Raw genomic sequence first — 72089 nt, 5'->3', positions numbered from 1 at the left:
AATTCCCGGGTCAGATCTGGGATTTTGGTGTAAAAGGGGTACTAGAGACAAGGGGAGGGCGCAGAGTGAGAGGGGCATGCTGAAGTTGAGGTGGAATGCTGAGGGAGAAGAGGGTTACTCTGAGGAAGAGGGGTTAAGCTGAGAGAGAAGGGGCTTGTGCTGAAGGAGAAGGGTGTTATGCTGAGGGAAAAGTGTTATGCTGAGGGAGAAGAGGGGAGTGCATATAAAGAATGGGAAGCACAGATGGAAAAGGGAAGGAGCACTGGGGAAGAAGGGAGAAAGCTGAGTTAAAAGTAGGTCAGAATGCTGATGCATGTAGTAGGGTGGGCAGAATCTGGGACGTACCAGCACAAAGAGGATCTGTCTGTGTGGGTCTGAGGCCTGGAGCTTCCCACACTGCTGAGGTGCTAAAACACAGTACTTGGATGCTGAAGGTGTGGGGTGGGCACTGATGAAGACAGATGGGGCACTGAAGGAGAGGGGAGCAACTGAACAGGGATGCTGAAGGAGAAGGGGGGCTGAGTAGCAGAAGGGCAGACTCCAAAAGAGAGGAGGGAGCTGAGAAGACAGGTCTGTGTTGAAGGAGATGGGGGCTACTGAAACACAGGGAAAGGAGGGTGCAACAAAAAAAGAGAAGGGTGACTAATAGAGATGGAGGAATTCTGAAGTTGAGGGGGGAACGCTGTTGGAGTAGTAGGGGCGCTGAAGGAGAAGGGGAGCACTGAGGGAGAGGTGTTGTTGCTAAAGATGGGTCCTATGCTGAAGGAGATGGGGGTCGCTGAAGGAGGGGGGGGGGTTGATGGAGAGGAGGGAGAAAGGAATACTGAAGTTTATTGGGGAACACTGATGGAGAGGGGGGCGCTGAGGGAGAGGGAAGTTACTGAATCCTGAGGCGGTTAGGAGGGTAAGCAGAATGTGGGATGTACCAGCTGAAATGGGATCTGTGAGGTAAGATGCTACTGGGATTTGCTTCCTGGAGTACTGAGCTACTTGACATGTACAACATTATGAACAGCACTATCTTTAACATGTAGCATAATTAACCAAATTTTTTTTAAAAACTCTCAAAAGATTTCTCAACATCCTCAAAAACCTTAACCCTGAAAGGCCCTGAACTGAAACAAGAACTGTCTAACAAAATTAACCCCTTGCCTTAAATTGTCCATTATGCTGAGTTTTGCCTTCCCAAAAATACCTCAAAAACTGTCACTTTTGTCAAACAGAAAGCACAACTGGGCCATTTTACACTTTAGATTATTATAAATTTCTCTCTTTTTTTTTTACCTGAAATTTGGCATGCAGCAGAGTGATGTTCTATGTAAACATGCCAAATTTGAGTACGTTCAATAAGTTTTCATGTGTAGCCCCTCAAACACCATGCATTCCATTTCACAAGATTGTTATAGCGGAATGCTGTTTGTTCGATTCAGCCTAAATCTAAGAGCACATCTGTGCCCTTATACGTAATATACAGTACTTATGTGTAGCATAATCTATAGATCGCACTTCAGGTTACCTGAAAGATGCAAAAATATAGACTTTTCTAAACTGACTTCTAGAATAAGCATGAGATTCTTAGTGCACATTTTGATCAAATGTAAATGTCCATCTACCATGGCAAGGTGACCTCTTTTTTACATGGGAACCTACACTAACACTTTATCATTTTAATGTGGGATTTGCCATACATTGTACCTATTAAATGCAAGCCATATTAGTTGGTTTGATTAAAAACAGCAGGATCAATCAGTAGCTGAAATCATAACTACAGTCAAAAAAAGTGGTCTGGAGGTATTCATTAATATGGCTACTGGCACCTTGCTGCTATTGGGTGATCCTGCACAGGAACAATTCTAACATATAGAGAACCAACTTCTGTTTATATAGCAAACATGTCCGTTATCTATCACATACTTTGGCAGTGCACCAGGAGTAAATACTCAAAGCAGAAAGACTTTCAATAAAAGCTGAAACAAAAGTAAATTCCTTTTTTGTTGGTGCACTCCTTTTTATCAAACATATGAGACTAATTATGTAACGTGTACAGTATGAAATTTTTTAAAATATACCTTTTATTTATATCCAAATTAGAAAATTGGGGTATTCTGACTCTTGAAGATTTTTGAGTCACATCCTAAATACACTCATCAAGTCACAAATGTGTCTGCCAACAGTGGGCAATTATGGGAGGTTCCAAAGAGTTTACAAATTCAGTAGGGTAGTGCATAGCTTCTTCAACAACGGTATCTATTGATTTGTACAATACGGCTTCTCCAGGCAACTCTTCTTGAATCTTCAAGTTGATGTTGTTTACACTATAATTTTTTTGTGCGACAATTGCATGTTTACAAAGCCACTTATGGTCTGTAAAGTGTTGTCGATTATTTGGAAATACCTTCGCCTTGAGTTCTTCAACAGACACAACTGTCTTACAAAATGTTTCTCCGAGTTTGAAAAGACCAGTTACTGGATGAAGCGGTATTAAACCATTGCCAATATTTAACAAATAGTTAGCAAATTGAATGTCCATTGTGTTGCCATGCAGACGAACTCTCATATTTGTAGTTAGTCGCAAAGTGTGAACATGCCTCCAAAGATTTGATGATTTAAGGCATGCGTTAATTTCATCCACCATTGTTCCTTTTGGAAAGACCGGCAATGTCTGTCGGAAATCTCCAGCCAATACAGTGACTCCATCCATTAGTAAATCATTGCCTCTTAAAAATGTATGTGTTTGATTGAGGGCCTGTAAAGCATTCTTGTGTGACATTGTGCATTCATCCCATATAATAACCTGACATTCCTGCAGAATCTGAGCTTTTCTCTTCGTTTAGTGATATTGCACACGGGAGTTTCACTTCTGGCCAGATTAAGCGGTAACCTGAAAGCTGAATGTGCTGTTCTTCCACCAGGGAGCAAAGTTGCACCAATTCAGAAGAGGCCACAGCAATAGCTATCTTTGAATATTCTAGAATTTTAGGAAGAAACAACTTGATGAGAAACATCTTACCTGTTCCTCCCGGTAGCATCCAGAAAAAAATCTTTCCCCTTTTTTTTGGTACTTCTTCCAAGATGGTAGTGTAAGCAGATCTTTGATCATCCGTCAGAACCAGTTCATTCTGCTATATGTAACTTCTCAATTCTTCAATGCTGTATGATGTCTCTCTAATCATCTCTGTAGTGATTGTATTAAAATTTTTGTCGGGAGTAGGAAGGGGTAGATTCAACATTGGCACCAGAATTCATCATTTGAGCTTGCAGACGTATATCTTTAGAAAGACTCTCTTTGTGTGTATTCTATAGTTTCATGGGATCTGCAACTCCACAATTAACGATGATGATTCCAAATAACATCCTCAGGTTTTTTGGCGATTTTAGTCTCAGCAGCCTCCAACATAGTTGCATCCCAATGTGCATCATCCTCCAACAAACCTCTCCTTAGGCAGGTCTCACGAAAAGTGTGACAAACTTCCCCATCAACACTCTTAAGGTCTTCAAAAGAAGTAGGACCTGTAACGGTGTAAAGCAAACTTTGGAGATAGAAGCATTCAAAATTTGTTGGATGTATAGTGTAAACACGGCCAATAGCTTCTGTTACTCTGATACCAGGATGACCATATACAGCGACTCCCTATTTTCTGCACATAGAAACATTTTGAGAAGCATTCCATGTGTAACATTTTGGCAGCTCACAGTACAGCAGGGTCCTTGCAAAGTCATAATTTTGACACAGTTCAAAGAAAGAAGTCAATGTTGTTTTTGTTGGATGCATAATCCTCTGTTTCTTCAGTGAAATAAAAACGCTGGGCATTTTCTAGGTGTACACTGAGGTGAAGAACTGAAGGCAACCTATCATGAATTGGGAAACTAAAAATTCTCTAAACTGCTTCATTGCTACTAATGTACAGTACCTGCCCATTTGGTAGTTTTGAATCTCATTGATAACAGATCCGTCTTGCTGAAAAGAAAAAACTGCTTGATTGCTACCCCTATTGACATATTTGCAGATGTATTTGATGGACTTGACGGAGCTGCAGTATTCAACATTAAAGTGCGCCTGAAATAACCCTGACAGTAAAGGACAGTAAGGAACAACCCACTTGTTGTCAATTTCAAACTCTCTGTAGGAATTTCCAACTTTTACCTTGATGTTCGTAACTCTTCCACCGTCTTCAGGACTTCGCCTTCTGTATAGGTAATAGCCATCCATTCCAGTCTGAGTTTCCTTAATTACATTCCTTGGGTAATTCTTTGTACACTTGCCTTCTTTCATGCATGGAGAAGTAGGAGTAATAGTTCTGCAAGGTCCATGAATCATGTTTTTGACGATGACTTTAGGATCTTCTTGAGGATCAGGAATTTCAGCTGATATAATCTTATTAACGTCACTCGATACGATGTTGTTTTTGAGCCACACCAAAACATGTGCATAAGGCAAACCTCTCTTCTGACACTCAATAGTGTACATCCAACATCGGACTTATGGATTTCTACCTATCTATACACTCTGAAATTGTCGCTGTTTAGCATTATGAGTCGCACAAGAAATAATTGCTTTCAGACTTTGATTGTGGTTCCAAAGCACAAAAAGTTATTATTCACCATAAAAACAGATAGCTACACGCTGTGATCTAAATACAATTAGCGCAAACAAATTATACAGACACAAGGTACAGGCGTTACATACGCACGCACTCTGGGTCCAGATCCTGGCATCAAAGATGAAACCTTTGTCAACAGCAAAGCAAGAAGACTAGCATCTAGTTTAAGAGAGCCTGCATATATACTCTTTACAGAGATAGGCAATACAATAGAACAGTTTGGCATGATTCCATTGGTTCTTCTGTTACAGTACAGTTCATAGGTCAATTCGTAAGGTCACATTCCAGCCTCCAACAACTGTTTGTGTCCATTTTCCCGCTGCATAACAAATTAGACTGACTGAATTACAGGATTCATTTCAATGCCTAACTCTTTATGATCCATAACTTGCAGAAACATGTTGCGATTTCTTCCCCAATGGAACCGAAAATATGCAAAGACACAGTGGTTTAGAATGACACCAAACACGGTCTGCTTTATCATGCACTAAACCTTAGATATCAAATAACATGTATTTCACAACATTACTGATAATGAATAAAACCTTAAATATTAACCTTAATGCTAGGGAACCTTTTCATGTAAGTGTGCAGAGTGTAAGTATTGAGAAAAGGCGCTAGTTAGCATTGTGCGACTACGTGTTTTGTGGAGTACACCGTGATACGTGTTTTGCAGGGTTGATCATATTATGTTTTAGTAACTGTATTTATATAATGAGGCCTTTTATCATCTTTCTATTGTGTGGGAATCGCACGACGCTACATAATAGCATCGCCGTATGTACTTATAATGTGTGAGATTCGCTAAAATGGCGTCTTGTGGCCAGTCACAAAATAGTGTCTTGTTGCCGTTCACAAAATGGCGTCGCGCAGATTTAATTTGATAGCAAATATGCTATCACACTCTGATTTTAAAATTAATTTAGGCTTATCCTATGACATATTATTTAATGTTATATTATGGGATGGCAAAACTACCCTTATACGCACACCGTGGATCTTTGGAGATCATGGAAAAGATGTGGGATGCACCAATCCTATAAAGGAAGTCTTGAAGGGGACTAGGGACTTACATTATTTAAGATGTTTTAAAATAACATTTTAATACATTTTATGCATATCTAAATTTATACATCATCTGATGGTACCTTCTAGTTCAGGGTTGTAATGCAGTCCTACATTTACCTCAGTATTCACATTGCTACTTCTAACCACCATCAAAATGTCATTCTTTCGGCTTACCTTATCTTTACATTTTCCATATTTCAACACAGTAGGAACACACCTGACACATAAGCCAATTACTATGATGACCACCAATATGAGGATCAGGAGTTTACCTATACTAACAACCATTTCCTGGACCCACTCTCCTAGACCGGAGAACCATTTCACTGGGTTCAACCATGAAACCCATTCCTCTAACTTCTCCTCTACTTCAGCCATTGAAGCATTATGGTTCTTCCGGAATTCCCATTTCAGCTGCAGAATTTCATCCATCTTCCGGTCTATCACCTCCTTGGGGTCACTAGTGTTATTTGTAATATATGTGCAACACTTTACACCAAATTGGGTGGCCAAAGTTACGCAATACCCTCCAGTGACAGCTGTTAAATAATTTAACACTCGTCTATGTTGCATGAGTTCTTTCTTGTAAACTTACAACTCCCTACCTGTATATCTAAATGTGTCATCATACATCTCAGTGATATTATCTATTAATTTAGCAAGATCTTGGATATATCTAAAATTTAGCGTACCCCGAGCGATCCTGGTGGGGTCCAATGCTACCAAAACTTGAAAGCCAGTTGTCTCACTAATTAACTGTGTAGCTTTATGTACGTCACCAGGTATCGTATTTCTTTTCTCTGTGTTCATACTGTGAAGATATGGTGATGGTGTGTTTTTATGAATACCAAGCATTTCATCATGTGTAAGGGTCATAACCTCTGGGACTACTCTTCCCAGGTAATAACACAAACCTTCAGAACTCAGAGAGAGCCACTTATACGCTTTTCTTCCACATATAAAATATGCATCATCGGGGAGAACATAAGGAATAGTAAACATCAGTAACCCACACATTTCCCTAGCAAGTGATCCTACTTCAGGTTCTACCATTTAACTCTTACAAGTTTCCTGTTGTAATATCTTGGCACAATACCCTTCTGGTACCCTACCAATCATTTCTTTGGTGTTACTTAGTGTATATTTATACCGGAAGTGTCTTCCACCTGACCTAATTGTGCGTAACAGTTCATAACTCATAGGCTCATGATCAGCTCTTAGTGAAAAGGTTATCGTCGGGTTATTCCCCGTCACCTCCCAACTTCCTGGGTCATTGGAGTTGGTGATGTTCAAACATAAAAGTGATTTATCTACTTGGTACTGATGGAGTTTGAAATGAGGTGGTTTGGATTTAAGAAATTTGCCATCCATTGCATACCCTCTTTGCGATTCAAAAATTTCAGAGACATTCAATGGGAATGGCACTAACCCTACATTATGCTGTCCTTGAGGCACATGGGAGCACACCCAACAGTCTGTTTGGTTTAAAACTTTGCCCACCATGGTATGATAATCCTCTAAAGGATACCCACCCCAGTACTGGTTATACTTAGGTTGGCACTGCTGGATGCAATTCTCATCAACTGAGGACCCACAAAACTCACACATAGAATAATCTTCAGACGATAGACCTTCACACTGTCTCCGAGTTTCTATGATAGCAGATCTCTTAACAATTACTGTACTGAGTTTGATCAGATACTCCCCCGGTTGGTTTAGCACTCCTTCTCCCAACTCCACTCCATTGATATCACCATCAGCTCCCCTCTCCGTGTTCTGTCCTCCGTCACAGAAACCAGAGATCCTGAAACACCCCAAGATAATGAGAACTCTGGGAGAAAACACAAAGATAACCACAGCAGACCAATTCATTGCTGAAAACAAGGATCTACAAATTTCTTTAGCTCAGGTATCTCACTGCAACCTTTAACTCTCCCGGAACAGGCTTGCAATTGACAGGTCTACATTATCTGCCTCGATTCCGCCTTGTCTCTCCACCAGTTGATTGACCTTCTCACAGTGAGTGGAATGGACCCAGGTATCTCCGCCACCTTCAATGAAGTTGTACTCATCAGCAACACCTGATATGGACCTTCCAACTGATCTGTCAAACAACCTGAATGGAAGAAATTTCTGATCATAACAAATTCTCTAGGTTCAACATCATGACAGTTTGTTTCAGGCATAACATGTGACAACAATTTCAGTTTCTGCTGTTGCTGTTTTAACTGTTTATTCATTGTTATAAGATACTTTACAGTTACCTCGTTGTTTTCAAATCTTCCTGCGGACTTATAATCAAATGAGGTTGTCTACCAAACAGTATTTCAAAGGGGGACAGATTGAGAGGGGGTCTAGGAGTTGTCCTGATACTATGAAGGACAAGCGGTAGTGCTTCTGGCCAACCCAGTCCAGTTTCCGCCATGATTTTACTTAATTTATTTTTAACAGTACCGTTCTGGCTTGCAGCCGGTACGGGGCGTGAAGTCTACTATTAATACCCATCAAATTACACATGTTTTGGAAGACATCACCTGTGAAATGAGAACCCCTATCACTTTCAATAATTCTAGGGATACCGTATCTGCATAAAAACTCCTGAACAATTTTTTTTAGCAGTAAACGCAGCAGTATTAGTGGCAGCTGGGTATGCCTCAACTCAATTGGAAAACACATCAGTGCACACTAATACTTGAGATTCCTGCAGGGTGGTAATTGGATTAAGTCAATTTGTATTACCTGAAAAGGTCCATCGGTCGGAGGAATGTGGGATGGTTCGGTAGGGATCATTTTCCTAATGTTTTTCCTCAAGCATGTCAGACAGGACATTGCTCTCTTTTCCGCTTGAGAAGAAAAACCCGGTGCACACCAGTATGCTCTCACCAATTTGCACATACCTTGCTTTCCCAAGTGAGTCAGACTGTGCGCTGCCTCAGCCAGGCTTGGGTAGTACGCCTTGGGAGCCAGTGGCTTACCTTGTCCATCTCTCCAGAGTCCAGAGGACTCTTTCCCACATCCCTTGGACCTCCAGACTGCCTTTTCCTGGATGGAACACAAATTTTGCATCTCAATTTCAGCATGTCAATCGTTTGAAACATCATTTGGTTAATTGGCACATTTACTTTTAACCCTGCCGCCCATTTTGCAGCTTTGTCTGCCCTGTTGCTGCCCAGTGACACTGGGTCATCCTCACATGTTTGGGCTTTACACTTAATTACCTCCACTGTCTTAGGCAATTGGGGTCCACTGTCTGGAATGTGCGATTGGTGTGCCTGCTGCTGTCATAAAATTTCTCAGACGCCATAGAGCACCGCAATCATGTACCACCCTGAAGGCTTACCTAGAGTCAGTGTAGATATTAGCAGATTTACCTTCTGCTAACTGTCACGCTCTCCTCAATGCTACCAGCTCTGCTACTTGGGCCGAATGACGTGGACCTAAAGGCTCGGCCTCTATGATATATTCGTCATTTACCATAGCATAACCTGTACATAACTCTCCAGTATCAGTTTGTCTATGACAACTCCCATCCGTGTAAAATGTCACATTGACATTTTCTAAAGGTGTATCCCGCATGTCAGGTCTTGCAATAAAGGTCTGATTCAGATATTCCATACAATCATGTGCATCAATATACCTGCAGAACTCACCTTTCGCCAGCGACTCACCTCTCTCCACCCTTTGTGCATCATGTTGCACATATGGTAAATACGTTGCTGGATTTAACGTACTGCACCTTTTGATCGTGATGTTTGCAGGTGCTATTAGGGCTAGCTTCCAGTTTGTGAATCTAGCTGAGGAGACATTTCTGGTTTGGGCAGAGTTTAGCAAAGCAGATACAGCATGGGGAGTATAAACAATCATATCTTGGCCTAATACCACATCCTCACTCTTACTGACCAATACAGCAGTTGCTGTTACACCTCTTAAACATGTTGGGAGTGATCTTGCCACAGTGTCCAATTGTGCACTGTAGTATGCTACGGGACTACTGGCATCACCATGTTTTTGTGTGAGGACACCTGCTGCACAACCATTAGCTTCCGTACAATACAAATCAAAAGGTTTTTCGTAATCAGGTATTCCCAATGCAGGTGCTCTTGTCAGACTATCCTTACGGTTAAGGAAAGCCTGCTCTGTTTCCTCTGTGTGTATGACACGATCGGGCTTTGAGGAAGAGACTAAGGGTCTCATTCAGACCTGGTCGCAAGCGCCGATGCGCTCGCAACCAGGTCAATGGTCCCCACAGAGCGTGCACACGATGGAGCTGGCTACGTCGTGCGCATGCGCGAGACCAGGCTAGCAACAGGCACTCCGTTGCTAGGGGTCTCGTAGCAGACAGGGTGAGCTGTCGATGTTGAGTGACAGCTCGCCCCGTTTGCTGGGCGGGCCGGGGCCGTGCCTGGCCAAACGGAGGCATTCCAGCCGGAACGCTTCCCATTTGGGGGCGGCCCCACTGACATCATCGATGTCAGTGGGGAACAGCAGGAAGTTCCCTGGGGCTTACGAGAGCCCTGACCCAACCTTAGGGTCTGGACGTAGGCCTCGATGGTTGCGATGGTGATGACCATCGCGACCATCACCGTGGTCGGTCGCTAGAGCTGTGGGTGGTAACCCACCACCTAGCTGTCAACCAGAAGGCGGCACTTAAAAAGTAAGTGGCCACCCTCATTCAGAGCGATCACTTGCAGCAAGCGATTGACTCTGAATGAGGTCCCAAGTCCTGTAATGGCAAGGCCAAAATAGAAAAACCTGGGCTCCACATTCTGCAGTATCCACACATTCCCAAGAAGGTACAGATTTGCTGTTGGTTCTGCGGCAGTGTCATGGTCTGTATGGCTTGGATTCTGTCATTTGTCAGATGTCATAACCCCTGAGTTAGGCAATGTCCCAAGTATTTAACCCTGGACTGGCATGGCTATAGTTTGTCCTTAGCAACCTTGTGTCCTATTTGCGAGAGATGAAGCAACACAAGTTTAGTATCTTTTAAACATGACAAATAAATCAGAACATAACAATAAATCGTCCACATATTGTATTAGAACAGATCCATTGGCAGGTTGAAAAGATTGTAAACAGTCGTGTAAGTCCTGGGAGAAGAGACAGCCCCAGTATATGAAGCCCTGGGGCAATCGTGTCCATGTGTATTGTACACCCCTGTATGTAAAAGCGAATAGGTACTGACAGTCAGAATGAAGAGGGACAGAGAAGAAAGCAGAACAGAGGTCAATGACAGTGAAATGGGTTGCATTTGGTGGGATCTGCATAAGAATGACAGCTGGATTCGGCACTATGGGAAATTAGCTCTCTACGACCTTATTAACCCCTCTAAGGTCTTGTATCAGTCTGTAACCCCTCCCACCACTTTTCACAGGGAAGATGGGACTGTTAGCTACACTTGCTGTATGGACTAAAATTCCCTGCTGTAATAACAGCTCAATTATGGGATAAACCCCTATCTCTACCTCCTGTTTTAATGGGTACTGGTGATTTTTGGAGCTTGCCTACCGCTTTTTAGATTTACCATTACGGGAGCTACATTTGCCATTAATCCAGTGTCCTATCCATCCTTGGTCCAAAGTGAATCTGGTATTTGGGATAACATTTGATCTACCTGAGATGGATTTTTACCTGAACCGGTAGAGTGATACATCCTTTGGGGAGTGTCCAACATATCCCTCACCTCATGCGCAACTCTCTCTGCGATATCTAGAAATATTCCATCAGGGGTACATCCCATCTTACATAACAAATCCCTTCCCAGTAGGTTAGTAGGAGCTGCTGCTGCCAGCAGAAATTAATGTCTGGTATGCAATGGCCTGATAGTAACCTCTGTGGATTTGGTTAAAGGATACTGTTGCACTTTACCCGTTACACCCATTGCTGGTACTGTCTCGCTGGTCACCTGTAAATTAGCTGGAGATTTTATCACTGATCTGGTCGCCCCTGTGTCTACAAGAAAAGGATGTTTAGTACCAGCTACATCAACCATCACCACTGGTTCTTCCCTAGTACTTCCCGTTAACCTGACTATCTGTAGACTACAGGTATGACCTGGCCCCTAGCGTTGACTCTCACTCTCCAATACAGCATTTAAGGCCACAATTGGAGCTGGTGACTGTGGGAAATTTCTAGCACTCTGTGTATATCTCTTATGTGGATATCCAGATACTCCCTGGTTAGGGGGTCCTACCTTCTTCACCTTACAGTTCCTACTTACATGTCCCACTTGGTTGCAGTTAAAGCACCTTCGTGAGTGGGGTGGGTGAAAAGGTTGCTGTGGGGTTGAGCGGTAGAGAAAGATTGTGGGTGTGGATAAGGATTTTGAGGGTAATATGGTGGCTGTGGATAGTATGGGTTTTGTGGCTGTCTGTGATAAGTGGGGTAGGGCTGTGTTTGTAGTGGAGCAGGATTGGTGAGGGCGTGTAGCTGTGCAGGTGCATGTGTGTCTGGTGGCTGTGATGTTACATTCATTCCTTCTAGAGCTTGAATACTAACAGCCATTAGCTTCTCGCTCTGGGTCTCTCTCTTCTTGAGGATGTTTTTATCGTGCTCAATAGCGGACTCCCTAAGTGTGTCTACAGTAACTCCTCTCCAGCCAGGTAGAGAGGTCTGGGCTCGGGTTTTTAGATTGTCTTTAAGACTATCCATAAGCACCGTGATGACCATTTCCCTATGGTGAGTGCTATCTTTAAAGACTTCTATCCCAGTGTACTGGGTGATGGCCTGCAGAGCTCGGGTACAGTAATCCTCTGCAGATTCACTCTCCTTTTGTTTTATGGTGAAAATTTTACTCCAGTTAACTACTACTGGAAAATATACACCCAATTGATTTATTATGCGGGTAATGTTACCTTGGTTACCCTCGTCTGTTAAGGGACCACCTCCATTCAATACACAATCCGTGATAAACTTTTTCATGTCGGTATTGTGTGGAAGACAAGCCCTTAACACCACTCGCCAATCTTTATTGGTTGGCTCGTGAGCATTACCCAAATTTTTCAAAATTCTTTGGCATTTTGCTAATTCCTTCTTAGGGTCGAGGAAATCATTCATTATGAAATTTATCTCAGCTCTTGTCCAAGGACAATGCATTTCTACATCCCTTGTGGGCACTACACCATTCACATCCGGATTTCCATTAGGAACAGTTATTGTCCGGATGGGATGGAGACCACACCCACACTGTTACTTTTGACCTTGTTACCTGGCTGGGGAGTTAGTCTATTACTGCTACGTATAGGGTTAACAAATTCCTCTATGGGTGCAGTGGATGTTAACACTTCCTGTACTACCATTGATGTAGATGGGGCCACCACTCGTGCTTGTTTTGAATGGAGCATCTAACATGTGTACAGCGTAGGAAATGGCAGACATAACAATAGGTTCATCATCCGCATCATAAACATTTTCCTTGTGATTACTCAAGAGAGGGTACAAGTTACCTGTTACATTTTAATGAGTTTTTACATCAACTGTACTTCCACCCCCATCCGCATAGGGTGGTGGTGGTGTGCGTGAACCACTGGCAATACCTTCCGCAACACTACCTTGCTGTGCGTGCACGCTATTTCGCGACGCGCACACACCGAAGTTTAGTGCTGCGTGCACACTCCCCTGCATCGTGCACGCGACGCTGCTTTGCGTTGCATGCACACCCTTAAGCCACGTATCCCCCTTATGCTGCCATAACTTTAAACAATCATTGTACTTTCTTTTTCATTCGAGAGAGCACCATATAGATACAGATCTCGGACATTGTTCAATACCTCCTCATCAAAGCTGCCAATTCTGGGAAACTGTTTCACACTCTCCCTCACCATTTTAAACCATACATCACAGTACCTAGTTGCATAAGCACCGTACCTAATATGCATAATATGCCGTGCCGACCCAAGCGGCGCTTCCAACAGCAGCACATCATCTAACATCTCTACCATTTGTTTGGCTCCCATCTTTGGGAAAATAACGCCAAACTTTAGACCGGTGAAAGAACGTCAAGGCTACTTTCACTTACCTGTGGACGATATTAACAGGATGAGCCCACACACCTATGGAAGAATAACCAGGCTGGTTCCACGCACCTAATCCCTTTTTGACTACCTTTCACTGCTAGCATTTAGGCATTCCAATAACACCTACCCTTTTCAGTGATTTCGTCCACCCTCTGCTCAGTTCACAATCACAATTTGCCACAACTGTGCGGTTCAATTACAATGCTCAAATAACCCTAACTGATCACTGAATACTGCAATCACACTGAGAGCCGAAACTACAACATAGACAACAACTACACATGCTTATGCGTATAGACTGCGGTATCTACTACCGAGCCACTAGGCCGACACCAGGTGCCTAGCACTTAAGGGTCCTACGATACGCTTAACTAGGGAACATGTTACCCCTACCAACTAGGGATGAGCGGGTTCGGTTCCCTGAGAACCGAACCCACCCGAACTTCGGGGATCCGGGGCGATCCGAGCCCAAGCTCGGATCTCCCTGTCTGCCCCGGATCCCTCTCCCGAGGCAAAACCTCGAGATCTGCTGTCGGATCTCGAGGTTTTGCCTCGAGCGGCCATTTAAAAAAAAATGCCTTTGCCTTTAATGGGCAAAGTGCTGATTGGCTGACAGAGCCGTCTGTCACGGCTCTCAGCCAATCAGCATTATGGTGCTCATTTGCATGTAGCACGGACTCGTGAGATCCGTGCTACATGCATCTGTGTGATTGACAGTGACACAGAGCACAGATGGGTCAGTGAGACCCGTCTGTGCTGCTGTGTATTTCAATGACACAGATGCACGCACGGACCAGGAGATCCGTGCTACTTGCATCTGTGTCATTGACACAGAGCACTAACGGGTCCGTGAGACCCGTCTGTGCTGCTGTGGTAAATAAAAAAAAAAAAACCTGTGTAAAAAGAGAAAAAAATGGCGTCCTCCCCCCCAAAAAAAGAGCAACCAGCCCCGGGCATTAGTGACCCAGTGCTGGGTGTGCTTAAATACAGGGGACAAACGACATAGGGGTCCCCTGTACTTAAACACAACCAGCACCGGGCTAGTCAGAACCAGAGCTGGTTGCCAAAATACGGGGGACAAACGACGTAGGGGTCCCCCGTATTCTGCGCAACCAGCTCTGGGCTCTGATCCGGTCCTGGTTCTGGAAATACAGGGGAAAAAAATGAGTAGGGTTCCCCTGTATGTTCCAGAACCAGCACTGGACTTTTTCTAGCGGGGGGCTGATGCCACAGCCAGGGGAGCCCTTTCACCGGGCCCCCCAGCCGCAGCATCAGCCCTGACCGCTAGTCAGCCCAGGCCGGGGATCCCTGGAGAGCTGGGGACCCCCCCAATAAAGGGGTCACCCTCTCCAGGGCACCCCAGGCCCAGGCTGATAGCCCGGGGCTATCCCCGCCACCCCTGGTGGCGGTGGGTGGCGGGTTGATTGTGTGGTGTGGTGTAAATAAAGAATATCAAACATTGTCTTTACAAGTAGAACTGCAAGTCCCAGCAAGCCTGCCCCGCATGCTGGTACTTGGAGAACCACAAGTACCAGCATGCAGGGCATTAAGGGCCCACTAGTACCTGTAGTTCACCTGTAAAAAAATGTTTAAAAAAAACACAGGACACACACACCGTGACAGTATAAGTTTATTAAACATACATACACACACACACACACACACACATGTACACATACTCACCTATGTAACCCTGTAGCATCGGTCCACTTGTCCGGTAAAGTATCCATAGGGGACCTGTGAAAAAAAACATACTCACCATCTCCTATGCGAGGTTCTGTCCTCTTCGTTCCAAAGTAGGCATCCCCGGACTTGGCAAAAAAAAAAAAACGAAAACGCGATCCACGAACTTAGTACCGTTCTATAGAACGGTACTTCCCGAATGAGAGCTTAGCGGCGGGGTATCACCATGGAAACCCCGCTGCTAAGCGTTCATTGGCTGAGAGAGGCCATCTCCCGTCTCTCTCAGCCAATGAACGGCTCCCTCCATTGTAGTCAATGCTGGGAGCCGCAAGGTTATTAAAGTTTACCCTGCGGTTCCCACCATTGACTACAATGGAGGGAGCCGTTCATTGGCTGAGAGAGACGGGAGATGGCCTCTCTCAGCCAATGAACGCTTAGCAGCGGGGTTTCCATGGTGATACCCCGCCGCTAAGCTCTCATTCGGGAAGTACCGTTCTATAGAACGGTACTAAGTTCGTGGATCGCGTTTTCGTTTTTTTTTTTTTGCCAAGTCCGGGGATGCCTACTTTGGAACGAAGAGGACAGAACCTCGCATAGGAGATGGTGAGTATGTTTTTTTTCACAGGTCCCCTAGGGATACTTTACCGGACAAGTGGACCGATGCTACAGGTTACATAGGTGAGTATGTGTACATGTGTGTGTGTGTATGTATGTTTAATAAACTTATACTGTCACGGTGTGTGTGTCCTGTGTTTTTTTAAACATTTTTTTTACAGGTGAACTACAGGTACTAGTGGGCCCTTAATGCCCTGCATGCTGGTACTTGTGGTTCTCCAAGTACCAGCATGCGGGGCAGGCTAGCTGGGACTTGCAGTTCTACTTGTAAAGACAATGTTTGATATTCTTTATTTACACCACACCACACAATCAACCCGCCACCCACCGCCACCAGGGGTGGCGGGGATAGCCCCGGGCTATCAGCCTGGGCCTGGGGTGCCCTGGAGAGGGTGACCCCTTTATTGGGGGGGTCCCCAGCTCTCCAGGGATCCCCGGCATGGGCTGACTAGCGGTCAGGGTTGATGCTGCGGCTGGGGGGCCCGGTGAAAGGGCTCCCCTGGCTGTGGCATCAGCCCCCCGCTAGAAAAAGTCCAGTGCTGGTTCTGGAACATACAGGGGAACCCTACTCATTTTTTGTCCCCTATATTTCCAGAACCAGGACCGGATCAGAGCCCAGAGCTGGTTGCGCAGAATACAGGGGACCCCTACGTCGTTTGTCCCCCGTATTTTGGCAACCAGCGCTGGTTCTGACTAGCCCGGTGCTGGTTGTGCTTAAGTACAGGGGACCCCTACGTCGTTTGTCCCCTGTATTTAAGCACACCCAGCACTGGGTTACTAATGCCCGGGGCTGGTTGCTCTTTTTTGGGGGGGTGCACGCCATTTTTTTGTTTTTTTACACAGGTTTTTTTTTTTTTTTTTACCACAGCAGCACAGACGGGTCTCACGGACCTGTCATTGCTCTGTGCCAATCACACAGATGCATGTAGCACGGATCTCCCGGGTTCGTGCTACATGCAAATGGGCACCATAACGCTGATTGGCTTCCTGTCTGCCACTGCAGTGCCACTCCTAGATGGGCCACGTGTTTGTGCCGCCCCCTTGTGTCGCTTAGCATAGTCATCCAGCTTCCTCGGTACAACCTTTTGGCCTAAAAACAATATTGTGAGGTGTGAGGTGTTCAGAATAGAGTGGAAATGAGTGGAAATTAATGTTATTGGGGTTATTAATAGCGTAGGAACAAAAAAAGGCCCATTTATGTGATTTTAGCGGGTTTTTTTTATTTTTTAAGAAAAAATCCAGATCCAAAACACAAAACCCAGAACCCAAAACACGGAAGGGTGGTTTTGGCAAAACCAATCCAGATCCAAAACACGAAGAAAGATCCAGATCCAAAACCAAAACACAAAACACGAAAAGTGTCCGGTGCACACCCCTACTACCAACACACGTTCACTGTTACACACTCTTTTCCTGCGCAGAAAAATAAACATTCTCCAAGATTTTGGCAACACCAACTAAGATATTTACAATAATGCTATCTATCAATATCACAATGCAATCTCAATGGCTTTGTTTAAAATACGTGGCAGCAATACAGGAAATACGTATACGCTATTGTGCGAAAACGTATTATTACCCTTACACTATTGTGCGACTTCCCCTTTTAACATGGAATTGTATCAACGAAGAAAAACAAACTTTTTCCTCCCTTGTCCCTGGATTCTAATCAGCACTCCTTGAACTCACACAATATACGGATAGCGGTCTCTCAGCAACCAAGTGGTTGCAGGTTTTCGAAGGCAAATCATTCTTTCCTGCTTATGCCGCCTTTCCACCCTTTTGGTGAGCGATCGCTAACAGTGTCTATCGTGTAAGTAGTAGCATGATCTCACTCGACGAAGCCCCCAACTATGGATTTCTACCTATCTGTACACTCTAAAATTGTCGCATTACAGGATACATTTCAATGCCTAACTCTCTATGATCCATAACTTGCAGACACGTTGCAATTTCTTCCCCGATGGAACCGGAATTCTGCAAAGACGCAGTATTAGAATGACACCAAAAACGGTCTGCTTATCATGCACTAAACCTTAGATATCAAATAACATGTATTTCACAACATTACTGATAATGAATAAAACCTTAAATATTAACCTTAATGCTAGGGAACCTTTTTATGTAAGTGTGCAGAGTGTAAGTATTGGGGTATTGAGAAAAGACGCTAGTTAGCGTTGTGCGACTACGTGTTTTGTGGAGTACACTGTGGTACGTGTTTTGTAGGGTTGATCATATTATATGTTTTAGTAACTGTCTGTATTTATATAATGAGGCCTTTTAACATCTTTCTATTTCATGGGAATCGCACAACGCTAAATAATAGCATCGCCGTATGTACTTATAATGTGTGAGATTTGCTAAAATGGCGCATGGCGGCCAGTCGCAAAATGGCGTCTTGTTGCCATTCGCAAAATGGCGTTGTGCAGATTTCATTTTAAACAGATTCTGTCTCAGCCAGTTGTCCAGCTTCGACAGACTTGACCAAAGATGTGAAATTTTGTAATGGAGTTCAGGAACTGTATGAGCTTCTGGCGAAACACTCTTGCCGTTAAATCATGCCGATCAAATAGTTTCTGCCCTTCCACCAATTCTACCTGAATTTCAGGCCAACTGGGATTGCAAGTAAAAGTTATAAAGAGGTCAGATCTCCCATAATTCCTAACATATGTTATAGCATCCTGTGTACATTCGTGCATGTGACGTGGACTTCCCAGTGAAAGTTGAGGGCAAAATAACAAATTGACCTACTTCTGTAGAATTAGCATCGTTGTTCATAGCATCTCGGAGATGGATGTACTCATCTGCACGGAGCTTCTACTGGTTGAGTTTGACATACAAAAGTCGTTCACTTTCTATTTTGGCGAACACTTCTACAACAAATTGAAGAAAAAGTCGGCGGCATCGTACAATAAGGTTGAAATCATTTTCTCGCACCATCAACCTATAAGAATAAAAATTCATAGCAGATACTTTTTTTTAGCGGAAGGCGCCTCTGTTGTTGGATCAACTTGCTTGATTTCAATATGGTATCCATCTTCTCCCTGCCAAAAGATAAGCGGATATTGCAAGGCATCATATGATCTATGTGTTTCACATACACATTGAAGGCGATTGTCTTTTCTGCAAAACTATGTCCTTCTGATTAAATTCATTCCCTGCAATAACAACTGCCACCTCATTTATACCTGGGGCATTTAAACGTCACTCGTGCTCTCCAGCCGGTGTCCTGTTAGCTCGAATGACTAACCTGTAATCATCTGTCGGCATACGATTCAGTGCAGTTTTGAAGCTTTGTACGTAATTCTTATAACTGTTCAAAAATGACTAACTGTAAGATAATATCTGCACGTGTTCCCGGAATGGTGGAGCAACGATGCTCTGCCTGTTCCCGTTCATCTCCCATAAAATATATTTGAAGGAACTGGTGCTCTTCATTTTCAAAGGGTAACATGGCTCCATCTTGCATCTGCCATTTTACTTGTAACTGTAAAGAAAGTACCTGGTGTAAACCATGATAAAACATTAAGAAGTATTTTTGTCTTATATGATGATTAAAATAGAATCATGTGATAATTATATGTGATTTATGGTATAAAAGCTTGTGATGCCATCTTAAGGTGCATACACACATAAAGATTTTCTGTCCAACCATCCAACTAGTTGTTTGGGGAGTAATGAAAATCTGGTAAGGTATGAAAGCAAATGACAATCAGCAATTTGCTCCCAAATGCCAGAAAATGGACAAAAACTGGTGTTTGAACAAATTCTTTAGATCAAACATTTAACAAACTTGTCTGACGACCATTTTCATCTGTTTTCTGGCATTTAGGAGCAAATTGCTGGTCATCAGTTACTGCCATACGTTACCAGATTTTCATTCCAATCAATCAACTAGTTGGATGGTTGGACAGGAAATCTTTACATGTGTATGCAGCTTTAGGGTGTTAGTCGATATTTGAGGTGCCAGCCATATGCATGCATTGCATCTGCATGTCTTTTAAATAAATAACTTTACTTTTTCACTTCAATTATTTTGTGGACATTTATAATTTGATCAAAAAGATAATTCTACATCAATTGCAAGAGAAAATTGGTTATACTGGTGGCTGCGAGGTACCAGCATCTCAATCACACTTTGTGGACATACAGACCGGTATCTTCAGCAAAAGCCATCAACTTAACCTCCTGCGTCCTACCTTGAAACCCTGGAAAGTTAGCCAATTTTGCAGTAGTCTCAATAAGGGATCCAAAGCCAAGTTAAACAATAAAGGGGAGAGCTGGCAGCCATGATAAGTCCCACGCTTCAAATGAAATTGGGCATGCACAATCCCGTTTACCAGTAGGGAGGTAGATGGGTTATGATAATTGTAGCAGATCAAGTTAATGATGTCTTCCCAAAAACCCTGCAGTTCCAACACACAGAACAGGTAAAGCCATAGGATCATAGCAAATGCTTTGTGGGCATCTGAGCGCAACAGCTTGTTGGGATGGGTAGGTGCATTAGAAGATGCGACCAATGCTGCTGTGACAGTACAAATGCCTTTAACGGCATGACTCCCTTTACAAAACCCAACTGATAAGCAGTAAAGGGGGGCAGCCACTACACGATTTTAGCAGGCGATTGAATGATAACGACGTTGTTATTCAATCGTTTATAAATCGTGCAGTGTTTGGTCGTTAATGATCAACGATGTGCACTCCCGCTGGTTGTTTGGTCGTCTCGTCAGTCGACTGAACATGCAGATCAATTTCACTTGGTCTATTAAAGATAGTTTGCAAATTGTTTGAAAATCGTTTACAAATCGTTCAGACTGAAAGATAAAATTTCAAGGGAAAATCGTTTAGAGATTGGACAGGGAGTAGATCGTCTAGTGGATGTGCCCCTTTAGAATACATGAAAGGATTGTCTGCATGGCCATGATTTTTGCTAAAAGTTTAAAGTCAACATTTAATAAACTGATAGATTAATAAACTGAAGGATGTGGCTGAAGTATTGGAAAAAATAATTTGTGTCGACATTGGGGCATACAGATTTACAAGAGTGTAGTGCACATGAAGCAGTGCAATATCTAAATGACTTTTAGGATCTATAACCTGTGAGAAGACGGTAACAGGGAAGTCCTTTTGGAAGAGGATCGACACTGCCACCTCATTTATACCTGGGGCATTTAAACGTCACTCGTGCTCTCCAGCCGGTGTCCTGTTAGCTCGAATGACTAACCTGTAATCATCTGTCGGCATACGATTCAGTGCAGTTTTGAAGCTTTGTACGTAATTCTTATAACTGTTCAAAAATGACTAACTGTAAGATAATATCTGCACGTGTTCCCGGAATGGTGGAGCAACGATGCTCTGCCTGTTCCCGTTCATCTCCCATAAAATATATTTGAAGGAACTGGTGCTCTTCATTTTCAAAGGGTAACATGGCTCCATCTTGCATCTGCCATTTTACTTGTAACTGTAAAGAAAGTACCTGGTGTAAACCATGATAAAACATTAAGAAGTATTTTTGTCTTATATGATGATTAAAATAGAATCATGTGATAATTATATGTGATTTATGGTACAAAAGCTAGTGATACCATCTTAAGGTGCATACACACATAAAGATTTTCTGTCCAACCATCCAACTAGTTGTTTGGGGAGTAATGAAAATCTGGTAAGGTATGAAAGCAAATGACAATCAGCAATTTGCTCCCAAATGCCAGAAAATGGACAAAAACTGGTGTTTGAACAAATTCTTTAGATCAAACATTTAACAAACTTGTCTGACGACCATTTTCATCTGTTTTCTGGCATTTAGGAGCAAATTGCAGGTCATCAGTTACTCCCATACGTTACCAGATTTTCATTCCAATCAATCAACTAGTTGGATGGTTGGACAGAAAATCTTTACATGTGTATGCAGCTTTAGGGTGTTAGTCGATATTTGAGGTGCCAGCCATATGCATGCATTGCATCTGCATGTCTTTTAAATAAATAACTTTACTTTTTCACTTCAACTATTTTGTGGACATTTATAATTTGATCAAAAAGATAATTCTACATCAATTGCAAGAGAAAATTGGTTATACTGGTGGCTGCGAGGTACCAGCATCTCAATCACACTTTGTGGACATTGCCAAGAATTGAATTACCCCCTGTGTTTATACAGTGAGTCGAATGTCCTAAGCTCACAGTTTTTCTTGTCATATTAGTACTACTGAGTTTGAATAGGAAAGGTGAATGCTTATATTATTCAGATGTGACTCTTTTTCCCATCTAGAAGTGAATCATTTGATTCCTAAGCAGGTTTTAACATACATGTATCTATTGTCTTTATGATTACCATTTCATTATGTATGTCTGAAAGTGTAATGGGTTATAATTAGGCAATATAATTAAATTCCTTATAGGATTACCTAAGAAGTCTTCATGGAATTGTTGCCTTTCAAATTAGAGGCTAACAAATATATAAACAGTCCTCAATAAGTCTTATGAGTTATGCTCTGAAGACTGATTTAACAAAGCAAATACAATCTACAGTGTTTGATGTATTTATTTTGTATCTGCTAATATATTATAAATACAAATTTGACTGAATTTCTGGTTCTGTTTGCATTTCTGGTTAGAGTTTAATACATACAGAGTGTAAGCTTGGACACAGGGAAATCTGTAAATGAAACCAGAACAGGTTTGGTAAGTGGAAGCATTATTTCACTAGACCAGTTATTGGTGTGTACATGTGTAAATTTCAGTACAAATGCATATTAACTGAATACAAACCTACAGCCATACCACACTGGACATGCCCAATCTCGTCTGAATACAAAGGTATAAAAAGGTGATTTTACATTATTCTTAGGTGTGCCGGCTAAATAAGAACCAATAAATTAGAGGTCATATCAGTTGTGTAATAAAGGTCTTCAATGAATTAATAAGATCATATTATATACATGTTTAATGTTGTCCTACCTTAAAAATATGGTATTTCTTCAATGAGAGTATACTGATTTCCCAGGACATTGTGTCATTGGTATATAACAGTAACAGCTGCAGTTAAAATAGTCGCTTACATATTAACATTTGGATATTTTGTAAGTTTACATTTTAAATACTACTGTTCAATAAATATTATGTTCTAAAACAGAGAATAGAGAGAATTCTTGTTTCATTTACAGAAAAATTGAGATTGTACTATGCATTTGTCTATTATTGAAAAGTAGAGTAATTTATAGTTGCAATATTTCCATGAAGACATATTAAAATCTGTGATTGTCCCTGATTGTTAAATTTGCACTCTTAATGCATATTCGCAAAGAGAATGTCTTCTTTATATACAGGTTTTACTATAAAGACATCTGTTTCTGTACAGTATGCGGCCAGGAGGTCATCACTCCCTATACATAGTGAGTGACAATGACAATGCTGGCACCAGGATCCCAACACGGGTGTAATGCTACTTAGAGCATTTTAATCATGCAGGTGTTATAACTTTAAACATGTTGCTTGTCTGGCATGTTTAATGTTAGAACACCTGCACGGTTAAAATACTCTAAGCAGCATTACACCAGTGTTGGTCTCCCGAAGCCAGCGTTCTCACTTCAATATACTCACTGTGGTCATAGTGGTGTCAATCTCCCATACCGACACCATTCTGTACATGGATTTATGCAGTAAGTACCAACTGTGTACATTGTTTTTAGGAATCCATTATCGCCATAAACACAATTCAGCATATTATAAATATATGTGCTACAGTATGGTGGTAGGCCAATTTAATCATTTCTAAAAAAGCAAGTTTGGTATACATCCTAGTTTGGTGCTATTTTGGTAAACCATTGGAAAGTTTAATTACCTTCTCAGTTTTTAAAATGGCCAAGTGGAACTTGAATTATAATAAAAAGTGATGTTCTTTCATAAGCACCCCTTGAGAGTTTTGGGTACTAAACAGTCACATGCACTGTAAAACATTCAGACATAATAATCTGAATATTAATATAAACATACTGTAAGTGACAGACAGGCAATTATGAGAAGGCACATAATGAAGTGGTGCCGCAATATTATCGCAAAAGAAGGGGGCGAATTTATATAATATATGTAGAAATGCCCAAATAAATCAAATTAATTTAAAACCATTAATTCATAAATGCAATTGTGCGTACAGAAAGCAGGGTTACTTTATACATATAAAAGCAAATAACATTCAGACGGAGATAAAAATCACACAAAAACCCCTTTCTATAATAAATCAGATCTCTAGGGATGGGAGTTCACACAAGAAAATGACTTATTAGTGACCTAGCTGATGGACTTGCATAGGATATAATAGACCTGTATGTGTAACAAATCCGAAATCAGTGCTGATAATTAGCAAATCAAAGTATTGACAAAGTGTACCTTGTCCTGATAGCTGTAAATGCAAGTTGTTCTAGGGAGATAGGCTTCGTCTTAACATGATTTGTAGTCCATGAATGAGCTAGTGGAGCCTTTCCATAATCCAGAATGTAAATGCATTTACCAATATAACATACAGTATGGCTTGTACAGGGGTACAAAGTATCAATTAGACAGTCGTTTAAACTATATATAATCAAAGCTGTAATAGGTGACACTTTCATTTAACTATAGCATACCAGAGCTCAAACATCTATTTAGTACTACAAAATGACCTATAGTATAAGAAACAATGCTATAAATAACAAATATTCCAAATACATAAGAATAGAATCGGTATGAAATACCAACGGAGGAGATGTCGACTGTCATTACACTGACGGCGACATCCTGATGGTTCCAATGCCAACAGGGGAACGGTAAGTAATTTCCCCTCTCCTGTTTATCCCCTAACCCTCCTTTTTTGTACCCTCATACTAACCCTCCCGGTAAGTGCCTAAACCTAACCTCCCCGGTGGTGCCTGAACCTAACCCCCCCCCCCATCGGTCTAGAGCCTAATCTCCCCCCTCCTGGTGCCTAAACCTAACCCTCCCCCCACCCCGCGGCTGATATTTACCTTGCCCAGGTCTCCTTACGATCGGGATGCCAGCTGCTGGGATTCCGGCGTCAGCATCCCCAGTTATGTCGGGATTCCAGCACCGTGTTCTCTCAGTTTTCGGGATATTAACTACATACCCATAAGAATGTCAACAAACAATAGGACCCATCTACACGGCAATAACTTGCCTCGGTTCAGCTCTGGTGGTGCAGCAGTTTCTTCCAGGTCCTATGGTGTCAGGTGATATGGATTTCCATCAGTATCATCTGATCCAGCAGTGAGAATTCTAACCCCTATTCTTTACCCTAACTCTCCCTCCGCAGCCTAACCCTAAAGATGGAATTCTGCTGAATGCCGACATGTTCCCTGTCGACATTTCAATAGCGATGACTGATTCAGTTCTAGTTTGATTTCTCCTACCAGGTTCGGATTCAAGCACATGGCCGGGTGTAATTTTTCTAGGCCAAAATGTCATCATTGCAGAGCCAGGGATCCCACAATGATGATGTCCCAGGAAGATAACCATGTGCTTTAATCTGGCGGGGTAAAAACAAACAAGAACCAAGTCGCTCATCTCTATATTTCAACAATGTCAACACCATAAATGTCGACCTCCTGGTGTTGATATTATGATTGTCAACATTTGGAATGGTGACTGCATCCCAATTTGAAACCTGTTATGCTTAGGTTAACTGAAATTGTGACTAATTACTACTTTCTTTTGCTTGGCTAACAACTTGTAACCCACATCTGTAGGAGTTGTGACCTTCCAGCGCTCTTTACTTTGAAACTTGATTCTTTTGGGTAATTGCAGGCCTTTTATGGGTTTTTTTATCTCCACCTGAGTGTTATACATTTTAATATTGAATAACTCACCCTGGTTTGTGTGCACACAATTGTATTTGTAAATAGATTTTACTTATTTCTAGCGCCCTTTAGGTTATTTTTTTTGTTTAGTGGTCAGTTTGTGGAAGCAATTAGAAGAGTCTGCCTTACATACACAGACCTAAACAAAAGTTACTATTTATTTACTATTTACGCTATAATCATTGGTATTGTTTGTGTATTACCAGGCTATGCCGGAAGCGAATCTGTCATCCATCTTGCTTTTTCAGCTTCTTGGATTTCAAAATCCTAAAAACCTCAAACATCCGCTTTTCTGCTTGTTTCTCATCATTTATATTGTTATATTATCAGGGAACCTGTTAATTATGCTACTGGTTATATCAAGTCCAAGACTGCAGTCACCTATGTATTTTTTTCTAACCCATCTGTCTCTATGTGATATATTTAGCACTACAAATATTATACCAAACATGTTACAAATTTTAATATTAGAGGTTATTTTCATGCCTGTGTCAGAGTGTTTTGTCCAGTTCTATTTCTTTGGTTGCTCAACTTCCACAGAATCTTTCTTACTTACAGTGATGTCATATGACAGATATTTGGCTATTTGCTACCCCCTGCATTATTTTTCAGTCATGAACCTTCATCTTCGTGTATTTCTCGTTACCTGGTCCTGGCTATTAGGTTTCATGCTAACATTAATACCTGGCATTCTGGTGACCACGTTACAGTACTGTGGTTCAAATGTCATTGACCATTTCTTCTGTGACCTTGATCCATTCCTAAAACTTTCATGCACTGACGTCTATGTTGTACAGACAGAAATAATAGTTTTCTCAATTCCCATCATCCTCTTCCCATTTTTATTCATTGTAACCACCTATGTCAACATCTTCCTCACAATACTGAAAATTCCCACTGCAAATGGCAGACAGAAGGCATTTTCGACATGCAGCTCTCATTTAATAATTGTGTGCATATATTATGGGACACTAATTATTGTCTATATGGTTCCATCAAAAGGACATTATTCAAACATAAACAAATCCCTATCTTTGTTGTACATTATAGTAACTCCGTTATTTAACCCTTTTATATACAGTCTACGGAATAAGGAACTACAAGCTGCAATGCGGAAGATTATGTTTTAAACCTCATAAAAGTGTAGCTAACATATATATCTAATAGTATATAACCTGTATAAAATGTAAATCAGTTCAATTGACCTTATGTACAATGAGCAGTTATGGAGTATTTGGATAACACACACTGCACACATTGATGTGCACAGAGAGACATAAAAATATGAATACCAGCACTTTTTCTGCCTTTTCTGATTTCCATATCCTGATTCGGTTAAATTCTAATTTTTGCATTTCTCTGGCCAGGAAACTCCCCAGACCTTAACCCCATTGAGAACTTGTGGTCAATCCTCAAGAGGCAGGTGGACAAATAAAAACCCACAAATTCTGACAAACTCCAAGCATTGATTAGGCAAGAATGGGCGGCCATCAGTCAGTATGTGGCCCAGAAGTTGATTGACAGCATGCCAGGGCGAACTGCAGAGGTCTTGGAAAAAAAACTTAATGTCATTGTCAATAAAAGCCATTGACACTTATAATTTTACTTCAGTATACCATAGTAACATCTGACAAAAAGGTCTAAAAACACTGAAGCAGCAAACTTTGTGAAAACCAATACTGTCATTCTCACAACTTTTTTCTGCCATGGCTGTGTATAATTATCATACTGAACATCTACAGGTTAAAATGGCAAATAAGTCCACAATGTAAATACTTGCACAATACAATATCTACCATCTCCTACCTAAATTCAGCAAGCATGGCAGACAAGGGACAGTAGCAGTGTCCAGTACACTACACCGTAGTCATAGTGGGTAACCATACAATCACCAAAATTAACAGCTCACAATAATTATGTCAATTTGCCATGGTAACCGGTATACTCTACACCAGGGGTCTTCACTGCTGGGGGGGGGATGGATAGACTACTGCTGGGGGCACTGCATTGGGTGGACTACTACTTGGGGCACTGCTGGGGGGACTACTACTGGGGGCGCTGCATCGGGGGACAACTACTGGGGGCACTGCATCAGGGGGGTCCACTACTGGGGGGCACTGTAAGTGGGGGACTACTACTGAGGGCACTATATAAAAGGCACTACTGGGGACACTGAATATGGAGGACCACTACAGGGGGCACTGCATAGGGGGTATCACTACTGGGGGCCTGCATAAGGGTGACCACTACTGGGGGCATTACATAAGGGGCACTGCATAGGGGAACTACTACTGGGGGCATTATATAAGGGGCACTACATAGGGGAGACTACTACTGGGGACACAGCAGGGGGGCACTGCATAATGGGGACCACTACAGGGGGCCACTGCATAACGGGGACCACTACTGGGGCCACTGCATAGGGGGACCACTACAGGGGCTACTGCATAGTGGGGACCACTACTGGGGGCACTGCAGAGGGGGGCAGTTATGGGACATAATTAAAATTGTAGGAGGGGGCAGTTATGGGTCATAATTGTGTGAGGAGTTGGCAGAGTTTAAATACCGCAGTATAGCTTAGTGGCCCTCTGCTTCGTTTAATTTTTTTATGTGGCCCACACTGCCTTAAAGGTTGAAGACCCCTGCTCTACACCAAAGCAACATGCAGAATATGCAGACAGAATGTGTGAAAAACAGGTCACCATAGTAATATAAACAAATGTAACACATAACCACCTAGACATCTCCACTTTTAAAAACTCTCACTTTAGTAAATTTACCCCATAGACTCAAAATTACTTCATAATGAATGGCCATAATACCCATAAACCACACAATAGTTACATCACCATACTAGCCACACTGAAAAAAAAAACATTGTTAAAAGGTAGCGCACATGGGCCAGACACAGGATAATACGAAAGAAACAAAAATAATAGAGACAAGACACAAAAAAAAGCACAGAAAAACTATCCTGTAATAATAGCAAAATATGTAAATAGATTAGGAAAGTGTAAATTGCACTGTAAATTATATGCAGTAAAATGTAATAACCAGTTATGCCTTATCACATCATACATACAGACTATGATCACGTGGATGATGCAACATAAAGTATTTGTTATTAACTTAAACCAAAGTGTCTAACCCATGTGGTTGTAACGGTTACAATTTTAAGATCCAGGAGCATTCCCTTCTCAATGATAATTGTCCAGTGTTCCCACCCCTAGAGGGTTCAGTCATCTGCTGAATTGGCATATAACTTAAATCAAACACCTTTTTGTAAAAACTGCTTTGCAACTGGTTCATCGGATTTCATATGAATAATTACCTGTGTAATAGTAGACCTATGGTTTGCAATTTACTTTTTAAAGGGTCTCTCTTTCTTGCCCACATATCGCATGCCACAGGGCATTCGTTTATATAAACAACCATAGCACAGGAAGGATAAATCATTGTTCGAGGAAAATCTTCCTTCCATTTACGGGATGATTTAAAAAATGTTACAAAAATCAAACCAATTACAAGTGACCTATCCACCCCAGGTTTTGCTGGAGGTGGGAACGATCTGAGTGTCATGTACTTTTCAACCGGGTCATTATAGTAAGGATGTCCTTGATGTTGCGACCCCTTCTCTGACAAAGATTTATTTAGTTATTTTTTAAGAAACAAATTCTCTGAAGTATGCATCATTAGCTTATAATTTCCAATTGTTCCTTATAGCCTTTTTGCATTTGTCTTGATCTGGTGCTGTAGATTGCTCCCAAAATAATAATATTAGGATTCATAAGGGGAGATGTACTGTATCCAGCAGTGTAAAGGGTGGCGAACTAGACAAATGGAAAAGTTGCCCATTGCAACCAATCAACTGTGAGTTAGCATCTATTGAGTACATTCTATAAAATTATAGGTAGATGCTGGTTCCTTTGTCCTCTTCTGCTACCTTAAAAATGCTTGATACATCTCATGACAGAATCACCTCCCCGTGTCCCTCCAGCAGCCTCTCGCCTCTCACTGTGTGCCATCAGCAGCTAGCAGCTATTATCAAAGAGAGGTAATGCTCTGGATTTGCGACATACAGAACGGTATCTTCAGCAAAAACCATCAACTTAACCTCCTGCGTCCAACCTTGAAACCCTGGAAAGTTAGCCAATTTTGCAGTAGTCTCAATAAGGGATCCAAAGCCAAGTTAAACAATAAAGGGGAGAGCTGGCAGCCATGATAAGTCCCACGCTTCAAATGAAATTGGGCATGCACAATCCCGTTTACCAGTAGGGAGGTAGATGGGTTATGATAATTGTAGCAGATCAAGTTAATGATGTCTTCCCAAAATCCCTGCAGTTCCAACACACAGAACAGGTAAAGCCATAGGATCATAGCAAATGCTTTGTGGGCATCTAAGCGCAACAGCTTGTTGGGATGGGTAGGTGCATTAGAAGATGCGACCAATGCCGCTGTGACAGTACAAATGCCTTTAACGGCATGACTCCCTTTACAAAACCCAACTGATAAGCAGTAAAGGGGGGCATCCACTACACGATTTTAGCAGGCGATTGAATGATAACGACGTTGTTATCATTCAATCGTTTATAAATCGTGCAGTGTTTGGTCGTTAATGATCAAACGATGTGCACTCCCGCTGGTTGTTTGATCGTCTCGTCAGTCGACTGAACATGCAGATCAATTTCACTTCATCTATTAAAGATAGTTTGCAAATTGTTTGAAAATCGTTTGCAAATCGTTCAGACTGAAAGATAAAATTTCAAGGGAAAATCGTTTAGAGATTGGACAGGGAGTAGATCGTCTAGTGGATGTGCCCCTTTAGAATACATGAAAGGATTGTCTGCATGGCCATGATTTTTGCTAAAAGTTTAAAGTCAACATTTAATAAACTGATAGATTAATAAACTGAAGGATGTGGCTGAAGTATTGGAAAAAATAATTTGTGTCGACATTGGGGCATACAGATTTACAAGAGTGTAGTGCACATGAAGCAGTGCAATATCTAAATTACTTTTAGGATCTATAACCTGTGAGAAGACGGTAACAGGGAAGTCCTTTTGGAAGAGGATCGACACTCCTCTAGCCTTTTTATGAAATAGAGCACTGAAGCAGGATCCGATCCATGGACCGTCCAACATGTTTCCCTCAGTCAAGAGCCAGTGGTGTGTTGTTACTCTCTTTAGCTTTATGGGTGTATTTAGTCCACCAATGTACATAGAGATTGCCCTGAAGAGCTTGTATAGTGGAGGGCCGGAAGTATGTGGTAGACGTCATGGCTTCTCACCTTCAGTTCGGGACAGATGAGCTCGCTCAGTGCCATCAATAAATAAATGAGAGGAGGACCGGACTTCTTTTCCGAGCCAAGGAAATATTATATCTGCAACCAGGGTCAAACAATAAGACATGACTAAAGTGAAAACATGAAGCAACATAAATACGTAGAGGACCCTCACACTCCAGACCTATCCTGTGGGCCCCCTCAATATCAGGCACCTCAATATCACCCAGGATGCACAAGGCCATGTGTATATCTGTGGTAAGAAGTGAAGCAAGTTGGGCCCCTACGACAGATTCAGGTCTGCCTAAAACCACAGATTGTTATAGCAGGATCAGTTTTCGAGATCATCAGTTTTATCTTGAAATTGTTGGAGTAATATGATTGGGAATGCACGTTAGTTTGACAGGTGTGAAGGTGATCCTCAACATCATTGGTTTTATATTCTATGGCAGCTATGCGGGAGGCATGGGAGTCTATGTTGGCCAAACCTGCATCTAAATGTGTTGTAAGTTCTTCAAAGCACCTATCCAAAAGCATCATATAATCTGATATCTCTTTAGCAGTCAAGGGGGGAGGCGGAGTTTTAGCTGTTTCTTGGGACTCAGAGAACGAACATGCAGGCTAAAGTACACACTGACAGATATATTGGCTGATCAATTGATCGGCCAATATATCTGGTGCCCATCGGCCAGTGTGTACCAGCGAAATGTCTGTGAATGACGTCATTCACAGACATATCGTGTTGGCTGTGCTGCAGACATATCTGTCCATCGGCAAGTGTGTACGGGCGGTCTGCCGACCGTCCGTACACATGCAGAGGCAGCCGCAGGGAGGGGGGCAGACCTGCTTCCCGGCCAGCGGGACCCGCGGCTGCCTGGAAGATGATGGTCATTCAGTGTATATGAACGACCATCATCTACACATATGTCTGCAGATCACTCGATCTGCAATTATATCTGCTAGGTGTGTACCCACCTTAAGAGGGAATGACAGGACAATTTTTGTTTACCTGCTTTGGCTGAGATAGTGGATTGTTTGGGCGGCATTGATTTGGCTGATCAACTCATTTATCCATACCCTAAAAGCTGACTATAAATAGCTTTAAAAAATTTTTACAAATGTAAAAAAATATAAACAGGACCTGTTCTATGGATGTGCAAAATGGGTCCTTCATGGTGACCATTTGGTGGCGGGGTTGAATTGTACCCAAAAATGGGGGCATGTTGACCCTGTTTATTTTCAGTGGCGAAGTTAAGCTGCATCTTTGGATGCAGATTTCAAGGTCTTAGCAGTGTGAACTAGCTGACCACCCATCTTAAATGAAGGGTTACTTAGATGGTCAATGTTCACAGAATTGATCCAAATATATAGACTTCCCTCACAGGCTATAAATGAGTTGTGTGCAAATGTTTACTGTGATATTTAAACAAAATCAAATAAAGTTCCTGCAATGTCTAAATTATTGGATACTATTCATCTTTTAGCATCGGGCTTCTTACAATCAACAGTTTCTGCAGTTGGAGCATTCAATCAATCTACCTTTGCCATGTTTTTTTGTTTTTTAGTTATTGATGCTATTTTAAAGCACACAAAGGGTTATATTTATTTTCCACAAGATACAGATGAATTAAAAGAGATCTAGAAGGGTTTTTATAACATTGCAAAATTTCTAAGAGTAGTTGGTGCTATAGACTGTACTCATATAGCCTATTAGAAATGGATAAGAATAGTAGAAATCGAAAAAAATTCTACTCCATGAATATCCAAGTCGTTTGTGATAATAAAAATCGTGTTTTAAATGTTTTTGCTGCTTTTCCTGGTGCAACACATGATGCGTATTTTCTTATGTTCTTTGTATACTGATGGTTAGTTTCTAGGTAAACTTTTTAAATGTAAAAATATATAAACAATTTAAAATAATAGTTCTAAAGAAAAATATTTGCCGATTATTTTTAGGAGTTATTATTTAAAATACATCCTGTTGGTTGGCCATAGCTATATTGATATTAAGTCAACTATCATAATGATGCCAATCGTCAAACGTTACGGCATCACTGCACTAGACGCAGGGAGTGTCAGTATTTCGGCTTGGCTTTGGCGCAATCCCGGCAACGCTACAGGCATGGCAACCCGGTCATAAATGATACAAGAATTCCCACCATAATAAACAATATACCAGTGTGAATTAAAAATGCATGCATAAATACATACAAATCTACACATTAAGGACTCACAAATGGGGTGCAATGCTGTAAAATAAGCATACCATTAGTAAACATTTACTATTTGCCTAAAAAGACCTACTATGGTTAAACAATAATAATAATAATTTTATTTATATAGTGCTTTTCTCCTAAAGGACTCAAAGTGCTTTACTATTACAGTACAAAATATGAAATAAACTTAAACAAGGGACATTAGTGAAATGCTTGGGTGATACAATGCTATATATAGCTGCACTATTTGAGAAGACCAATCTTATACCCAAAATGATGTCACACAAGATTTAAACAACATACATCATTAACCTTATCTGCAAGGCAATAAATGTACTGATAAAAATGGATATAAAATATTGTTATAATATACAGAAGTCCTGGCACCAGAGTTGAAAGTAATGAAAGTCACTGTTAGCAAAGTTTCCTGACCTGCAGGTAGGTTTATAAAGTGAATTACCGTGTCCCAAAGTAAATGTCAATACCAATAAACAGAGAGGATTTCTAGGGTGTCATGCCAGCAGTCCAGCTGAGGGTAATACCTGGATTCCTGTGTCCTTGAAAGGTAAGATGCAATGGGACCAGAACTAAAAGTCACTTGGTGGTAATCTCCATTATCCAGTGTATTCATATATAAGAGTCTGGGATCTGTATGCAGGGTCCGTCTAACGTGTTTCTCTGTTGTCCACAGCTTCACTGGTATGTGCTCTATTATCTTTGTATGATAGCGTGGCTAATGAATGTTTTTGCTCCTTAAAATGGTGGGCCACTGGCTGGTCAGAGTAACGTCCTTCCAATGCTTACCTGATCGCTGTTCCATGCTGGGTCATTCTGGTATGAAAATTGCGTGAGGTCTTTCCAATGTAGACCAAGCTACATGAACACCTAATCGTGTACACTACATATTTGGACATGCTATTGACCACGTTTGATTGGGATCTTCTTCCCTGAGTGTAGATACATGATATATGACTTCGTCTCCATATAATGGCATGTGGTACACCCTACACAGCAATAACATCCTGGCTTCTTTAAAAAGTGATCGCCCTGTTCAAGATTACTATTCTTGGCTACGTCATTGTGTACTAGAAAATCTTTGAGGTTTTTGCCCCTTTTATAGGCCATCATTACTCTTGACCACATAAGTGGTTTTATTTCCCTGTCAGTGTTAATAATTGGTCAAAGTTTCCTTACAGTAGAATCAACAAACTTGCTCTCAGTGTTAAACTGGTTCACAAATACCATTGTGTTCTTCTGTTGTTCATTATCTCGCAAAACATTATCATTACATAACGCTTTATTTTTTGCCAACAACAGATCCTTCCAATCGTATCCCCTTGACAGAAATTCCTGCATCATTTTATAAATTTCTTCTTCCACCAGGGAAGTGTCATTCATTATTCTCTTTGCGAATATGGCAAGCCTTTTTTGAGTACAATGGGATGATGGGAACTTGCATGCAATAAATTATCACAGTCTGTGGGTTTGTGATATATGGAAGTCTCAAAGGTTTTACCGTTCCAAGTTAATTTCACGTCCAAGTAGTGTACACTGACATCACTGCAGGTATAGGTGAATTTGATATATTCATGCAGTGTGTTACTCTTCTCTGACATCTCAAACTCTTGAAGAGAACCGGATCATACCACTAGAATGTCATCAATGTAATGTAAAAAAAAAGTAATTTGTGTCTGTTTATATTTTCATTGAAGAGGAACAGCTATTTTTCCACAAAGAATATGTATACATTGGAGAAGGAGAGTGCCACATGCTACCCCATGGCACACCTTCGCTTCTGTAAGTAATATTCATCATTAAACAAAAAATAATTTCTTGTCAATGTTTTCTCCAAAAGACATTTGAATAGAGCAATATCAGGCCACTCATATTCCGGATGCTCACTAAGAAAGCGTTCCATTCAATAAAGCCCCTCGTGATGCGGGATGCTGGTATACAGCAAAGTTACATCAATCATACAGAGGACCAACGAAGAAGGTAAATTGTGCAAGTTACTCAATACTTCTAACAATGAGTTAGGTTGTACGAACCTATCCACATATTTGAAAATAGACCTGTAGATCGATCCTCTTGCTGAGATTACTGGTCGCCCAGGGGGCATTAAGAGATCCTTGTGGATCTTCTGGATCATATATATCAATTTAACCATGGGTTTATCAACTTTCAGTTGTTCACAGACTTGACAAGTAATCTGATGGATACTAGTAGCCTCTACTATTAGAATATTAGAATACATCTAATTCTTGCTTGAAGGTATTTGTCGGATCCCTATCCAATTTACAATGCACTTTAGAGTCTCCAAGTTGTCTGTTTAATTCAGTCTTGTATGCTGATACATCCTGTAATGCCAAGGCACACCCCTTGTCAGCTGGGCATATTACAATGATGTGATCATTTCTGAGGTCTCGGAGGGCACTATATTCTTTTCTGGACAGATTGTGTTGTGTCCTTTTTATGGATGTATTGTGAGTTTGAGGGTCAAAGGTAGATTTTTTTTCTGTATGAAACTCTTTGGACAAGCATCTTCTATAGTGGCTGCAAAAAATTATTTTAATTTAATGGATCTATTGAATCTCCATATATCCTTTCTCCATTCAAACAAATCAAATTTAGTTGTGGGCACAAAGTTAAGTCCCTTGTTGAGCACCTTTCTTTCAATTCCTGTTGTATGTTCATTTGCCTGTTGTATTAACCACCTCTTCTCATGCGGGACCTCTGCCTCTTGCAGTCCGCGTCGTAACCCCTAAAGGGGGTCTCTGTGAAATGTTATATGACAGGGTCTCAAGGTCACTTTGTGATGTGGTCCTATCGCTGGATTGATCAGTGTCTTCTCTGAAGCTACGGAATCTTTATTTATACCTAGAAAATTTAATAGGTTGAGCTCTAACCGTGGCCCATGTGAGCACTCTGTTTTCTTGATAGTCTAAATTAACTTTGGACAATTTATCTTTTTTAGATTTGATTAATTCTTGTTTATGTTCTTCTATTTGTGTGTTAAGTTTTGCCAACCAATCCTCGTTCTTATTCGAGGTGAACGTAAGGAGGTGCTTGGATTCAAAGGTGGCAATCTTTTCTTTAATCACTTCCAATTCTTTTGCTGACTCCTCTATTACTAGTATAATCAAATCAAGAGAACATTTATTTAGCATGGCGACCCAACGCCTACAAAGATCCGGGTTATTCCAGCCTATGGTGGGCAAATTCCATATCTGGAAGCCTCTGGGGATTTCCTCTTTGTGGTAGTCTGTCTGGGTCAAACCATGCAAATAATAGTCAATCTCTTTCTTTTTAAGTTTAAAGGTGCGTACACACACAACGATATAAGTAATGAACGATTTTCGTTCAGTTTTTCACTTGACAAAGTGAACGAAAATTGTTTTACAAAGTAGTTGGTTTTTACTTTACTCAATAAACGATTTTATGTGTGTTGAAGGAAAAATGTTGCAACTTCTATTTAAAATCGTTCAGTTGGCCAGTCTGACTGAACTACAATCGACAAACGTGAACGTCCATGAACGATAATAGTTTATCGTTTTACACTGAACAATTTTTTGAACGATAATGATGTCGTTATAGTTAAATCGTTCAAAAAATTGTTGTGTGTGTACGCACCTTAAGGAGAGACTGAAACAGGTCATCTATACCACAGGTCTCCCCACAGAATCACAAGTGAAATAATTAGCTCCACCTGTAGATCTACTAAAATGTGTCAGTGAGTAATGAATACACCTGTGCTGGGTGACCTGGAAAACGTGATCTGTGTGGGGTCCTGAGGACAGAGTTTGAGAATCACTGATCTTTACCATCTGGCCCGGCTGTTTGTAGTAATGTGGCTTCTCATTCACTGAAGCTTAGAATCTCTCCTATAGAGAGCTGCAAGTTCATAAAGGCACCTCCTTGGTGGAGGGATCACTGGTAGTATTGTCTTTATTGGACATCTCTAAAGTATACTTCTAGATCAAATATAATTGTACAAGTAAATATATAAATTATTCTATGGTATATCACAAAACCCACAAAAAAGGATATCAAAAGACCATTTATATGCCCAAAAGGTGCTTTACTGTTGCCATAAAACTATATAATAGATTAGAATGCGTACATCATCTAATTTCTTAATATAATAAATTCATGCTGTAATACACTATTGTAGTCCATTATTAACCAGAGCCGTATCCACAAAAATTAAAGTACAGACATATTGTAGCTTAATCATAAGGTGCAAATGGTAATATACAGGTAGCAGCCAATCATTGTTTGTGCAACCTGCCAATATCCCATATAGTCCTCTGACAAAATGAACATAAATATAAATAAAATAGTATTTCCCCATAACAGATATAACAGTTATCTGCCTCCTTATTCCTTACATAATGATATTATTATGTGTGTTGCGATCTCTCTCCTTCTGATTAACCAGGTAGCTCAAACATCATGCTTTTTGAGCTTTCTTGTCTGTCAAAACCACCTAATTTTTTCTGGGGTTTTTATACTTTTTAATGAAAAAACTTTGATGGTGCTTAAGTATTCTATTGTATTCTAAAGTCTGGATTCTCTGCGGGTTTCCGTGATTTTTGACTTTAGCAAATCAGCGGGAAGAAATCTTGCCAGTAAACCGCCATAAATTGGACAAAATAAAAATATTCAGTCCAAAACCTTGTTTCTTATGTAGCCATGCTGTGGTTATATGATGTTGTTACATTTAGAAATAGATTGTATCTCAAAACTTTTTTATTTATGTACAATGTAAAGTCCTGTCTGTATGAATCTTATAGAGTCTAAAGTGTTTTGTATCTCTGCTCATTTCTATGGGGAAGGAAGTATTATAATTACCCAAGTAAGTCCCATGTTTATTTTCTCTCATTACAGATAATCCTTCATTTAATTAGTCCTGAGAGAAATTAAGCTTGCACTTTCAAAATATAGAGAAACTATTTCATTCGGGGATTAATTGCATGCTTAACAAAGGGAAGAACGCAATAAATTGTAAAATGAAACAACATATTTGATTATGCTTTTTTTAAATTTCCAATTCTAATGATCGACTGATTTGTCAGGTTATGAAACTTTTCAGATTTCAGTGATTTGAACACTCAGAATAATAGCTACATTTTCGAAAAAAATGCATTAAAAAAGTAACCTATTGAATCCCTGGACTCTCCACGTTGACAACATATCCTTAGGTTATTTTAAAATACGGATTGTTATCTATATCATAACCTATCTTGATTTAATTAGTTGTAAACATTATCTTGCTATGCTAATGTTCCTCAATTTAAGAAAACAACCAAGTTTGTTTTCAATATGTTTTCAACCTGTCATGACCTGGCCCTTGAGGTTTCCAGTCAGAGGACTGGGAGTCAGGGTGACTAGGTGGGGAGGCAGCAGTAAACCAAAAGGAAGTACATATGACTTCCTCATTGGCTAATTCCGAGTGTTGACGAGACTTGACCACAGGTGCGGCGTCTAACTCATTGGTGGTTTTCACCAGTGACCCCTCCAATTGAGATGTGGGTTTTAGCTGCACCCAATGAGCAGGTCATGTCCCCCTGTTCAGGGACCCAGGAATTAGCAATTGACAGGGAGATAAGAAGACAACTGAGTGGCTGGAGATTATGAATGGTGAATATCGATTATCACTGATGTTAGTAATACTAAAGTATATTGGTAGAGACCGATGTAGAATATCACTGAAGAATATCGGTAGTGACCGATGTTGAATACCACTGGTAGCGTTGAATTTCACTGAAGTGACTGATGTTTAGTTTCACTGAAGAAGATTGATAGTGACCGATGTTGAAGAATATCGGTAGTGACCTATGCTGAATATCACTGGTAGTGACTGATGTTGAATATCACTGACGTGACTGATGTTGAATATAACGGAAGAATATTGGTAGTGACCGGTATTGAATATCACTGGTAGTGACTGATGTTGAATATAACTGAAGAATATTGGTAGTGACCGATGTTGAATATCACTGGTAGTGACTGATGTTGAATAATCACTGAAATATTGATAGTGACCGATGTTGAATATCACTGAAGTGACTGATGTTGAATATCACTGCGGCTAGTCAGTGGAAGCCGGTGCCGCAGTGAGTAATGGCTGAATCCTGACACAACCTTTTTCCCCAACCCTCTCTTCCTCAATGTTTGCACCCTGTCTTGTCTTGTCTCACCTGGTCAAGTTTATTATTTGTTATAATTAGAGATGAGTGGGTTCAGTTTTACTTGGATTTATTTGGTTCTTTACGCCAAAATTATTGCAGGTTCATATTTATCTTATAGGCTATCCAAAACACGTTATAGCCGATAGCCAATAAAATGCTGTTTTTGAGATCCGAGTAAAACCGAACTCGCTCATCTCTAGTTATAATGCTACAGTATGACCTGGTTTCTCATGGCTTTAAGGTTGGAGTCCTCAATATTAGTGATTAGGATCTATTGCCACATACGCAAATATTCTAAAACATTGTTTGTCTATCTTTATTTGAAGAAGTGCAACGCTAACAGCCAAAGACAGACAGAGGACTTCAGCTTGCTGTAGGCTGCACTTGTCCCAGCCTATACTTGGTGCAAAAGAAAACAGGTGTATATATGCTTCAATCCAACTGTTGCTGAACTGACTGAAATTTGTATGAGTAAAAACTGTTTCAGGCCGTCAGTTGCAAGATGAGATGTGACTGACATACTTATGACTATACATCAGCTGTCCTGGTGTATGCTTATTTCTGCAGAATGCGCAGTGTGAAAACACGTAAGAGACACTCTGCGAATCCATTAGCTCAAGAGTGTTTTTTACACTCACTGATTCCTGACACTGACAATTAGAAGTTCCCATGTGGTGGCATGTGCTATTGTATGCTGATGAGACTTGTTACATATACACAGAGGCATCAAGAGGGGGAGGGGAGTGGGTACTCTTTACCTGGGCCTGGGCGTATTGGCGGGACCCGAGCCCTCAACCTCCCTTACCTGTAACAGGCAGCGCCATGCACATTGTGCAGGGAGAGGGAGCATATGGCTGCTGATGCAGCAGCAAGCAGTCAGTCCTGCCCCCAGCAGCTCGGGCTCCCAGTGATGTCACCAGATCCACCCCACTACATACTACACATAGAGGGGGCGGGGACATTAGGACCTAGGCTAGACATGTGAGTGCAGGGAAGCTAAGGGGACACAAAGCATAGAGAGGGGGCTGCGTGCTGGGCTGCAGTGGATACAGGGAGACTGCTGTCACACTGATCGCCCCTGCTCCCAAACTGCCCCCGCACTGTGTAGCACCCAAAAACAAATTTTTGTAAGGGGATGGGGCCACTCCTCCACGATAAGGCCACATTCCCCAAAAGGTACAGGGGCCCAGCCAGGCTCTCTATGGCCATGCATGTACACCTACTGTAGGACATGCAGCCCTCCTATCACTGACTGATATTCTGTAACCTTGATTGTAATTCCACTCTGGGCTGTGGTGTTTGCTTATATCTACCCTTACAGATATGTAATTCCCCAGCATACCATCCAGCTCTTCTACTTAGTGATTCTCCCTTATCTGAGGAAGTAGAATTCAAGTGTATTCAAGAGAAAAAGACCAAGACGTTTGACCTTCGATGCAATTCAGGTCCATCCAAATTTCAGAAGGCTTTTAATATTTTTCTGGAAGGACATCCTCTTCCAATGGACGGTGATGGTCTTCAGGTTATCCAATGCCCCTTATACTCACTCGGCTTATGAAAGCGGTAGTCACACCTCCAACAAAAATAGTTTTGCTGCATGGACAACCTCCTGGTAGCCCATTCGGAATGTAAGAAGCTACTTTCAGCAGATGTAATTATATCCCTTCTCAATCTAGGTTTCTCGATAAATTACCCCAAATCGGTACTGTCCCCTTGCCAATCTATAACCTTTCTGGGGTTCCTAATAGCTTCATGTTCTTTCTCTATATTAGTCCCATCAGAGAAATTGACACATTCAGTCTTTTGTTTCTACACCAACAGCTCACAATGAGAGATCTCTCCAAAATCATTGGGAAAATGAGAGCTTTAGATCCAGGGTTTCTCCATGGACCCCTCATTTGCAGACACTCTCAAAACCTTCTGGGATCTCTTCTCAGGAGAGGTTTCACCTGGTCAGACAAAACCCTACTCACTACTATAGTATACCAGGAGATAGAGAATTGGATAGTTCTTCACCTCCCTCCTGCAGACCTCTCCTAAAACCCCCACTGAATATGATAATCACCTCAGACGCTTCCATCACAGACTGGGGAACATTAACATGAGACAAAGCCACAAGAGACAAGTGGTCCGCTCAAGAATCGGAAGCCTGCATCAACCTCTCAGAACTGAGAGTGGCCAAGTTAACCCTGGGCACTTTGGTCCCTCCTCAGCTTCAACACATTCCTGTTCAGATTTGCCTGGATAACAGCACCGCCATGCATAAATAAAATGGGTGGCACGCGGTCACTACTACTTTGCCAAGAGACAATAGACATCTGATGTTGGGTGTTACAAAAATCCATTTAGCTGCCCACCATGTACTGTACATACCTGGTGAACAAAATGAGCTTGTAGTTTCCTCTCCAGGACACGCCTCACACTAGACAGGTTACTCCTGAGGCTGGAAATCTTTCACAGTATCATGACAACCTTTGGTCAACCACAGTTGGACCTGTTTGCAACCTCATCCAATGCCCAGGTTCATATATTTGTTTCCAGAATCTGGGTCCAAGCTGCCTTCCACATGGATGTAATGTCGTTTCCATGGACATATCTCATCCTCCCATATGCCTTTCCTTCCCCGGCAATGTTGTTGATGGTCAAGATCAGAACAGACAGGGTATCCCAGATCATTCTAGTATACCCAGTCTGGACATCGAGAAATTGGTTACCCCTAATCAATCACCTGGAAAGGACCAAAACCCCCCCTAGGACTGTCCAAAGACTTCTTCCAGGGGACCCAAGACCTGCTTCGGGAGTTACCTCAGTGCATGTGTATGGCAATATATATTGCTTGGCTGTTAACCAACTCACATCTCTCACTTCTACCACTCTAATTGACGCATCACTCAGGCCTAGAATGAGATTTAGATATAGTACAATCATCACGGAATTTCTTTCCTGGCAAATTACACTTCCTACTTCTCGCCCATCCTCCACCATCAACTTTGCAATACAGTTCCTTGCTAGCAAATTTGAGGCAGTTTTGACTTTGGCCACCATATGCTTATATGTCTCTGCTCTTACACTCCTAATTCCCGGACTTTCTGAGAATAAGGTATACCACCATTTGCATAAAGGCATTTTCTTGTCTAGGTCTTCATATCCACGCTACTCTACCCAGGGCCGGCAACAGAAATCTTGGGGCCTGTTACACAGATATCTCTAGCCCTCGACCCCGACCCCTTGCCGATGCCGATGCCAGTAGTGACAGCCAGGGCCATGCTGCATTTGGCAGCATGGCTCCCGCTTACTATATTGTCCATTGACCTGTATGCATGGCCTAGGGAGGATGCCACTGACGATGCATGGGAGCACGCTTCATCAGCAACATGGCGGTTATACACTAGACGATGTGCCAGATATATCGCTCCGATCCGCTGGATCTGACGACATATTGTCTAGTATGTACCCCACTTTAGAGTTGCCTCTGAACATTATATCACATTGTAGAAAAAAAATTACAGACTCTCCATAATATTTTGAAAACACAACTTTAATGGAACATCCACTTACTGTATATAGAAACAAAATAATACAGCTCTCTGCAATACAGAAAAAGGAAGCTTCTTTAATATTTAACAGGTGATGTGATAAACAACTTACAATTAAGATATTTCTTTATACAAAGACAAACGCAAAATAAATTACTGCCTGCGCATTGAAAGTTATGAGTCTTCTTACTTTCATGGAAGCAAAATCTTTTATAACTTTAGTGAAATCAATACTCCATGCTATTTCGTGATGCTAAACCATTTAAGCGCCTTTTGAGCATGGTTGCTCGCATGTGTTTTTTTTATAATGGTTAGTTTGCTGAATGCTTGCCCCCCTTCTTCGTAACCCAATACACACTTCTCCGAAAATGTCTTCCAACTGCAGCTTGTAAATTGCATTCAGTTGTGAAAGAGGGGCCAGAGACATGTTCTCCAAACGTTGCTTTGTAAATACTTTTAAAATGTATTATTTCATTTTCTAAACTGGAAGTAAGATCATCCGGATACTTGTCCAGTAGTGATTTGCATTGTTGACGGATTTATCCTTCACTCATGTAATGGAAATTTAGATTTGGGGAAAACAAGCTTGAGATGAGGTTCATGCGCTGAAACCTAACTTTGAGTTCTGATATGATGGAATAAATTATTAAAAAGAAGACATCTCTCTTAAATTTATCCTCAGTATGGACATCAGCATCACATTCATCTTGCTTTTTTTTTGCCTATTCGTCTGCGCTGCTTAAACTCTGCAAGTATATTCAAATTATCTGCAACAATTTTGGCTTCAGAGAGAAGAAGTGGCCATTGTTCTCTTAGTGACTGCATTTCTAATGTTAGGTCATTTATGTTTGCTGCTGCAATTTCAAGTGTAATGGCTCTTGACTGACGTATTACATTTCTTTCATCAAAACTTTCGAGAACCTTACCCAGATGGCTGCCATTAGTATGGCCTTGATACTTGAAACATAATCATGTAATCCAACTGCTTCAGAGTAAGCTTCATGTGTAAGTTTTTTCCCTTTGGTGGCTAACAATTCTTCTAATGCTTCAATAACCCTGGGAAGGTGTCAAGCAACTGGTCGAATCACTTTTTTGGCACTCCAATGGGTGTCACTTTGACTGTGTATAGAACATCCTGTGTTTTCAGTGATCAACCTCCATCTGTCAGGACTACTACTAAATAGAACATACAGGCGATTAACACTTACAAGAAAAGTAATTGCATCAGGGCAGCATGTACACCAACAAGATTCAGAGAGTGTGCAGCGCATGGTGAATAAATCGTTGTTAGATGCTTTTCTAGAACACGTGCCTGAACACCTTTAACTTTTCCAGACATGTTACTGCCATTGTCATAGCCTTGTGCTCTGCAATCAGCTATGTTTATACCATGGTGATGCAATCTTCTTAATACCTCCTCTGCAATTTCCATCCCAGTTTTCTGTGAAAACTCCAAAAATTCAATAAACCTTTCACTCGTGGACTATTGCCTTGTTTCAGCATGTTTGTGAATGTAGCACAAAATCAGGACATTTTGCTCAATATGAGCTGCATCAGGTGTTGCATCACACATCAGAGAAAAATAAATAGATTCGGCTCTTTCATCCAGAATAACACCCAATACACGTTTCCCACACAAATCAATAAACTCATTTTGAGTTTCATGTGACATGTAGTGAGCTTGAAGGTGTTTACCGCTGTCTTGGCTCTTCTTCACTTTAGTCAAATGCTCTTCTAGCAGTGGGTCATAATGGGAAAGTAATTCAAGACATCCTCAAAAGTTGCCATTGTGTACATCTCCTATTTTATCTGAACTGCCCCGGAATGCCTGAGCTTACATGAATAGTGACTTCAAGAAAATGTTTCAGTAAGTAAATCAACTTCTCTCTTTCGGATACCAAATGTTGTTGTAGTTGACTGTCAATTACTCTACTGTCTCCCATAACAGCATGTTCAAGTGTTCTCCACTACAAATAAAACTGCTTGTGTTGAAGACTGCTCTCATGCTCTGGAAGTCTTCTGTACAGTTTTCACCATTTCTGTTTGGCTGGATTAAATCCCTCTTCTGTGGCAAGGGAGCTTACTTGATGTTTAGTCTGGGAACCAGATGCAAAAAGTCAGCATGGGGCGCAATATATGGCATTATTTGTTAGACTTGGAAATAGCCAAACTCTGGGCGACTTCTCACGTCCATTTGGTGTATGTGTGTGGAGCAGATAAGTGGGAAATGAATTCCCTTCAACATCTGCAGGCAGTTGCCCAACCATTTCTTCCAGTTTAGCTTCAGAGTTTAGACCACATTTCACAATGTCTTGCCGGTCAATGTCTGTTAGCACCTGAGGCCATTCACCTGGATCCTTTGGGTTAAATGTGTTCTTCTGGCCCACATCTAGCTCCATATTGCTTGGGCCAGGCCTCTCTTCATCAGGAGTAATAGGTACAGTCCCAGAAGGTAATTCCAGGGCGGCTGAACTTGAAGTTGATGCTTCACAAATTGCATTTAGATCATCATGGGAATCTACAGCAGTCTCAGATGACTTCTCAAAACTTGTAAACTCTTCATCAAACTTTTGTCTCTCGTCTTCATCAGTCTCCTGTCTCTCCTCTTTGTCAGACTTCTCTCTCTCCTCTTCATCAGTCTCTTCTTGAGGTCATCAGAGCTCTTTTCACAGTCCTTCTTTTCCTTCCTTTTTTGGGCACCAGATTTATATCGATTCATCATGACGATACCTGCAAAAGTAATGACCCTCACATGCCATCAAATTTAAATATGCTACTTAAATGCCGCCATTATCCCCACATGACCCTTGGCAATATACCTCAGAACTTGCGATGCCCATTTATTTAACTATTTAGAACATTTTTTTTTAAAAATGTAGACACAGTCAAAGGCCATTATAGCATTATAACAAATGCACCATACATAGACTGACAAAACATAATTATAAAAATCCAGCATAGATAAGGGAATCAAGACTTAAAGTACAAGAATAAACACATTTCAGCGTATTTCCGTGGGCCTTCACATTTTATGGGCAATCAGTTAGCCCAAAATTGATATACACATAAATTTAAATATAAGCATATTTTAAAGACACACACAAGAACACAGTGAATGATTCATAACATAATAGAAAAGGAAAAAAGTTATAAAAGTTTAAATCCTGCTGGGGTATGTCACACCCCACCTAGTTCACCGAAGGTTAAGTGGGTGTGTAGCCTGTTTCTTGGTGTTGGCTATTATTATTGCAAACTATTTATAAGGTACCACAAAGTGTACGCAGCACCTTACAGGGTAAACGTAGAAATCAGTAACTGGATATCAGAGCATAAGGAGCATAAATACCATACACCAAACCGGGTATCAAAGCATACATGCCATACGGGTATCGGAACATAAATGCCATACTGGTATCGGAGCATAAATTGCATAGTGTTTCCCAAACTCATTCCTCAGGCAGCACTAAAAGTGCATGTTTTACAGGTTTCCTCACAGATTCACAAGTGAAATAATTAGCTCAACCTGTGGATCTTTTAAAATGTGTCAGCCAGTAATAAATACACTTGTGCACCAACTAGGAAAAATGGAAACCATGTACTGTTAGTGCTCCCTGAGGGATGAGTTTGGAAAACACTGCTCTAACCTGTACAGAAGTCATATACCTCCATTAATAACCACATACTGCACTGATTACTCTCAACATGTTCCAGCTACTCCATTGGCAAATTGGCCTTTGGCACCCCTGTATTGTCTACGATTACAAGTTCAAATTTCAGACAAACATAACTACTGCAAACCACATTTTGCAGAGAGAAATAAACACATAACTAATGCCCAGGTCCCTACCATATCAAAATATAATTCTTATATATAATTTTACTTTCAGAGGGAGTATAAATATAGACTGCACCTATATCTTGCTAACTATACAGCAGTAGAGAAGGTCTGCCACTCCGCTCACAAATGATAAGAAATGCTTTGGTGCCCTCAGTGGTAAATCTATAACTAAAGATGAGAAGGAAGACGGCGGCATTTGGAGAGAGGAATATACCTGTATATATTAGATATGAGGTTACCTTGACAAAAGAGCTTGCAGGTCCTGAAACTTTGGTGTGTTTGGAAGAAATATATGAACTTCACTAAAAGTCTCAAAATGCCGCCGTCTTCCTTCAAGTCTTTGGCCCTCATTCAGAGGCGGTCGGAGGATGCAAGCGGTCGCTCAGAAACTGGGAACTAGGCATCCTGCTGCAGATGAACCGCTGCTGGAGATTGACAGCACCGCCAACACTCACCTGCTGAGGACCCCTCACTAAGTGAACTGCTGCAGCTGACAGAGTCTGGACCCTGGAGATCCCGCTGGGAAGAAGCACTCTGCCTCTTTCTGCCAGCCGGCCGGAGACCAGAAGAAGAGCCCGGCTAACGGACCTTGCTGACTCTGCCTGTCACCGCTGAGGACTGCAGGGAGATCTGAAGGACCCGAGCAGAAGACCTCTGCTGTCTAAAGAGGTGCCTGCAAAACCGGAGGACCCCAGGTGAGGAGCCTGTCACCGGGGCTGAAAAAGAGGGCCGCTGGCCGCGCTGCACTGAGTGCGCCCACTGCTACCTAAACAAGGAAGATCACGCGAGGGACCGGAGGGAACTGCTGGCCAGCCACGGGCAGAAGAGGAGGCAGCCCCAGAAGAGGACACTGCTGCTGGGACTGTGGAGGAAGACCCACGCAGAGGAGACTGCCGTTGGGGAGAGGACCTGGAGAAGACGATGTCCGGAGAGACTGCACCAGAGGGACCAGCCATGGATGACCCTTGGAGAAGAACTCTGATGAAGACCCCGCACCTGGAAGAGAAGTGGGGAGGACGACGCTGTATGGAAGAAGACAACGCGGAGGAGCTGTGCCTGCAAAGTCCCAGGGGATCTGTGGATCTTATGGAGTATTGCCCACTGATCACTCCCTAGCCAAGGATGCTGCCAGGAGGGCGAGGGAGTAGCTCCTGTACTAAGTACAGCCTGGTGCGGTGCTATGCATCCTGGGCTGTACCTGTTCCAGAACCCAGGAAACGTGTTGGGCAGAAGAGCCCCTCCTTGCGGTGAGACACTATATTTCCTGGCAACCTGCCCTAGTTTTATGCATAAATGCCACTGCCCACTGCTTGCCCTGTCCTGTCTTTAGTCCGTTCCCTTAGCCTGCTGCTATGCCCTGTCTAGGTCCCTTGTCTTCCCCTTGGTAGCTGCCGCCGTGCAGTTGTGCTCAGTACCTACTCTTAGGCAGACACATGAGGTTTATCAGTTTATACTAGCCTGCCATTTAAACTCTCATTGACAGTGTCTTTAAATTAGATAAAGTGTTGAAACAGGGGGTAAGTAAGGGATAGGTTATCCCTTCTGTCCCCGAAGAGTCATATTGATGGTTATTTCTCTCCTCTGAACCTCCAGCTCATGCCTGGGAGGGGACCAGACTTGGTTAACTGTGTTAGCTCATGTCTGATGCAGCTGTGGGTGATGTATAATATTTCCTATGTTTATCTTTAAACTAAATGTCATGCCATTGATACTGTATGTATTTTTCTCTTTACGGTTGGCCATTGGTGTTAATTTATTTTTTTATAGTGGCCCGCCGTGGCCCTTCGTTTGTTATATTGTTCTGTAATGCTGTTTACTGCCTACTGTATTATCAAAATGTATTTTGCTGATTTAGTTCTCAATCTGTACCTGTTTAATTACTGCATCACCTGTTTAGTATTGCTTCCTGGTAGCTGGTAAACTCTTAACCCTGTGTGACCTCAGTTGGCCAAACTTCCTTGATAAGTAAAATGTGCATAATTCTGCTTAGAGCTATTTATTCTGCATAGACTATTTGCTGCTATAGCTGGTGCACTACAGTAAACTATCCAACCTGCATGTGCATAATTCTGCTTGGAGCTATTTATTCTGCATAGACTGTTGTTATAGCCGGTGCACTACAAGAACCTATCCAACCTGCATGTGCATAATTCTGCTTGGAGCTATTTATTCTGCATAGACTATTTGCTGTCATAGTCGGTGCACTACAAAGGATTCATAGATTGGGCGTGGTGTATTTTCCATCCCATATTAACATACACCGCATAAATACATGTGATCCAAGTATAGGCTGCAGATAAATTATTCTCTGTTTTCCTGAAATGATGCTGTGCCGCACACGTCCATCTCCAAAGTGTTAAATGGACAGAGAGCAGTTAGTCATATTTTTCTTGGTTGTGGTCATTCCTACTTCTTTGCCAGCTGAGGTCACCGGTAGAGGATAGGGAGTTGTTGAGTAATCGGCTTGGTATTGAATTCTGCAAGATTTCATTTTGTCTATTGTATACATTTTCTATTAATTGTAATTCATTTATTTGCAATAATAAAATTGCATTGTACCTTCCTTCCTGACTGGTCACTGTGTCTGCAAAAGGGGATATCAACAGGCTTGCCTCTCTGTCACAGTGTGTCCTATCTTAGCTACGGGAAAATCGGCCACCAAAGCATACTGAACACAGCTATACATATACAGTATATACAGTACTGTGTCCTTATATTAAGGCTGCATCTAAAAAACTGTAATTCTCCCATAGAGGGGGGTCATGTTGTTTAAGGGGCTACACATCAAAAGCTATTGGAGGTACCGAGCTGAAATTTGGCATGGACGGGTAGAACTGTCACTCGGTGCTGCATACCAAATTTCAGGGCATAAACATAAAGAATTCGTATTTGGGAGTAATCTAAAGTTCCAACTGTCATTTTTTTCTGACATTCTCAATTAGCATCACTTTTCTGCTGTTCTCTATGGGTTTTTTTTGGGAAGGCATAATTCAGGGTAGGGGGCGAATTTAGACTTGAGGTTTGTTTTATTAGGTAGCTTTTGTGCCAGGGTATGTGCTTTTGGGGTTCAGGTAAATTAGAAAGTTACAGTTTTTAAACTATTACCTCAAGAATGCGCCATTGAATAGATAGGAAATTTAAACTTGTTGTGCAGCCGTAGCTTCCAACAGGTGTATTCACTGTGGCTTCACTTGGGTGTACAAAGATGGCCGTCGTTTGCAGGCTTTAGCGGTGGTGGGCCCATGGGAAGGAAGTTGACGTTAGCTGCAGCAGGACCCGGGGAAAGGCGCTGGGGGGTAGCTGGCGTTAGCTGCGGACCAGGACCCAAGGACAGTAGCGGGTATTAACGGTGTGGGCGGCAGTGCAGTTGGCGGTGGGGCAAGCGTTAGGACCCGAGGGAGGTAGCAGCACTCAGATCTGGAAGATCTGTGATCCCTGCTTCTGTGTTTAAAAAAAAATGATGTGGCCCCGCCCCCCAAAAAACAACCAGCACCGGGCTTTGGAGACCCAGTACTGGTTGTGCTAAATACAGGGGACAAATGACGTATTAAGCACAACCAGCACCAGGCTTTTCAGAACCAGTCCTGGTTGCCAAAATACGGGGGACAAATGACATAGGGGTCCCCTGTATTCAGTGCAACAAGCACTGGGCTCTGAGCTGGTTCTGGAAATACAGGGGGAAAAATGCGTAAGGTCCCCTGTATTTACCAGAACCAGCACCCTTTCTAGCAGGGGTGATGCAACAGCCAGGGGGGCCCTTTCACTGGGCCCCCCAGTAGAAGCATCACCCCTGGCCGCTAGTCAGCCCAGGCTGGGGAGCTGAGGACCCCCCAATAAAGGGGTCTCCCTCTCCAGGGTAGCCCAGGCTGATAGCCCGGGGCTATCCCCGGCACCCCTGGAGCGGTGGATGCCGGGTTGATTGTGTAAAGTGTGGTGCAAGTAAAAAGTTAAAATATTGGCTGTTGCTGTGTAACTACAGTTCTCAGCAAGCCTCCCCCGCATGCTGGTACATGGAGAACCACAAGTATCAGCATGCGGGACATTACGGGCCTGCTGGTACCTGTAGTTCCACAGCAAAAGCAATATTAAAAAACCACAACACACACACCATAGAAAAGTTAAATTTTATTAAAATATACATGCATACACACACATGCACACACTATCTCACATACTCACCTATGTATCCCTGTAGCCAATCTGTCCTCTTCTCCAGTAGATAATCCTATGGATTACCTGTAATAAATAATCCATACTCACCTTCTCCTATGCGTGGATCTTTCAACTTCAGACAATCCAGGGTCTTGGCAAAAAAAAACAGAAATATGCGGACCCTCGTACATTAGTAGTGTTCTTAGAGAACACTACTACCCGAATGACAGCTCCGCTCGGGATTTCAGTTCAGAAATCCCGCTGCGGAGCACTCATTGGCTGAGAGAGGCGAGCCTTCCGCCTCTCAGCCAATGAGCTGTTCTCACAACTTCAATGGTGAAAGCCGAGCATGCCCTTTTCAAAAATGGCGCCTCAGTGACATTTTTGAAATTCAAAGATGGCCACCACGAGCCAATCACGGGTTGCACCATTATCACCCCGCCCTCTCATCTGGTTTATATACAGGCAGCACGAGGCGCCGTCCACTCAGTCCGTCGGCCGGGGAGATGAAGAGAAGATCAGCTGAAGCAAGAAACGTCAGGAAGTCCTGGATCGGCGGCGGCCATGAAAAAGATCTTAAAGGCCGCTGCCCACCAGGTGAAGATGCCATAGAAGTCCTCGGGGAAGCAGCAGCCATGTAAAAGAGCTTAAAGGCTGCCGCGCCCCCCCCCAGATGAAGGTGCGGCAAAATAAAATACTTTAAAAAATGTTCTTTTATTTATTTTAATATTTCTTTTGCAGGGGTACTGTAGGTACCAGCAGGCCCTTAATGCCCTGCCTGCTTGTGCTTGTGGTTCTCTTAGTGCCAGTATGCGGGGATGCCTGCTGGTACCTGTAATACTACTGCAAAAGACAATATTTATATTTTCATATGCACCACACGACACAATGAACCCAGCACCCACTGCTATCAGCCTAGGCCTGGGGTGCCCTGGAGAGGGGGACCCTTTTATTGGGGGGGACCCCAGGGATCCCCAGCCTGAGCTGGCTAGCGGTCTTGGGTGATGCTTCGGCTGGGGGGCCCGGTGAAAGGGCTAGCCTGGCTGTGCCATCACCCCCCCTACTAGAAAGAGTCCGGTGCTGGTTCTGCTAAATACAGGGGGAGCCTACGCATTTTGCCCTCTGTATTTCCAGAACCAGCCGGCTCAGAGCCCAGTGCTGGTTGCACTGAATACGGGGGACCCCTACGTCATTTGTCCCCCATATTTTGGCAACCAGGGCTGGTTCTGACTAGCCCAATGCTGTTTGTGCTTAAGTACAGGGGACCCCTACATAATTTTTCCCCTGTATTTAAACACAACCAGGACTGGCTGTTAAAAGCCCAGTGCTGGTTGTGTTTTGGGGAGGGGGGCACCTTCTTTTATTTTACACATTCAATTTTTATATATACGATGAGAGGGCCAAATATTGCACTTAGGAGTTGTTCCTCATAGGTACTCTTCAAACAAGCTCGTCGTTTTCTCACGGTATTATCCAAGAATTTGTCTATATAGAATAAAATAAACAATGGATCCAAATCAATAGGGATCACAATTATTTTTTCAATACAGAATGGAAAATAAGGCCAGAAATCTCTATGATAGAAATAGTCTTTATATAATCACCAATGAGTCCCTCAGAAGGTGATTGAAGGGAAATGACAGCACCCTTCTATGTGTTGTATATGAAGGCAGATATAAATCTGCTTACTTGTATGCTTACATCAGTAAGACTAAGTGGAAGCATATAAAGGTATCTTTGTCCTCCTTGTGAATTCCTCCTTCTCATACGTGAGCATGTAAGTGAAAACAGAAACAGCTCACAATGTATGTATCAGATGATTAAAAAATAAGTTTGTTACATGGTTAATAGAAAACATATCCATACCAGATGTTATCAAATTTTTCCACTTAATCACACTGAGAATTAAACCCGGGTGTTCAGCATGGAGTGGGTGGAAAAAATATATATGTACGGCCAGGATATGTCGCACCAGTCACTCTATCAACGCGTTTCGCCGCTACGCTGGCGCCTTTTTCAAGATAAGTGACTGAAGATATAAAAGCATTATATATGTAAAAAACAAACACAGTAGTTTATAACTGTGTTGCCTACCTGTATTAACAGTCCGGTCCTCGTGTGTTTGAGGCAGCGCCATCTTGTCCACAAACAATAAAGTTTTATACGCTGATGACGCAAACTCTTGTAATTGTCTCAATAAAGTTTTCGTTCGAAAAAAAGGGTAAACACTGGTAGTATAACCAGGGCCGGCCCGAGCCTAATATTTTTGGTAAGCGAAGATACATTTTAGCGCCCCAGGCTGAATTTGCACACTCTGTAGGTGCGTGCACCCGACAAAGGAAAGGGGTGTGGTCTCATGGGAAAAGCCATAATCACGAGCGCCAATCATGCTGGGTACTTGCCCAGTGCTCTTGGAGCTGCTGGGCATGCTCCCAGTCCCGTTCTCCAGTGAATAGATGCCGCATGCATGCACTTGTCATCTATTCACCATTTACCCCCCCATCTCAAACACTTTGTCGCCAAAATAGGGATGGTTGTGAGGCATGCTAAAAAGAAAGGGGCGTGGTCACGCGATAGTATTCCCAATTCAAACTACATCACACAGTAGCATGATCTTATTCACATTACACCACAATGTCCGATTCACATTACACCACATAGTAGTATCTCTTATTTATGTTCTGACACACAGTAGTGCCCGTTTTACACAATGCCAACATTAGTGCCCCTTATACACAATACCCACAGTAGTAGTGCCCCTTATACACAATGCCCACAGTAGCAGTGCCCCTAATACAATGCACACAGCAGTAGTGGCATTTATACATAATGCCCACAGCAGTGGTACCCCTTCTGCAATGCCCCCATTAGTAGTGGCCCCCGTAGTAGTGCCCCCAGTAGTAATGCCCCCTGTAAAATTGCCCCAGTAGTAATGCCCCCTGTAATAGTGCCCCCAGCAGCCCCTGTAATAGTGCCTCCAGTAGCCCCTGTAATAGTGCCTCCAGCAGACCCTGTAGAAGTGCCTCCAGCAGACCGTGTAGAAGTGCCCCCAGTAGCCTCTGAAATAGTGTCCCCGGTATTAGAGCCGAGCAAAAAAAAAGTTTACTTACCTTAAGCCCCGATCCTGTGTCCGCTGCCGTCCGCCGCTCCTCGTTACTGTGGGAGAGACGCATGACGTCTCTCACATAGTGCCCATGGGGGAGCTTAGCCAGAGCTCAGTGGTGAGCTCCAGCTGCCGCTGTGGGGAGCCGAGCGCCCGGGAAATGGAGACTCCCTGTGGTGGCCGCGGGAAGGAGGGTGGCGCGGGGGGAGAGAGAGTGTGGCGCGGGGGAATGACGGGACGGGAAGGAGTCAGTGTGGCGGCGGGATGAGGGTTCCTGTAAGTTTGGCCGCGCTGGGGATTGAGCGCCCTCTGCTGGCTGTGTGTATGTTCATAATAATAAAGTAAGTTTAAAAACACACGATAAAACATAGCAACACATAGAATATACAAATCAATATACTAAAATATATGGATATTCACAGGGAGAACATAAAAACTCCCTTAATGTGACCTAGCTAAAATCCCTCAAATAAACCACCTAACTTCTAAATCTACATTTAGACCTCTGGGTTTTAAAGTGTCAAGTTCATATATATACCTCATCTTAGTCTGGGCCAACCTTGTATCTTTGTCATTATTACACCAGTTATCTTTAATATGTGCAATTTCGGCTAAATTTTTTATACCTTTGACAGAACAGTTATATTTATCTTTGAAATGTTGTGAAAAGGGATGGGTGTCCACCCCTCTCACAACGTTTCTCACATGCTTTTGCTGCTCTCTTTGTTTTGCCAATATATACTAATTGACATGTACATTCTATGGCATATATGATATATTTAGTGTGGCAGTTAACAACATGGTGTCATGGCATACCATATCTGTATTACGCAAGGAACACGTCCATTAAGGCATCAGCCTTAATGATCGTAATTTCATTGCTTTTTGGAGTTTGAGTGGCAGAAATTCAATAGGTTTTGTGAACTTTCAGATCATGTCTAAGCAGCCTTAATGGGTCATGTGAAACCGTAAGGTTTTTTGTCTATGGAAAATATATAAACAGTCAGGTCCATAAATATTGGGACATTGACAGAATTTTCATATTTTGGCCTCTATTCACCACCACAATGGTTTTGAAATGAAACAAACAAGATGTGCTTTAACTGCAGACTTTCAGATTTAATTTGAGGGTAATTACATCCAAATCAGGTGAACGGTGTAGGAATTACAACGGTTTCTATATGTGCTTCCCACTTTTTAGGGGGCCAAAAGTAATGGGACTATCAACTCAAAAGCTATTTCATGGATAGGTGTGGGCTATTCCCTCGTTATTTCATTATCAATTAAGCAGGTAAAAGGTCTGGAAATGATTCTAGGTGTGACATTTGCATTTGGAATCAGTTGCTGTCAACTCTCAATATGAGATCCAAAGAGCTGTCACTATCAGTGAAGCAAGCCATCATTAGGCTGAAAAATTAAAACAAACCCATCAGAGAGATTGCAAAAACATTAGGTGTGGCCAAATCAACTGTTTGGAACATTCTTAAAAAGAAAGAACACATCGGAGAGCTCAGCAACACCAAAAGACCTGGAAGACCACGGAAAACAACTGTGGTGGATGACAAAAGAATTATTTCCCTGGTGAAGAAAAATACCTTCACAACAGTTGGCCAAATCAAGAACACTCTCCAGGAGGTAGATGTATATGTGTCAAAGTCAACAATCAAGAGAAGACTTCACAAGAGTGAATATAGAGGGTTCACCACAAGATGCAAACCATTGGTGAGCCACAAAAACAGGAAGACCAGATTACAGTTTGCCAAACAACATCTAAAAAAGCAATTACAGTTCTGGAACAACATCTTATTGACAGATGAGAGAAAGATCAACTTGTACCAGAGTGATGCGAAGAGAAGAGAAGGAAAGGAACTGCTCATGATCCAAAACATACCACCTCATCAGTGAAGCATGGTGGTGGTAGTGTCATGGTGTGGGCATGTATGGCTGCCAATGGAACTGGTTCCCTTGTATTTATTGATGATGTGACTGCTGACAAAAGCAGCAGAATGAATTCTGAAGTGTTTCAGGCAATATTATATGCTCATATTCAGTCAAATGCTTCAGAACTCATTGGACAGCGCTTCATAGTGCAGATGGACAATGACCTGAAGCATACTGCAAAAGCAACCAAAGAGTTTTTTAAGGCTAAAAAGTGGAATGTTATGCAATGGCCAAGTCAATCCCCTGACCTGAATCTGATTGAGCATACATTTCACTTGATGAAGACAAAACTGAAGGGAAAATGCCCCAAGAACAAGCAGGAACTGAAGACATTTGCAGTAGAGGCTTGGCAGAGCATCACCAGGGATGAAAACCAGCGTCTGGTGATGTCTGTGTGTTCCAGACTTCAGGCTGTAATTGCCTGCAAAGGAATTGCAACAAAGTATTAAAAAGTGAAAGTTAGATTTAGGATTGTTTAGTTTGTCCCATTACTTTTGGCCCCTTAAAAAGTGGGAGGCACATATAGAAACCGTTGTAATTCCTACACCGTTCACCTGATTTGGATGTAATTACCCTCAAATTAAATCTGAAAGTCTGCAGTTAAATCACATCTTGTCTGTTTCATTTCAAAGCCATTGTGGTGGTGTATAGAGGACAAAATATGAAAATCCTGTCAATGTCCCAATATTTATGGACCTGACTGTGTGTGTGTGTGTGTGTGTGTGTGTATATATATATATATATATATATATATATATATATATACATACACACATTAATGCAGATAGAGAGATATAGTATATATAGATGGATGGATGTTAGCTACTGTATATGCATCTATATCAATCTATATTTATATATCTATAGATATATCTGTATATAATCTATATCCTTATAAAGATCTATGGAAAAAAAAAGGCTAACCGCACATACTAATGTTCATAATCAAGGAGTGCATGACACATAAATATGTAAGTATATGCAAAAAAGGAGCCAGCACATCCAAAATAATGCAAAAGAAGAAATTTAGATAGTCATCAAGAAAGGGTTTTCAACAACAGTTCATATGATAAGGTGTCAAGTTTGGCATAGTCTACATCCACCCACCGCACAGGAAGGTGCGGCAGTTAGCACCGAAACAGCTGTCGGACGAACAGATGACTGAGAATATGCACTTTATGAACTGTTGTTGAAAACCTTTTTTTGATGACTAAATAAATTTCCAATTTTGCATTTACATTTGTGTGTATATATATATATATATATATATTATAGAGATATATATAAATCTATATAAGAAAAATGAAGCTGCCTATATGTGTAATAGAGTGGCACACTGCACTGTCAGTCTTAGTAAAATGAATACTGTCTGTCAATCATGATGTCACTGACTTACCCTAACACTGGGACAGACAGTGGAGGACCAGAATGGTGCAGCCCAGAAATACAGGTGGAGGTTGCCTCTATGTGCCGGGTGGGCGGCAGCGGGTGTCGGTGATTAATTGGCTCCTGTCCAGCTGGACTCCCTGCTATCGCTGATCCCGCTCCTCGGTGGATGTCAAGGAGGCCAGGGTGGAGGGCTGGTGCAGCATCATGGAAATTATGTCATGACACCGCGCATAACATTATGTGCAAGCATCCGACCTCCGCCCACACACAGAGTGTACGTACAAGTAAGAGAGACGGAGGCCAGGACCGGCCAGCGGGGCGCTGCAGTTTGGAGGGGGTGTTTTACACAAGCCGACGACCCACGGGAGAGAGGTGTTTCGTGCCCCTGAGCACTCGGGGCCCGGCACAGGTGTGTGCCCCTAGTCTCCCCCTGTCGCCGGGCCTGACTCTACCACCTGGTACATTGAACCTTTTCTTAGTTTCTTGGCAAATATGTCTTCAGCCTATGATATTTTCTGTTTGTCTAGGAAACTGGCATCCCTGTTAGCCTTGGCTTATTCGGCAAGAGGAGCTGAACTTTTCCTGACAGATATTTCAGACCCCTGGATGATGCCAGTCGGTTTTCACATACACAGGGGACACACAAAAAAACGTTCTATTCAAAACCCCTTGACGAGTCAGTTACCACTTTTTGCCTTGTAGAATGGCTTGACACAAAAGTGACACTTCCCCACTTTTCATTACTTGTCGTACTGCCAGACCTTCCACCATATGAGGATGGAGAGTTTCAGTTATGCGAGATTCCGGTATAGACACTCCACTGTTTACAGGACATTCCCTCAAAAAGGTTGCCATTGTAATCTATAATGCAACAAATAAAGTCAATAAGATCCAGCCTGCGCAAGAGTGAGCCACCAGCATCAATTCCACTCTAGAGTTTTCGCCAGTAAATCCAGTAATATAAAATTAGTGAGTGTAGCAGCTGAGATGACTGGAGACGGAGAGCAGCGGAGATAGCCGGGATCTTATGGATAAGGGGCGCTCGGACACTGCAATGCGGCTGATGCCACCGGGATGTAGTACAGCAGCTGAGATGACTGGAGATGCGGAGATACCCGGGATTTTATGGCTGAGGGCACTCGGATCCTGCAATGTGGCTGATGCCGTCGGGATGTAGTACGGCAGCTGAGATGACTGAAGACACAGTGCAGCGGAGATAGCCGCGGAGTTTAAGCTGAGTCCACTCAGACGCTGCAGAGTGTCTTGGAACAGCAACACGGTCAAGACAGGAGATGCTGGAGTAAAATGAGGAGAGAAACCAACACTATGGAACCATAGACACATGTAAGACGCTATCACCGGCATCTGAGCAACACACAAGCAGTAGAGAAAAAGGAGGTGGAACCAATCCGGTCCAGGCAGAGATGACGGAGCAGCCAGATGAGAGGACTTCACTTGGCCTTGTTTCCATGTTGAAGGTATGGCTTTTGGCCGCAATTCTTCCATGAAGACCACTTCTGGCCAGACTTCTCTGAACAGTAGATGGGTGTACATGGCACCCACTGGTTTCTGCCAGTTCTGAGTTGATGGCACTGCTGGACTTCTTCCGATTTTGAAGGAAAGCATGATGTGTCCTTCATCTAATGCACTAAGGCCCTCATTCAGACCCACTCGCAAGCGGGCGCACGTACGTTAGGCGTACGTACAAAAATATTTAAATTCAATGGCTCGCTCGTATTTTCGTTCGCATCTAAAATTCCTCCCTAAACTCCGACGACCCCTCCTCTAACTAACGAGCGTGCGAAATAGCGAGCGTACATCCCCGAAATGGCTTGAAGGGAACGCACGCACAAGTGAAACCGGAAGTGGCCTTGTCAGATGTCGATTACCTGCTCCTTTATTCTGCCTACCTCCCTCAATCGTATCATGCCAATCAATGTATCAATTAGCTTAATTGTTGTTGTTTTTTCAACACAATGCAAGAAACTTTACTCTTGTCCGTGTTTGTGTTTACCCGCAGAATACGTACGGATGGAACATTCGCTTTTATTGTTCAAAAAACATGTGAACCACAATTAAACAATTGTTCTATTGCTGTGGATCCCCGCATATTTTCCGGGGTTCATTTCTTTATTTAAATTTGCAAACGCATGTCACTGCATCAAGCCTATCATAACTCTCCAGAGATTTGTGGCCCTGTTGAACACATGACTCATACACTAACCAATAAAATTACTCCTGTTAATTTCCAAAATACATTAGCCAATCAGAAATTTTGGCCACACTTTATCAAAAATGTTTTGTATGAAAAACTCCATTGCCATCATGAGAGCCTCCGCATTCACCAGGCGCGAGCTGCTGGTGCTTACGGAGGTGATGGATAGGCGGATCACCAGCCAGCCTCCACCCATCACCAACCGGCAGAAGCGCTCCGCGTATGCGGAGGCACGGTCCCGCCTGCGGTCGATGGGTTCACGCCGCAACATCGGGCAGCTTGAGCGCAGGTGGTCAGACCTGCAACGGCGAACGCCCCGCTTGCTGGCATGCTTTCGCATGCAGATCGTTGAAAGTAAGTGTTATGTATTGTGGTTTTCATGTTTGTGTTTGTGGGGCAAACTGCGTGTGCATGTTTTCCTGTCTGTCCTATTAATTATTTGTCCTCATATCTGCGTGTGCATGTTTTCCTGTCTGTCCTATTAATTATTTGTCCTCATATCTGCGTGTGCATGTTTTCCTGTCTGTCCTATTAATTATTTGTCCTCATATCTGCGTGTGCATATTTTCCTGTCTGTCCTATTAATTATTTGTCCTCATATCTGCGTGTGCATGTTTTCCTGTCTGTCCTATTAATTATTTGTCCTCATATCTGCGTGTGCATGTTTTCCTGTCTGTCCTATTAATTATTTGTCCTCATATCAGCGTGTGCTTGTTTTCCCTCTATTTCTGTTTTTTTCATTCTACTCCTTTTTGCATGTTTTTTGTTGCTGGTTTTTTTTTTTTTTAATTTGGGCCCCGGATTTGCCCAGAAACTAACCTCAATTTGTTTGACATATTTTAGGAGGACAGCCAAGACTACGCCGTCACCGTCCGGCCAGACGGCGTTCCCGGCCACTATCCCCAACCCCCAGCCAACACTCCACCCCAAATATTTCCCCTATACCCCACTCCTCCCCAGCCTTCCCAGACCCTCTCCCGGAACTGTCGGGCCTCCTTCCCCTCCGTCCCACTTCCCCCTCTCCTCCACCCACCCCTCTTCCAATTACCCCCTCCCCGGAGTCCATCATTACCCCTCCCCGTTCTTTGGGGAATGAAGGCTCCTCCGAGGAGGGACTTCCGGAGCTCCCGTTTTGGCTCCCGGTATGTTTTTATTTCTCATTTTTTTTAACCACAAACTGTTTGTATGTAATCATGTGTCGTGCCTTTATTCGTGCTTGTTTGGTTTACTTTTGGTGATTTAGTTTGCCTTTACCTCTTCCTGCTGATTTCAACATACACATATCACACCTGTGTGAATTTGTACATAGGCCTTGTATTTTTGCCAGCACCCCCTTTTTGTTTTGGTTTTTTTTTTTTCGGTTTAGGAGTGATTTCGTTGTGTTTTTGTTTTTTTAATGTGGATTCCCTATTGTTTTATTAATCCACACACTTTTCTCACCCACAGAGGAACAGAGGCGTCGTCAAGAGGTGGAGGATTGTGTTGGCCAGATGCGCCAACATGTAATTGGCCTTCTTGTGGCCCTTGACCGGCTGTCTGGCATCCTTCGCCAGTAGTTTTTTTTGTTTTTTTTCGTTTTGTAAATAAATTTTGTAGTTCTAATATACGTTCTGGCTCATTCTTTTTTTCACAAATAGTTTTCCCTGACATAAGTAGACTGTTCCTGCACGGATTTCCATTTTTTAAAAGTTAGATTGTATTTTGTATTTGTATGTTAAACAGCCACAAGAAACACATAACAGTAACAATGTCATTTCCCTTTTTGGGTGTAGTGTCAATTAGATATTTCGCCATTTTACAGGTTCCTAGTTGGTGTGCAAGCTGCTTAGGCCAATCTTCAAAATCCAAAGGTTTGGACAGGCTTCCTTTTGGTGTGGGTTGGGAACCTGCAAACATATTTCAGTTTACATCAACTGGTGTCAGTACTGGATTACCCCTTAGTCAATTGTAAGGTGTGTTAACCTGGTTCCACTTGCTGTTAACGTCCAAAAAAAGGAAGACCATTTCACTCTCCAAACATTTATTCACAACATAAATGAGAAATCAAAGTGGTCAGTCCCAAAAAAAAAAAACAGTGATAATCTCAAATACAACACATACAAATAAAATATTTAATTAAAAAAAACAATCAAGAACTGGTTGACGAAGGACCATGCCAACATGATTCCACAAACATGGCGTTGCGATATGGGTTCCAGAATATATGGACAAAATCACCAGATCCAGGTTTGGTAAGGGTAGCAGGAAGTAGTGAGCGTTGGAGTGGCAAAGATTATGTGAACAAACAGAAGATGGTGAAAAAATAAAAATAAATTAGATGTTCGCAAACAAACACAAACACATTAGGTATAAACACTGTAGTTTTGGTCAAACTTACCTAAAAAATCTGGCCACCACATCATCGCGTATGGCCCCCCCACATACTGACCTCCGACCAACCTCAGGGGGGGCCATCCTCAGGTAAGGCATCCTCTGGCTGCATTGGGACACCACTCCTTATGGCGATGTTGTGAAATATCCCACACAGGACCACAATTTTCGACACCATATCCGGCAAATACATGAGCTCGCCACCAGAGCGGTGGAGGCATCTGAATCGGCCTTTTAAAAGGCCGATACAGCGCTCCACCACTTGCCTGGTGGCTGTAAGTGCGGAATTATACTCACTTTGTGGGCCTGGTGTGGGAGCCAAATAAGGAGTGAGCAGCCAGGACATGCAAGGGTATCCACTGTCTCCTGTGAAAAATAAGAGACAACATCAGGAACACTGTGTATCAAGCTTAACATTGTTATGTACTAAAGGTCTCCACTTACCCAGAAGCCACGCATCACCAGCTTGTAGGTTGGTTAATTTCTGCCATATCCCTGATTGCCGGATGACGAAGGAGTCATGTGCACTTCCTGGTAACTTAGCATTCAGGGACAGGATCTGGAGGGAGGCATCACATACCACCATTACATTCAGGGAGTGATAGTGTTTCCTGTTTTGAAATATTGCCTCCAGCCGTGCTGGAGGCTGAAGTGGTATGTGAGTACCATCCACAACCCCTATGATGTGTGGGAAGCCAGCTATTTGGTAAAAATTGGCCTTGGCCACACTAAGGGCACCCATATCCAAAGGCATTTGAATAAAATGATGGAGGTGCTTGAAAAGTGCCTCCATCACTGCCCTCAGGATCCGGGAAAAGGAGGATTGGGAGATGCCCGCCACTATTCCCACCGTTGTTTGAAACGATCCTGAGGCACAGAAATGTAACACCGCCATAAATTGCGTCAGTGGTGGTATTGCTGTTGGACTGTCAATTTGCCGCTCAAGATCACTTTCTATTAATGAGAGAGTGTCTATGATGATTTTGGGAGGTAGACGGTAGCGTCTTAAAACCTCATCATCGGGCATTCCAAAAAGGGTGACACGTGTTCGAAATATCTGGGGCCTTGCATGCCTACGATGCCTACGCCTGGGATGAGATTGAGGTTGGTCGGCTTCCGGGAGCATGGCCAGAACAATCCTCCCCAGATCAACCTGAAATTCCAAAATTTAAAAGTAAGGCTTTTGACCCACCCCCAAACTATATTAAAACAACTTAGCTTGATGATACCATCCATTGCTGCTTACATGCCGGGGTATTGTCATGATACGTCCAAACTGAAAATAAACAACAAAATTACTTGACACATTTCACTCTGTGCATTTTTGTGGATACATTTTGTGCTAGACCAAAGTTCAAATATGCCAAACACCCATTTAGCAAAACCACAAAGCGACATTTAACACAGTACATCAAAACGGGTCGAAATGTTGGCTCAAAAAGCGAAAGCTAAACCATCAAAAAGTTAGAATGATTATTAAGCTGTTTAAAATGCGCTAATTAGTTCGCTAATACGAGTCACAAGAGTAACTACTAAAAATGCGCTAATTAGTTCGCTAATACAAGTCACAAGAGTAACTACTAAAAATGCGCTAATTAGTTCGCTAATACAAGATAAAAAATGGACTTACCAAGAGCAAATATCTAAGATGCAAAATCAAAAGGTCTTTGGGGTCGAAAATAAACAAAATCTAAAATAGAATAAATTAGGTATCCAAAAATTACAAAATATACGAAACACAATGAAACAACAATTGAACAAAAGTTAGACTTCACAAAACTTACCAAATCAACAAACGAGGTCCCAAAAATATAAACCAACAAAGATAACGGAAAAAAAAACGCAAATCTAACCAACAAACGATTCTCCAACCTCCAACTCCTTTCTACACAATCAATAAACTCCAGCCAAGATAACCTCCAACAATCCAAAAACGCCACCTCGACTTGAGACACACCAAGCCATAAATAGTGTTTCGTTTCCCGCACAAATTAAGGAGGGATCATAGGGCCGCACAATCAATGATGCGGCCGCAAAATAAGGACGCATGTATAAATACGTCACGAAAACACATTCAAATTCTGGTGTATTTCTTGTTTGGACCGCAGACATGGCGACAGACCAGGGAAAAAATGCCCAAGAGTCAGGCGGTAAGTCTTTCATGCATTTTCTATCAACGATTAATTTGAAACATAAGATGAGGCAAGTTGTGATTTTGTGAATTCTGTAAATTTACACAAATAGGTGAGGAGGATGACATGGAAGAGGCTGCTGGGCCCAGTATTCCGGCCAAAGCGGGCAAAAAAAAAAGGCAGCCACATTTCACAAGAAAGGAGATGGAGGTTTTGATCCAGAAGTGTGTGGACATCCTGCCACAGGCAGACAGGAATATGAGTCTAAGCCAGAAGTGGAGAATGTGGGAAGAGGTAGCCGTTGCTGTCAATACGGTGGGTGATTATGTCCGTCTAGCCCGGGATGTCAAACGGCGGTAAGTAAACCCTTGCCCCCCCTAAAAACAAACCCCATTTTAAACCAAAGGATAATGGCTTCCATTTTTCCCCACAGATGGGGCGACTTCAAATATCGCCTAAAGCAAAAACTCGCGGACAGGGCTAGGCATGCAAGGGGGACAGGTGGGGGTCCCACCCCTGTGTCATTGGAGTTGACGGATTTAGAAGAGCTGGCACAGGGGTGTGTGCAGCCTGTGGAGGTGTTTGGCGTGTCCAACATGGATACGGACATGCCAGACTTTGCGGCTCCTCATGTTGGCCCAGGTAAGTATTGTGATGTCACCAACTCTGAAATGCTATTGTGCCAATATGTAGATTCTAATGTGAGTCTTTTCTCATTTTTCCAACAGAGACACAGGCGGATGAGTCTGCTCCAGAGGGAAGCCTTGGCCGCAGAATTTCTGCTGGCTCTGCAGGGGAGGAACCAGTACATCCGGCTGAGGACCCTGCAGAAGCCAGTCCAGGGCGTGCCCCCTCGCAGGCAGTGGGCCTCCTCACAGAACTCAATTTCAAATCGGATTTCCATACGGAGATTCTGCAGAGGATGGACGCCAGTCTGCTACGGGTGGCTGAGGCCCTGGAGCAAAATGCTGCGGCCAACGTGACCATTGGTCAGGCCCTGGCGGAAAATACCAGGGCCAACATCCGCATCGCCGATGCCCTGGAGCAGCTCGTTCGCCAGCACATGGTGGAGCCGACCTCCCTTCCTGCCGGAACATCTGGATCCTCCACCTCTGGCACAACATCAGCCAATCCTCCAAGTGTGCCTAGCCCTGTGCCTAGTCCAGAGGCCACAACATCTGCCTCTGGACAGGCCAGCCCGATGGCATCCCGGACCCGGTCTGGCGCCCACCCTCCCCCATCCAAACGGGCGAAAAAACGGTGACAGCAATGGCGACTTTTCCCACACTCCTTCTGTGCTTGGCTCATATTCCTTTCTGGTCAAAACTTCCCTCTCCTTTCTTGTGAAATGTTTTTAAGTTATTTTTGTACGTTTATGTTATCAGTTATTGATTTTTTTTTTTTGATAAAAAGTATCTTTGGCAGAAAAACAAAAAAAAAATATTATGCCAATTGGTTTGTGTTTAAACAATAAATTTATGAAAAAAATCTGACATTGTATTGTGACATTATTGGACAAATGGGTTACATTTAATCCTGGCCCTAAAGGCAAAAAAGGACACCAAAAACCATTTCATTTGTATAAAAAAAAGGCCTCTTGAAGGAACGTTTAAAAAAACACATAACGATGCAAATTGCACATTAAAAAAAAAAAGGGGAGCTAATTAAAACATGATGACATTATTGTCACAATAGGCCATAAACAACAAATTGAGGCCAAAAAAACCCCCAAAAAATGTACCCCAATTGATTGTGTAATCCTGACATTAGCAGGTATGATTTCCACCTGCGTACGGTTTTGTGCTATCCCAATAAACTGCTTTCCAAACACATACCAAGCCGGTTTTCAATACAACACTAATTGCTTTTGTGACCACCCGCGATTAATCGCTGCAACATCGTGGAGTCCCGGGACGGAGGAGAAGGCCATCGCCAATGTGGTCGAGTAATCCAGACCCTAAACTGTGCGAGCATTTTGAAGGGAAAGAGGATGTTCCAGTGACGTATGTGACGGTCCGAACACATTTGACGTTCGCATCTGCTAATGTATGTACGCCCCAAAAACGCCTCGCCACGCCTGCGTTTTTCCATCTCCACCCCCGTCAACACCCAAAAACGCCCTGTTCTGTCAATCACATTTGACATGTCACTTCCTGTACGCTATTTTAGGAACGACAGATAAAAAGCTCGCAAACTGCCGTACGCACATGCGCAGTGTAACACCGACGCATGCGTGGTTAGTCAACATCGGAACGCAACGAGCGTACTGCTGTTTGCGAGTGGCTCTGAATGAGGGCCTAAGTTTCCTTGGCCAACCATTTAATCTACGGTCCATAACGTTGCCCGTTTCTTTGTGCCTCTTCAAAAGAGCTTGAACAGCACATCTTGAAACCCCAGTCTGCTTTTAAATCTTTGCCTTAGGAGAGACCTTGCTGATGCAGTATAACTACCTTGTGTCTTGTTGTGCTCAGTCTTGCCATGGTGTATGACCTGTGACATGAAACGGTCTTCCACAACCTCACATTTGTAGCAGAGTTTGGCTGTTCTTCACCCAGTTTTAAGCCTCCTACACAGCTGTTTCTGTTTCAGTTAATACAAGAGAAAAAGGTATCCCAAAATAATCTGGGTTTATTGAGCTCATCCGGCGACGGAGTTCCCATCTACAGTGGCGGGGAAGAAGGAGACAGACGGCGAGAGGAGCAAAAGGTGAGTCCCTTTCGAGTGGAGGGGGTATGCGATAAGGGTTTGGAAAAGCCCACACCGCGGTATCACAGTCCATGTTCTCGGCATCCGGGTGATCACTGGCTAATAGCCGCTCACCTCAGACTGTCCAACACGGACCTCGATGCCCGGCACAGGGGTTCACCACTTGCACTCAGCCACTTCTCTCTTCGCCCCACATACCCTGTAAAGAAGACCAAGGGACGAGTCCTACACAAGGAAACCGCGTCAGCTCACTCAAACACCGGACACTGCGGGACACCGCAATCCGGTTGTGTAGACATTAACAAAATTTCCAGCTAATACTCTGATAATTACTACCCTGAAGATGCACATATCAGGAAGAAGATAATTTAGAAGCATTACAAAAAGACTATTATTTTGAAGAAGAGATTATTAACAAACGACTGCAATATATAGACTGTTTAATCAAGCCAAGTAACACAACATAATTTTTGTTTATTGCGCAGTTGGATTTATGTTGAACATTTAGTCACACTTTATTGGTAAAACCCGATTTTGCCTCTTTTATACTGTTGAATGTATATGCATAATATATGCATGTTTGATTCGCATATTGTATATCATCATTTGTCACACATTGACCTTGTTCTTTTAAATAAGTAAAGGTAACACTGCACAACAATGAAAATGTTTCCGTTGTGAAAATAGTTACTTCTAATTGATTTCAGCATGCAAAGAATGAATATGACATTTAAAACTCTCAGTTAGCTCTGAGTTCCGAGATATAGCCCATTTATTGCGAGTGGCCAGGACCATCACGACCATTGGGGCTTGCGACGAGACCCTTGTGGTAGCAGGGCCGCAACTAGGGGGGGCTAGAGGTGCACGTGCACCTGGTGCCGGATTGCGGGGGGTGAAAAATGCTGGCTTGCTGTGGCTTGGGGACTGCAGATTCAGAAAACAGCCATCCAAAAATTTGTTGTACAGTGTAATCTTGAATTCAACACATGCTTTAGGCTCTTTTTATATATTATTAGAAATTGACTAAGTACATAAGGGTTGAGCTCAGCCAACCTAGATTATTTTGAGATACCTTTTTCTCTTGTATTAGGGGGACAAACCTCTGAGATTTGAAGCTCACCCACACATGACCTAAGTGTGCAAGTGTCACTATAGCTGCATACACACACAACAATTTTTTTAACAATTATCGTTAAACGATATCGTTTGAAAAAATCGTTCACTTTCTGAGTCAAACAATGAACGATTATCGTTCATGCGCGTTCACGTTTGTAGTTCAGTCAGACTTGTCAACTCAACGATTTTCATTAAGGGAATATGCAAAAATCCTTTGTAGTTCAAAAAAATTGTTCATTACACTTTAAAAAATCTGACAGATAATTATTCATCACCCTCTTTGATACAAATGAGGTTATATGCTCCCTGCAGGTCAATCTTGAAAAAGATGGTAGCCTCTCTGATATGGTCAAATAATACTGAGATCAGGTGTAAAGAGTATGTCTATGACCATGATTTTATTTAGGCCCCTGAAATCTTGCAGGGTTGGAGACTCCCTTCTTTTTTAGCTACAAAGAAAAATCCCATGCCCACCGGGGATTTTGAGGGTCTCATAAACTTGTTGCTTAAGTTCTCCTGGTTATAGTCATCCATGGCTTTAGTTTCAGGAATGGATAACGCATATAACCTTCCCTTAGGCAACCTGGTACCAGGCATTAGTTCAATAGCACAATCATAACTTCAATGAGGGGGCAAGGTATTAGAGTTAACCTTGGAAAATATATCAGCGAATACATAATACTGAGGCGGTAATCCTTCTGGAATCTGCTGCAGAATTTGAACTGGCAAAGACAAACACCCAGTGGCACAATTAGAACCCCATTGAGTAATCTTTCCAGTCTCCCAATTAATCACTGGATTGTGTTGTTTTAGCCAAGTATGGCCCAATATGAGAGGGACCATAGGACAATGTATCAGGTAAAAAAACAAAGTTTCTGTATGTTGAGCACCAATAGCTACATGGACTGGTAGAGATTGTGCCGTAATCTTGCCATTCAAGAGAGGATTACTATCAAGGCCACAGATAGTAATTGCAGGAATTAACTCAACAAAAGGAATGCAGAGAGACTGGGCAAAATTCATATCTAAAAGGTTCCCTGCATATTCATTGTCCAAGAAGGCAGAAATATTAGCCGTATGCTTGTTAAAGAAGTTCTGAGCAGGTATTAATACAGAATGTTTGGAAGAGACTAAATGTACACCTAAGTGGACCTCTTCCATATTATGGGACATTCACGAGCATGATGACCTTTGCCGCCATAGTAAAAACATAGTCCCAGAGTCCGCCTTCTGGTCATCTATTCAGTGGGGAGCCTGAATGCCACAAGCTGCATAGGCTCCACTGAATATTCCATATTTGATGGAATAGTGGCACAAGGGGAATAGAGAGGCAGTTCTTTCTCCATCTTCCATTTCTTGATATACCTATAGATTCTAATGGTGAGCTGCATGACCTTATCCAAGGATTCCAGAAGAAGGTATTGGACTAAAGTAACCTTTATTTGCTCAGTTAAGCCAAGATGGAATTGGCTATGGAGAGCCAGTTTGTTCCATCCGCTTTTGGTGAACCATTGCTTGAATAGACTTCCATAGAGTTTCGGCCTTGTTTTAGAGCTTGTAAATGTGACTCCGATGATGCAAGTTAGTCTTGGTCATCATATAGGGGACCTAAGTCTTTAAAAAAGGTGACTACCGATTGCAAGGCTGAGAGGTCTGGGGTTAACCCGAAGGCCCAAGTCTGCGAGTCATCAGGAAAATAATTAGTCCGACTCGATGGGTTTCAGAACCAGAAGAATGAGGCCTTACTCAAAAGTACAACTACAGCTTTCTTTAAAGTTGAGAAACATTTTCCGTTCCCCAGAGACGCAGTCAGGAAGGTGCAGTTTGTTTATGGTCACCTGGACTGGTGGAGCTAACCAGATGACCACCTGCACCTTTATCCATACAGACAAATCTAGGACTACTTGAGATATATTGTCTGGATCTGATTCACCAGTATTTGGGCAGGGTTTCGCGTGGCTGGATCCATCAGAACAAAACCGATTCCAGTGATGTTTTAGGCAAGTAATGTTATGGTGCTCCTGAATAATGTATATAAGACCCCTAGCGTCATACTAGGATGGGCTTCTGCCTATAACAACTTCCCATTGTTCTCTTAGAGTTAGATCAACTCACTGGTACTTAAGATGCCACAAGGTCTTAAAATTCCGGACAGAAGGGGCTTATATAATTATCAGAAGATCACAGAATAGGCTGGAAAAGGTGGATATAAGACAATTACTGAGGCAGGACTAGGACCTCAGTGGTCAACCATGATAGTAGTGCCACAGGGGTAAATCGCAGGGCTGAACAGAAGCAACAACAGTTAGTACAGTAAAAGACACGTTCACAGAGCAGGGATAATGCTGGAGAAGCCTGCAGGTGGCAAATGCAGCAGGGGAGAACAGACTTGAAGTTGCTCAGAGACTGAACAGCTATAATGAATACAGCGAAGACAGGGCTATAACAAACCTAGAACAGGTTAGAATAACCAGGAGCACTTTGCACTGTGAGACGCAGGCAGTAGAAGATTCTAAGACACAGTGTGACTGGAACAGGACCAGCTGGATACACAAAAATATAAATTATCACTGGCAGAGCACAGTGGGGCTTACTGTCTTTTAACTGAACAGGGGCCAATCAGAAATCTCCTCTAAATTAATAAACCTAATGCAGCTGAGTGCTGCACATACACAGTAGCATCCCAGCTGTTGAGCAAACCACCGTCGGGACCATCGATCTGTGCGGCCGGCCTGACATGGCATACCAGTCGCCTAGCGACGGCCAGGAGCTGCACAATATGAGACCTGCACAGTAAAAAAAAATAAGTATTAGAGTCTGCGAACACCTCAGAAATACTGACATTAGAGTCTGCAAACACCTCAGAAATACTGACAGACAAATGCAATACAGTTTGTCAAAACACTTCAGGTTGAATATTATTATTATTATTATTATCGTTTATTTATATGGCGCCACAAGTGTTCCGCAGCGCCTTACAAAGTACATAAACAAATAGATTGATTTACAGTGACTTACAGTACAGTACAATACATTACAGGACATGGATAATATACATTGCTACATTCATGACCATAACACCCAGATAAGCAACAATGCAAAGCAATCAAGTGTTAGGTGCCATGGTAGAGAGTAAGAAGTAGATGAAGGTATAGTAAGGAGATGCACAAGAGGGTAGAGGGCCCTGCTCATAGGAGCTTACATTCTAAGGGGGAGGGACAGACAAACAGGGATGACACAGATGTGGTAGGCAGGGAGGAAGGAGTATGTAGCAGCAAGTTAAGATGAGAGCTGGAAGGCTTTGATGAAATAGTGGGTCTTGAGAGCCTGTTTGAAGGATTGTAGAGAGGTGGAGAGTCTGATGGGAAGCGGGAGAGAGTTCCAAAGGTGGGGAGCAGCACGGGCAAAATCTTGGTGGCGGGAGTGGGAGGAAGTAATCAATTGGCATGAGCGGCGGCATGCATTTGTTGAACGAAGAGGGCGGCAGGAGAGTGAAGGTAGATGAGATCAGAGATGTAAATGGGAGAGGAATTTCTGAGGGTTTTGTAAGTGAGTGTGAGAACCTTAAATTGGGTTCTAAAGGGGAAGGGGAGCCAGTGGAGGGCTTGTAGGAGAGGGGAGGCAGATGCAGAGCGTTTTGAGAGGAAGATGAGCCGAGCAGCAGCATTGAGGACAGACTGGAGAGGGGAGAGAAGGGATTTGGGGAGGCCAGATAGGAGAAGGTTACAGTAGTCCAATCTGGAGATGACCAATGAGTGTATGAGGGTTTTAGTGGCATCCTGGGTGAGAAAGGGTCTAATCTTGGAAATATTTTTAAGATGAAAGCGACAGGACTGTGAGAGATTCTGGATATGTGGTTTGAAGGAGAGGGAGGAGTCCAGGATAACTCCAAGACAGCGCACTTTGGGGCTAGAGGAGATAGTTGTGCCATCAATTGATAAAGAAATGGTGGGAAGTGTGGTTATGTAGGGGGGAGGGAAGATGATTAGCTCAGTCTTAGACATATTAAGTTTAAGAAATCGCTGGGACATCCAGGAAGAAATGGCAGAGAGACAGTTGGAGACACGAGTGAG

The 72089-nt window shown here is 42.4% G+C and overlaps 1 protein-coding gene across 1 annotated transcript; it reads left to right on the top strand.

Moving 5' to 3' along the window:
• Positions 1–26039: 26039 nt before the first annotated feature.
• LOC148515000 (olfactory receptor 1G1-like) lies at positions 26040–34620 on the top strand. Its single transcript, XM_088480855.1, has 3 exons — positions 26040–26953; positions 29475–29483; positions 34524–34620. Exons 1-3 carry the CDS (start codon positions 26040–26042, stop codon positions 34618–34620), a joined length of 1020 nt encoding a protein of 339 aa, XP_088336981.1.
• Positions 34621–72089: the final 37469 nt, after the last annotated feature.

Source organism: Taudactylus pleione, unplaced genomic scaffold (genome assembly GCF_031769625.1).
Source record: "Taudactylus pleione unplaced genomic scaffold, aTauple2 ptg000256l, whole genome shotgun sequence".
In the NCBI taxonomy this organism is placed as follows: domain Eukaryota; kingdom Metazoa; phylum Chordata; class Amphibia; order Anura; family Myobatrachidae; genus Taudactylus; species Taudactylus pleione.
Note: the sequence above shows the minus strand (reverse complement) of the source record. Positions and strands in the feature narration are given on the sequence as shown.

Bases quoted from the DNA above. Each gene is read 5' to 3' on its own strand.
- LOC148515000 (XM_088480855.1), top strand. From the start codon at position 26,040: ATGCCGGAAGCGAATCTGTCATCCATCTTGCTTTTTCAGCTTCTTGGA.